At 51.1% G+C, this 72,089-nt stretch overlaps 1 protein-coding gene across 1 annotated transcript; it reads left to right on the top strand.

The window, feature by feature from the left end:
* Positions 1 to 14,682: 14,682 nt before the first annotated feature.
* LOC138453626 (serine/threonine-protein kinase SBK1-like) lies at positions 14,683 to 59,294 on the top strand. Its single transcript, XM_069606644.1, has 4 exons — positions 14,683 to 14,930; positions 24,336 to 24,530; positions 55,661 to 55,863; positions 58,039 to 59,294. The coding sequence occupies exons 2-4, from the start codon at positions 24,365 to 24,367 to the stop codon at positions 58,657 to 58,659; spliced, it is 990 nt and encodes a 329-aa protein (XP_069462745.1). The 5' UTR covers positions 14,683 to 14,930; positions 24,336 to 24,364; the 3' UTR covers positions 58,660 to 59,294.
* Positions 59,295 to 72,089: the final 12,795 nt, after the last annotated feature.

Below are 72,089 nucleotides of genomic sequence, written 5' to 3'. Positions count from 1 at the left end.
GGCATCAAATAGGCTGCCCTTTCTCTAGGGTAGCTGTACTCTGTTTCTCCACTCCCACTACTGTTCTCTTGCACTTCTCTCGCATCTCCTACTTTTTTCTTCTAGGTGAATGCTTGGGGACCCCTGGAACTACTTTCCCCTTCCGTTTTGTATTGGGCCACGGCTCTGTTCTCATGATTTACTTTTCCCAATAGGCCTTTCTCCTCTTCTCTAGGTTCCCCCACTCTGGCTCCCAGCTCTCCCCCTAAGGTGCACTAAGCCGACACCAACTGTTGGAACTCATTGCCTGTGCTTTTCTGTTGTTCTCTGTACTCTGTTCTAGAATGTTTACCCTACTGTTACCCTACTGTGACCTGTTCTTGAATTGTTACCCCACTGTAGAGGTATTCCCCTCAGTGGGGTGCGGCCACATCCCCAGGGGGCGCGAGAGCCCAGCATTAAATGTACAACAACAAAAAAATCTGTGACATTTAAAGAATATTTATTCAGCAACAATGGTCAAAACTACTAGCTGCACAGTGAAGTAACTCATCAAAATGGCCCACATTGGCCCAAAAAGTGCCCATTCTGACTGGCCCACACTAGCATTTTGCATTTTTTGTACGGGTATTGTTCGATTGCCCTATAGGCCAGTCTGATCCTGGCAGCTCATCCATAATGGACGAGGGGGCGTCCACCCAGTGGCCCCCTCACCCATTATGGAGGAGCCGAGGAGCCAGAAACACTGAGCACTCCCTCAGCTGATTTTTCCAGCTGCTGAGGGAGTGCTCCTGGGCTGGCTGGCTGGACTGTCAAAGGGAAACACTGTTTCCCTTTGACAGTTGATTTTCCCAGCCGATCATTCTCACTGAGCCATGCAAAGCTGGGGGCGTTTTACTTCACCAGCCTTGCATAGCTCATTGGAAATGCTGGTTGGGACACTGCATGTCTGTATGTGTGAGGGGAAACACTTGCACCTCCTCGCACATACAGACAGAGCAGCATGGAGCGGGGCATATCAGGACCCACACGCAGGCCCCTGCCGAAGGTACGTTTATGTTCATTTTGTTTTTATTTAAATAGGTGCATGGATGCATGGATGCATGTATGCTTGTGTTATGAGTGAGTGTATGGTGATGGGTGCTTGTGTGAATGATAGAGTGATTGCTGTACGAATGTGTGTGTGTGTGTTTGTTTTGTTCTGTTGAGCTGATTTTGGTGAGTGGGGGGTAAACGGGGGGAAGGTGCGCTGTACAAGAAAGGCATTTTAAAAATGCTTTTGTTGCACAATCCCCCAACCCGCCTGCCAAAATCAGCTCTCCTTCTGAGGCGTTGTGGAGCCCAGGGGATAGTGATGGTATTTATTTACTGAATATCTATCACAGATGTCCAGTCAACAATACCATGCTTTCTCCCTTGGCCCCCCACCGCCTTGCATACACATATAATCATGTTGATTGTTTTAGGCACTGTGGGGCGCAGGGGACAGGAATGGTATCTTTTGACTGAACATCTATCATAAGAAATATCACGCCTGCCCTTTGGGCCCCCCTGCGCCAATTGCAAACTGTTTGGCTTTTTACCTATTTTGTTTTTAAAAGTATGCTCTAAAATACAACATTGTTACTCATTATTTAAAATATTTGCGGGTTGAAAACCCCCCGATCCTCCCTTGATTGGTTTGGGCGCCCTCGCTGCGCTTGGCCGCTGTGGCATATCTGGTGGAAATATTTATGCCCCTCCACTTAAAAAATTCACCAGCCACCACTGGCTCTGGGACTGTGCTAAGAGCAGGGTGGGGAAGCCCAGGGACTTTGGGGGGAGCAGAATGGGCGGGAGCCATGGGATGTGGGATAGTGGGGGGAACAGGGTTTGGAGAGCCCAGCATCTGTGGTGGGGTGGGGAGAGCACAGGGACTGTGCTAGGAGTGGGATGAGGGAGTCCAGAGACTGCGATGGGAGCAGATGGGGGAGCCCAAGGGCTATACTGGGAGTAGGGTGTGGTGACAGCGCGCAATATTTCATAGCCATTTGGACTTACTGTCCATTTCGCATTTTTTGTGGGGGGGCCGTCCTGCCCACATGTTGCTCGTGGGGGCCCCAGGCCTAAAATGTTTGAAGACCACTGTCTTACTGTAACCTACTATTCTTAACCTGCTCCTTGTACTTGTGTATCCCTGTTTTTCCCTGGGTTCTCTCGTCTCCCTCCTGCCTCCCACCGTACATCGTACCCATCCCTTGCACCTCAGTTGCTCAGCCTATGCAAAGTGCCTCTTCTACACCCTCCCTCACCTACTATGGTGCTCTCTATTTCCCCCATCTTCTCTAATTGCTCTCTATCTCCTATCCTTCTCCTCTCACTAAGCTCGTTACCAGGACTTCCCATCGCTGACACCTATGTCAGTGCTACCGTCAGAGAGACTCTCACTGACATACTCTTTGTCGTTCCTTCACCTGACCTTTGGACCCTTCACATGGTCGCTCTGCTACCTCCTTAATCTTCCTCACCCATTAAGGGTGGCACACGCTGGGAGTTCCTCTTATCCTCCTTTCATTCCTCCGAAGTCATCATTAATGTCTATCTCAATGGTATCATCCTGGTACAAGGGTCTCAGCCCAACCTTTTACTTTTCGATAGGTGTCTCCCTCACATCATCAACTTCCTTCCTTCAGCCACCCCTACTACCTCTGTGATGGCCCTTCGGCCTGCCACCCCCTCCCTCTGCTACTCTGACTCCCTTGCCACCCATCTCCATGGTTCCCTTGCCACCTGCTACCTTCGCTACTCTGGCTCTCTTGCCACTCCCTCCCTCTGCTACTCTGGCTCCTTAGCCACCCATCTCCATTGCTCCCTTGCCACTCCCTCACTCCTCTGCTCTGGCTACCTTGCCAGCCCCTACCTCTGCTACTCTGGCTCCCTTGCCATCTACCTCCATGGCTCCCTTTCCACCCCTCCCTCCGCTACTCTGGCTCCCTTGTCAGCTTAGGCTCTCCTTGCTTCCTTGCCTTCCCCATTCTCTACCCCTCTGGCGCTCTTGCCTGATGCCTCTCTCCTGGCTACATCGCCTCCCTTGGCCACCACCTCTCTAGCCCCTCTTCCATCCACGTCTTCCCTGGCTCCTCTGTCTCCTCCTCCCTTTACCTTGCATGCGCCTCTGCCACTTCTGGTGGGGACAGCTGTCCCATGTACCGCTCCCCGGAAGTCTTTCAAAAGTGGCAACACTGCTCCACACTGCTACTCTTAACTGTCGCTCTGCTATCAAACTATCCTCTGACATATTCCACTTCCTGTAATTGCTGGATCTAGATGTTCTCGCACTTACCGAGACATGGTTTAAGGCCAGCTCTGTCACGAGTTTGACACACTTCTCCCTGAGCGCTAGAAGATCCTCTCCGAGTCCAAGCCCAAGAAACCCGGAGGCGATGTGGCCCTGATCTTTCCTGAGTGGATTCCTTTCTCCATCATTCCCACTCAAGCCTACTTCTCCTTTAAATGCCTAGGCTGCAGGCTCTCTGTTTCTCCTCGTTCCTCTCTGACCCTGGACACCTTCCACCGGCCACCTGGCGAGGCCACCCTCTTCCTTTCTGAATGGGCTGACTTCTCTTCTTCTCTCCTCTCCTCTACCTCCCAGCTTCTCCTGCTCGGGGATTTCGACATCCACCTGGAATCTCGTGACTCCTCAGGCTTTTCCGCATCCTTTGCGACTCTCTCTCTCTCTTTCCATTCTACCCTCTGGTCGGACACACTCTGCCAGACACACCTTGGATGCTCTCATCACCTCTGACATCCCTCTCTCTAACCCTCTCACTTCTCCTCTCTCCTTGAGTGATCACTTTCTTCTCTCTTCTCACTTGGAACTTCATGTTCCCCTGGCAATGGCCCACCCAGCACTGTCACCCTCCTTCATCGGCATCCGACCGATGAAGAGAGTGAGTGGCAGCCCTTTCCTCCACCTACTCCTGCGGCTGACTCCCATCCTGACACAGCCCTTTCCAATGTTCACCTTTCCATCTCTAACACTCTTGACATCCTTGCCCCTGTCATGAGGATCTGCCTGAAGCCTGCCAAAAAGTGCAATTCTTGGTACGACTCCGACCTGGCCATCCTGAAACGCAAGTACAGAGCAGCTGAATGGAAATGGGAAGCTTCAGTTTCACCCTCTGACAAACTGGCCTGCTGCCTACTTCAAAGGCAATATAGACTCTCCATCCTCTCTAAAAAAAGAGTAAACTTTCAAGCCTGCATCTCCGTGGCATCTAAAAAAACGGCTGAACTTTTTTAAATCTGCAAGGCGCGGGCCAGTCCTGCTGCAGTATCTTCCTCTACCACACCTACCCAGTGTAAGTGATTTCAACACGGCACTCCACCTACGTCAATACCTAGCGTGTGATGCACAGCTGGAACCCTTATTTTTTTATTTATGCCTATAAGTTCTTTTATTTCTGAATGATATACCCTTATATCACGCACCTCTCTTTGAATCCCCCCCGGTCACACTGAACCAGGAAGCAGGCTGTTTTGCAAAGTTAAAAAGATTTATTTTAGGTATTTTCACTATATATATATATATATATATATCTCACACTATTTCATGGTTTATACAATGATCAGCAATGGGGTGATGTCACAATAAATCTCTTTAATCACACGGAGTAATGATAGGAAAGATAATGCAGCATAGAATACTACCTTGTGTGGGTTCAATCAAAATGCAATGTGATCACTCTTTCCCCCTGCACACTACTCAATCCCCCCCAAGATGCAGAATAAAGAGATGGAAGGAGAGAAAACAGATTTCAGGAATACAGAATTCAACAACACATTATCAATCCCAATTTCCCCCCAGCGAACACAGAGAAAAACAGGAATGATTGCAACTTGTCAGAATGGTTTTGAATGTGGCTTTAAATGAATGGTAAAACACTGAAAATGGGTTTAATTCACTAAAATGGTTTCAATACTTGTCGGAGCTGCCTTGTATAGTATCAGACAAACGCTAGCAATGATTATTGAGTAATTATCAGGTTGAAAACTTAATTCTGAGGTTGGATGCAATGTATATCTGTTTCACAAGTGATAGATTTGAGCCAAATGAAAGATTTGTGGCAAACCTTTCCGGGTTTGTTGGAAAGCTGAGGATGTTGGTTTTTTCAGAAAGAGTCAAAATTTGTAAAACAAGGTTGCGCTTTTTAAATTACAAACAAGGTTTCTTGCACTAGGAAGAGTATGAAGCCACTAACGGTTACCAGACATTTGGTCGAAAAAAATTGGTCGACCAGACAAATGGTCGAACCAATTTGGTCGAAAACCAAATGGTCGAATTTTTTATTTTTTTTATTTTAACCCTTTTTTTTAATTTTTTTGGGGGGGTCCCCCCCAACCCCCTTTTTTTCTCTAAAAACCCCTTTTTTTACAAAACGAAAACCCGAAAAATAAATATATAAATAATAAAAAAAATTCAACCATTTGGTTTTCGACCAAATTGCGTCGACCAAATTACAGTCGACCAGTTTTTTTTCGACCAATTGACTGGACACCGCCACTAACTACACGACAGCACAGCCACCAGCCCAGCGATGCCTCTGGATGGTTTTTGCCCGCCAAGACGCTTGCCTTTCTTTAACATATATATTAGCGCAAAGAAGATTTTAACACTACTATTACCAAAGGACTATAGGGATGAGAGAAAAGTTCAGGTAAGACAAAATAGTTTTAGCAATGCAGTTCTGGATATAATAGAATGGGTTTGGATAGGATGACTTATGGATAAGATATTTGCTAGCGACAATCCTATGCTATGGATACTCACTACCAAGGTTTGGAATGGACCCGTCAGAGATCTGGTCAGGGATACTTTCTGGACTGGAATTCTGCTAGCACACTGGACTGGACTCCAGGCGCTCTGGTTCTGCATTCAGCGCGGCACTCTGGACACTGCACGGTGGGATTGGACAGGATCTGACGGGTTGGTTCTGGTTCGCTGCTATCTGGTCACCGCTCTGCTCTAGTGGGTTGGATCTCTGGATTCTGGCAAGAATTCTTAGCAAGAAAGCAGCACAGCTCAGCCAGGCTGTTCTTTTCTTTTCTTCCCCTTGGAGGTCTGGGGTAAAATCTGGTTTCAGGATTTATTAAAGGCCAAGCTGAGAAGGGTTCAGCTGTGGAAATGGGCCTTTCTGCTTTCAAAGTTCTGGAGTCTGGAATATGGATTTCTCTTGCAAAGTGCTCCGCCAGCAATCGGATGGTGGGTGAATGTGTGTTTCTGTGTCTAGGTCCTAAGCTATCTCTATGTATTTTCTAAAAGGGTGGGTATGCTGACTTCTACTAGGCACACCCCCTGGTATTCTATTGGTTAGGGTCTTTCCTCTCCCCTGATTTGAGAATGAAACAGAGTGTCATGATGACGCTGTATTTTTTGATCCAGGGAGAACCTCCCCTTTGTTTCTGCACATGAAATCTATTTTTCATACAAGACATATTTACAATTTTAAAAACTTGCTAGCAACAGCATATTGATATCACAGATTTGGTGGAGCAAGTATTCATCCGAGCCCCGTCTCAGTGAGAGCTTGGGTCTAGATTTGGCAATTTTTCACACTTTTGGTCTGGTACCCAATGTCAGATTTGTCCACATTTTTACACATATGTGCACATGACATCTGGGCATAATCATGTGAAGTTTCATGTTTCTGGAATCACCACAATTGCTACAAAACCACAAATCCTGCAGTCGTGTCCCTGAACATAGCACAGAGTTCTGAGTAGTTTTAAAACGTGACCAGAATGTTCATATTAACAATACTGTCATTTTACAAATGTGTGCACTTTTGCACAGTCCTCTGTCAGTCCTTTTCAAAAATATACTTTCTTGTGCTTTAAGAATACACATAACTGTCTGTCCCCACCCCCAAGGTTTTGGTGGGTCAAGAGCAATCCCCGCCTCTGTCCTTTGGCAGGAGTTTCTGTTGACAGTTGCATCTGCATATCTTTTCAATCAAGGGAGTCTTTTGTCTCTCCACAGAGCAGCAGAGCAAAGTCCCCTCCCCTCTTCATTAACACCTGACTGGGAGTTCCTGGGCTTTGATGAGAAGCAGGCGAGATGCTTTTTGTTGGAGCAAAATGTGGAATTTGCTTTGAAGCTCTGTGGCTGGCATCAGATTTACTTTAAAGTCAATTTCTTTAAAATTGTCTTTTATAAAATAAACTTACATTTTCAAAATAGGCAAACATATCTCCAATTCCAGTCTTTTTAAACAGAGATTAAATAGTTGCAACCTATATTGTTTTTGATAGCAAGTCACTTAATTTCAACCATGTGATTTTAACTTCACAAGTTAAGCTTCCAATGTAACTAACTGACAGCTGTCACACAGGTGACCAGCGGTACTGCGGCCATTTCTGACAGATTTTACAGACCAGCACACTTTTTAATGTGGATATTCTTGTGATGGAATCTGCTTTTCATGACATTGTGTGCTTATGTGGATTCTTTAAATAAAGTGACGGGTAACACCCTGCAAGGATGTTGGATCTTTTTCTGATGTTTGGGAACCATTATTTTGTAATTTCAGCAACCAAGGAAAAACGGATTTCAGAGCACTTCTGGGTTTCCTTGCAATAAAGCACTGCCTTTCATGAAGTTTCCATTTGTACTCTGTGGGCAGCCCAATGACAGGTTTTAGCGGTGTGTTCTCCTGTTCCACCACTGACACAGGCAAAGTAGATTGGCAGCCAACTTTCTGGTTTCATAGCGCAATTTTCATGGGTTTAGCACGCATAGGGCTTTTTACGGCCATTTCGCTGGTTCTGGTGCCACCAGCACACAGTGATGAAGCAGGGCAGAGACTACTGGGTCAATGCATCCCACACCAGGCCCTCTGCTCGGCCCTGGCTTCTCATTTCACTGCACAAATTTAGGACATCCTCTCCTCACTCTCGTCTGCTCCCCTCCCTCCCTCCACCTCTCTGAGGCCGTCTGTGGCCGCCCCTTCTCCCCATCCCATCTCCTCCCCCTCTCCTGTCACACCTGATGAGGTTCCCAGAAAAGTCTGGTCTATGAAAGTCTCATCCAAACAGGTGTCTCCCTGCCCCTCCAGAACCATTCAGTACAACATTGACTCTCTCTCTCCAGCAATGGCCGATCTCTGCAACCACTCCTTTGCCACTGGAGTTTTCCCCTCTCCTCTCAAGCCCTCCCTTGTGCACACCTTGCTCAAAAAGCCTTCTGCTGACCACTGCATCTTGGTAAACTGTTGCCCAATTTCTATTACTCCTTTCCTGGGAAAACTCCTAGAAAAATTGGCTATCTCCCAACTAACCCTCCACACTGAATCTGTTGGTTATCTCCAGGACCATCAGTCTGGCTTCAGAGCAGCCAGAGGCACGTAAACTGCTCTGCTGAAGACCCATGAAGACTTGCTCTCTAAGCTTGACTCTAACTCTCCCTCTGTCCTTATCGTCCTTGACCTTTATTATGCCTTTGACATGGTGAACAACAACATCCTGATCACCCATCTCCGAGTTATCCTGGGCATCACGGATAAGACTCTGGCATGGCTATCCTCTTTCCTCTTGGACCGACTTTCCCAGGTTGAATTTGGGTCCTTCCTCTCCTCTATCACACTATCTACATGTGGTGCTCCCCGGGGATCTATCCTCCTGCCCTGGTTCTTCAATTGGTAGCTGGCTCCCTTGGCCCGACTGATCTCTACCTTTTCCCTCTAACTTTCTGTGTTGTGCAGATGACACGCACCTGTCTTTCAGGCTACCGTCAGCCTCCTCCTCCTCGCTCATCTCTGACTTTCCGCTATTCAGGCATGGTGTGCTTCTAATGATCTCTGCCTTAATGCCAGTAAGACAGAGATCCTTCTCATTGGGAGCCCTGCTCCCACTTTTCCCTTTCACTCTGGCCGGCAACCCTTGGCCCTGCACCCTCACCCTCTTGTGAGGCAAAAAACATTGGGGTTATTGTCGACTCCACTCTCTCCTCTCCTCAAATCACGGAAATCTCTAAAAAGTCCCATTTCCAACTGCACCTCCTCAGAGGTACTACCCTTTCTCACCTTCCCCCAGAAACTCACTGTCTCCAGAGCCCTGGTTCTCTCAAGGCTTGACTATTGCAACAGCCTCGTCCTTAATCTACCTAACTCTACCTTCTGCCCTCTGCAACTCATCCAAAACAGGACTGCAAGACTTATCCATGGCCTCAAGCCCAGGGACCACATCTCTCCCGTTCTGAAATCCCTATACTGGCTCCCAGTGGCTGCAATGATCAAGTTCAAGACCCTCTGCATTATTCGCAAGGCCTTCTGGGGCCAGGGCCTGCACTATCTCCAACGCTCTCTTTCTAAGTACCTTCCTTCCACAGCCCTCTGCTCACCTACATCCATTTCTCTATGGGTGAGTCGCTTCTCCAAGCAGAGACTGGGTGGTAGATCTCTTTCCTCGGCAGGTGCCTCCTTCTGCAATGGCCTCCCTGCCACTCTCCACCTTCAGCCGGACCTCCTTAAGCTCTGGAAGCTTCTCAAGACCTTCCTTTTCTCCTCTTCCTTCTCTCTGCCTCTACCCTGCTAACCTGTCCCCACCTTCCTTTTCTCTCTGCCTTCCCTCTTATATCTCTCTCTTCCTCCTGCTGCTCGGTTGACTGGCTGCCTGGTGCTCCTCTGAGCCATATAGGACACCTGCCCCCCTCTGCCAAATCCCTAGCAGTTGCCTAGTAAGATTGTTTGTCTTGTTCTCCCATGTTCCCCCTCCCTGCCTGGTTGCGCCTTGAAACACTTGTGTATAGGCGCATTATAAGTAACCTATCAATCAATCTCAGCATGGTCCTAGTTTACAGTGCATTTGTCCACATCCTACCTCCACCCCTGTGCTTGCTGAAGTGCAGAAGAGATAAGGCTGATCTCGTGTGCATTGCTTTATTATTCCAGAGCTTCGTGGAACTGAAGATGGGCCGGTTTCTCGTTCTTTCCTTCTTGCCTCTCTTAGATTTTAGTATGTTAATGTTGTGGCGTTTGGTGCTGCACGGTAGTGCGGACTTGGAAAGGCAGCCAGTGCTGCTCTATTAGGGTCGGCATGGATGTGGTCATATTTATTCAGTGCTGTGATGGGACAGGCTTCTTGTGCGAGTTCGACAGTTTTCTATGCGGTCAGGAAGGAGGCTGGCATTCCTCAGTCGTCACAGGAAAGGGCCAAAGCCTTGATATGAGTTCAAAAATGTGTGATGGTACGAAGGACTTGATTATCTAAAAGAGGGTGGGGGAGCACAAGGCTGTCTGAGTTTCCTTAGCCATGTGGGTCTCGGATAAAAGGTTGCATGTCATGTTGGAGCCAACGGATTTACCACTGGATGTGAGCTAATGGATTTGGGGTTGTTTTACTGCAAATGAAAGGTTTGCGATGGAAATTACTGCATGAGAAATGTACGTAATACAAAATTGTTTCTATATTTCCCATTTGGTCATCCAAGTTAAAACAAGCCCAAATCTATACAAACCCTAACCACCTCCCACCTCCCTGCCCCCGCCCTCACCCCCAGCTACCTACTTACCTTTCCTTCCGTCTCACTGGTCCCTGCGATGCATGTTCCCTTTCACTTCCGTGATCGGGAAACGGCGCTGCAGGGTCCTTTTCTTGTTTATTTTTTTGTGGTCGGGTCAGCTGCAGGGGTGTCCCCCCCGCAGCAGTTCCGACCAAAAAATAAATGTTTAAAATACCTACACCACCAAATAGATACTACTAAATGTCCTACGAAGATTTTGTCAGTAGGACATTTAGTAGTATCTATTTTAGGTAATTTGGTGGTGTAGGTCATTTGGATTCGCTCCTTTTGACCTAATCCAACTAATGAGAGAAACCATCAAGTGTCATCTCCATCCACCAGTTCCGGATTTGAGTGCGCTCTCCAGAGCCCTATGAGGAGGATTAATTCACTCTTGGTGGGGTTCAGTTTCAGGTAAGCACTTAACATCCATGCTTTAATGAGTGCGTGGTAGAGTGAAATGACTGATGTCGTTGACCCCATTGATGTATAAGTCGAGCTGGGAGTCATACTGCCGAGTGTACAGGCCAAGGCTAGTGAATACCAAAAATAATTAAAATGTATCCCTCGAAGGCTCATTCACCTGCACGTATTTATGGTCCTTTACCTCTTGAGATGCGCAAAGTGCACAATGGGCCTTTTCTGTGCCAGTGAAACAGGTCAGACACCCAGAGAATAAATGAAAAGCCAACAGAGCAGCACCAACCACAAGGAAAAGGACCAACAAGCCAGGCAAACATTTTAGTGGCACCGCGCATGGCCTCCGAAACATATGGATGAGGATCCTAGGGGGAAACTAAAAATGCAGGGAGTTAAGTACTTGCACAGTTAAATCGAGGACAGATTTGATACAGAAAAGTCTGCCTTGTAAAGGGTCAATGGTTGAACCCTAGTGTGACACCCTTCTCTTCACTCTGCCATCAGTCAGCCAAACCTGGACACACTGTAGTGCAGGCCTATAGCAAAAGGTTTAGGTGGAGTGGGACTAAGCCTGATTTGCATACGGTCCTTCCCCTGTCTATAATGGCTTGGCAGGTGAAGAAGGATGGTCTCCCAGAGCAATGCCAGAGGTTATGATTATTTCTAAACCTTCCAGCCATCACTTCTTTTTTTTGCGTAGGTGCACTCAAACCTGCTTGTCAAGACATCAGTACGCTGTTTCCTCATTGCTGCTGGAAAAAGAAAAGAGCACCATGCCATCAAAAATGCAAGACTGTGCACAATAGGACAATGTGTGTTTCGCATACGTCCCAGGGGCCATTGCTCTTAAGTCCTGTTCCCAGGAAATAACACATACCTCCTTTCCTGCACTTAACCATGTAACAACCCTTCTTGATATGATGGAAAGGGGATACATATAGACTGGAACCATCATGTTGCACTTATCTTCCTTGTTAAGAAAGGACAATCAATCGGCCTCAGTTGTATAAGAACTGCATCGAAAAAGGACCAATGTCACCCAGAAAGCTTGCAGATCACACTATGTGTAAGTTTCGCCAAACAGAGGTATGATATATGATATGGCATTTATGAGGCGCCTATACACAAGTGTTTCAAGGCGTGATGAGGCAAGGGAGGGGGAACAAAGGGAGGACAGACAAAGATCCTACTAGGCTAGATGTCATTCAGATCTTGCACTTGCACGGAATGGGGGAAGGGACAGTGCAGTACATGGGAATAGAAAAATAACAATAAGTAAAAGTAACGGCCAGCAGGTGGCAAGTGGCAAGGTAAGTCCAGACATCCGATGTCAAGTGCTGGTAGTGGGACTGAAGAGATACAGAAACAGTCCCCAAGTGCGGGGGTTGAGAGGCTGGCAGTGCAGGTGTATGTGACTGGCGGGGGAGGGACCTGGGCCCGTGATCAGAGGGTATCCAGGCTTCCAGTGCAATTCCGGTTACACCCAGGAGGTCAGCAGGGGAGGGGAGAAAAAGCAGAAGCAAAGAGAAAGGTTTTGAGGTGCTTCCGGAACCAGAGATTGTTCTCCTCAAGTTTAAGGGAGGTAGGGAGGCTGTTCCAGAGGGAGGCCCCCGCCGAAGAAAGAGATCTACCACCAACTTGTTGCTTGGAGAAGCGACTGGCCCTGATGGATTGGAGGAGAATGAGCGAAGAGCTCGAGAAGGAAGATATTTAGGAAGAGAGAGTTGAAGGTATTGAGGTATTTTAAAGGTTTCCTTTAAAGGAGGAGGAATTTTAGCCCTGCTAACAAAACGTGCCCCTGTTTTCAGGTAAATAATCAAAGGACTAAACACATGATTTTCATAGTTCCAAGGAGAAGATGGTTTCGAAAACGCATGTGAAGAAGGGTTCGGGTGGGGCAAAAATAGGACTGGAAACCACAAAACACAGTCCACTGTACGCAATTCTTTCTTTACTTTTTTCAACAGAACCACGCGAATAGTACTCACGGACATCATTTTAAGTAGATTCGTGGCCCGCACTGTATTGTAAGGCGTCCTGGGTCAGTCGCATTGGTCAAAACTACCAGAAACATAGTGAACCAACTCATGAAACGGACCCACAAAACTGCCCCAACCTGGCCAGTAAGGCGACCCTTTTGGATTTTGTACTATAGGCCAGTAGGAGGCCGCTATCAAGATTTCTCCTTGGACGGCGAACAAATTGGAGCACTTTGTGATTGGATGATATGGGGAAGGGCTCTGTCCTTCAGCAGTGTGCTGCAGAACCTGGAGAAGAACTCACTTAATCAAAGACAGTTAATCGCTTGGAGCCATGGATTGTGATGTGAAGATGTCTTGTATGCACGATTTACAATTTAAAACGGACTCTGCCAATTAGAACGTAGTGTGTCTATTGTGGGCAAAGGCTAGAAGCAGCCTTCCACCTGCATAGACAAAGCTGGAGACCCGAGTAGGATTTGCAGTATTCATTTTATTCAAAAGTTTAATTTGGATTTCTTCGTTCACAACAAAATTAGATATACATTCAAAAATCATAAATAAGTAACGGCATAAAACCTAATTCAAAATCATCAATCTCCTCCCAGAATAAATATAATTAAAACAAAACCGTCAGCTAGGATCCAGAAACAAGGACACAAGCTTCTAATCACATATATTGTGCAAAACATGCAATCTCAAGTTTGTGGCTCTTCTTATAAATTCTGCTAATTTGAATAACAATTGAACATCCTGGGAATTCAATATTTGCAGTATTCAGCTAGATGCGAAGTGTGTGTGGACGTTGCATGCCTTGCCAGTGTAAAGTCCCTTGGTCTTTGCTGTGACCACAATATCACCATGCAGAGCTTAAGTCTAAGTTAAATGACACTTTGTGGTCCAGAAGAAGTCGAATGGCCAACAGGAACACTGGGTGACGTCTTGGGTTAGTGGAGGCTTGCTCCCCCAATTCTAGGGCAGGGGGTCTGAAGACATGGGGGGAACTTTGCCTTCCCATTTCTGGCTCTAGCCATCTGGAAAAGACATCGAGAATATTCCGCAAGAAGGGCACTGTGCCGAAAGATGGATATGTGTCAGATGGAAAGTGCAAAGCGGGGGGAGGGAGCGGATCTCTCAGCCTCTTCAAGAGGCTCTGAAGTGCCCACTGAAAGACCTCAGGGAGAGCCTGGGGTATAAAAATAGCCACCCTTGATAAAAGATGGATAACCTGACTGACGCCAAGCGCAGCTGTAGAGGCCTTTCAGAAAAGGTGGATATTTCCGACCCTCTGAGAGGCCGCTATAGCTTGAAGAGAGCCAGGTGAATGCAGTTGAGGATCTGGGGGAGGTTTGTGCAACCCCCACACCGGGCTCCTTTCAGATTCCGATGCACCCCACCTTCAACGCCCCTTCTGCAAAGTAGTGAAATTGTATTGACTGGTTCACCATTGGGGCCCTTTTGATCCATGCAGCGACCAAAACTGCTTCCACCACTATGTTGGATTGCGCAAGAAGTGAGCTCTTCTCGGGTGCATCTGTCCATGCAATCGGCTTAGTTCGCCCCTGTAAGAACAGCCTCGCCTCTGTCCAGGCTTCACAGGACCAAGAAAAATGTGAAACAACAGGGGCTGGGTTGCGTCCAGGAAGAGGCAGCACCCTCCCGGGGCGGGCTAAGTATAGAACCTGTATTGCCAAGAAGCCTTTGTGAATGGCAGGTGCAGGTCCCCTCCCATGACCCAGAGGGTGGGGGGTGGGGGTACCTCCATATAAGCCTCAACCTTGGAGTGATACAGGAGAACTTGGCCTGCAGGCCTCGGAATGCTGAGAGGGACACATACTGTACACACACACAGTAAACGCAGACTCACACATACAGCCAGTGACAGGCGACCAGACTGATTCCTTCCGCGGTCCTGTTCCCCGGAGCGGCTCCTGCACGCTCTGCATCGGAGCTAGAAGCCACAGGAGAGACAGCTACCCCGGATACGCGCCTATATTTCCCGAGGAAGTGTGTAGGTAAGGTCATACACTTATAGTGCACGCTCGCGTTAATATTTACTTGCTTTCAGTTTAAGCCGAAGTGACAGTCTAACTACTAAACTGCTGATCCTGAATCGCGGGCTCTCCTCTTGGCTACCCCCTTTGACGTAAGGTGTGATCCTGAGTTGTCCGGAGCTGCAGATCTCCAATCTTCCAAAATTGTGGAGTTTAAAAATGGGCTATACGCGTTATCGTATTACTGTGCGTTGCATTCTATTTATTATGTCTGTGGAGTGCATTGGCCGAGGCGTACAGGATTGTTTCGCCACAAGTGAATCCGTTAATCAGCGCTATCAGCAACCGTGGTTACGGCCGGACTCTATATCGGGCGACATCTCGCTCTGAAAGTAGACCAGTTTCGAGATGGACAACGCAAATCTGTGCAGAAGGCGCGCCAGCCCGTGGGGGAATGCCACTGAACCATTTGGCCGGCGTGCAGGTTTACACAGCCGGAATTCCAAGCAAACATGCTCTTTTTCTGCATTTAAAGGGATTGATAAAGGTGAAATATAAACATAAAAGGCCAGATGCCACCGCAGCCCCGCCTCCACTTGTTCCTCTGAACGCGTAAAAGTCACGCTGCGTGGCGTCTGAGAACGTGCAGCGGTTCCCAGCGCAGCCGCGCGCTGCGTGCAGCTGTGGAGCCTGGAACTGTCACGGGTGCTGCCGACGAGCCGCCGCCCCCTAGAGAAAACACCCGAACGGGGCATCGACCCTGGCCCTCTACCTCCTCCCCCAAACGCCCCAGGCTTCTTTTGCCTGTCATATCATTGATGCTGTGAAGTCCCCAAAACAGACATTAAAAAAATATGAAACTAGGGGGTTTCTTCTTGTGGCGCAGCCACGTTCGACGTTTCAGTCCCTGCGACAGATCTGGCACACCGTAATAGCGTACCATGGACTAGATTAAACATTGCACAGATGCAAGAGGGACAATTGCACAGTATTAGCACTATTGCCCAAGCGCGAAAACATTGATGACATGATAGAAAACCTTTGCACCATGACAAGTGCAATTTGGCCTTATATTAGCACTAAGGCAACGTTTTCCTTTCGGTAAAGCAAATAATATTCGTTCAATTAATTTGTGCAACAGGGCAGCACTTCCCCCAAGTGCTAATACGGAATGCTATTAGCACTATGACACACTTTTGCTCGTGCAAAAATGCATTGAAAGTAAAGGTTTTTGAAATAGGGGAACTCTTGCCCTAATGCTAATGCCATGCAATTTTGCAACTGCCATGGTACAAATGTTTTCTAACTTGAATGTCTTTGGCACTAAGGCAATCTTTGTCCTGGTGCTAATAACGTGCAACTTTGCACTTACATCGGTGCACAGTTTCTATAATATTGCCCCACTCATGTCTACAGTGGAGAGTGCACTGCGATTGAATAATTGCAGAATGCCATTGCAGGTTTAAAAAAGCAATAGCGATATGTACATGGGGCAAATTAATGCTGTCTCCATTTCGCTGCTTACAAAATACAGAAGGGAGCAACAGGTTTAGGTTCAATCTGTGCAAGGGTGTAATTTTAGGGGGGGCATGGGTGTTTGTCCCCCCCAACTTTTGTGGCACGCCATCTTGTCCCACTCATTTGGCAGGGGGGCCTTTTATTTAGATGTCACCACCACCCCAACATTTTCTGCAAAGTTACTGCACTGAATCCGTGTCATCCAAAAATGTTTTCACCTGTGAAAAAATGATACATGGTGTTTAATTCACTGATATGTGTGCTGCATACCATGAAAAGAATGTAGTATATGCATTTCTTTTTATGTTGCACAGCAAACATAGTGCCCGATTCATGGAATGTTTTGCATGGTCAAAGTGACTTTGCACTACCGACACACGTGCATCTCCACGCTATGCATCCCGTAAAACTGTGGCCAGCTTGTCTATATTTACTCTGGTGCTAAATATTGGGCAAATGCTTTGATTGTACGAAATAGAGCAAATGGATTTTTGTCATTATCTGCATTTTTTACCAATGCTTGCACTAATGTACTAAGGGCCTGATTCATGGAATCTTAGTGCGGTGCAAGTGCTAAAAATTACACGAATCAGGCCCTACATGTGTTGATTTTCAATTCCCGAGAGTACATTCCCTTTTTGGCTTACTTCACAAAAACACAGACTCATTTAAAAGTGGAAAAGGTCGCTTTAATGTGACAGGCCAAAGCTTACAATTAAACGCTTACCTGGCTCCATGGCCTTACCAACTAAAGAAATATTTTAAACAATCAATTAAATAATTAAATATTTTCATTTTCCCCAACAATTAAATAATTAAATAAAACCACTTCCTCCGTAACTATCCCAAGGACCCTACCGTCTCCTTACCCCTTTTCCAGGCGTCCCGCTTTCTCCCGGGGCCATGCCGCTCCAGGCTCAATACCTGTTCCCCCTGGTGGCCCGCTTGTGCAAACAGCACCACCCCATCCTTTCCCGCGCCATTCCCCCATTGTGCTTCCCTCCGCCCACATCAAAAGGGGCCATGCACCCGGAGCCCAGAACCACTTAAATACCCCTCATAGTACCCTCTACACCAATCTCCCCCTTCCTATGACCTGCAGCCAGTCTGACCTGCCACATCAGCCACAGAAATTTTACATTACAACTTCACTAATGCCCCGACCTGCCACACAAAACTACCAGACAATAGCCCCTTAACAGACACCAAAAAACCTCATAAAAACTTGACATGGGACATAAAAAAAACCTGCAGAACCCAAGTACAATGGTCCCCCCCCTTTTAATAAAACCAGACACCAGTCCTAAACCAAAATGAAGGGGTGGGAGGGCGGGACAATCACCAAGTCCAACCGTCGCCTGCCTCCCGAACCTTGCCTGGACCCTTAAATACCCCGAGGAGGCGCTCTGCCCCCCACGGCCAATCGCTGGCCGTGTGCAGCGCCAAAAACATCCCTGGGGGGAAACGCTTCGCGTTCCCCCCGGTGCCCCCCTTTTGGCTCACTGCACAAAAACCCAGACTCATTTAAAAGTGGAAAAGGTTGCTTTAATGTGACAGGCCAAAGCTTACAATTAAACGCTTACCTGGCTCCATGGCCTTACAAACTAAAGAAATATTTTAAACAATCAATTAAATAATTAAACATTTGCATTTTCCCCAACAATTAAATAACCAAGTCCAACCGTCGCCTGTCTCCCGAACCTTCCCTGAACCCTTAAATACCCAGAGGAGGCGCTCTGCCCCCCACGGCCACTCGCTGGCCGTGTGCAGCACCAAAAACATACCCGGGGGGGGGGGGAGAAACGCTTCGCGTTCCCTCCGGGCCCCCCTTACCTACTGACCAAACTGTGTGCTCGTAGTAAAATTTCCTGACTTTCTGATGCCTCCGCTCCCCTGCCTACGTTTCTAGTGCCTAGACTCAAACAGGACATGTCCTAGTAAAATGTGCGATGTACGAACAAAGCCATGCTTTCTCCATCAACCCACTCCCACGCCCTCGCATCGGGAACAATATGTAAGCCATGTTGGGTAACACCTCCACGTTGAAAGTGGTTCAGGCACATCATAAAAGTCTAACGTGTCCGTGATTGTTGAACATCTTTGAGAGATGTCTGCTTGTGGCTATCACCTTTAGAGAGGCGCTGCCTTCAGATTGGGCTTGAAAAACAAGATCTACAAAAATGCAGATGTGTCCCCTTCAAAACATTCCTTGCCACCGCTTCGTCCTGTGCTGTGCCCCGGCCCCCCACCTAAAGGACAGCGGGAGCTGTTTGCGATGTAAATACCAGTCAGAAGTCAGCACACCTCTGTTTTTCATCGCACGCCACAGTGGACCCATGGTCGAGCGGCTTCTCTCCTCCTTCCTCGATGCATGCCGCACTCTGCCTGTGCGGGCTTCCTCCCTGGTGCGTGGGCTCGTGGGAGGTGGGACAGCAGCCCCCATCACGAGGCAGCTCAGATGTTCTGTCCCTGATTCCCAAGGACTTCAGTGCATCCTCAGGGACAGACACTGCCACTTACCCATTGGATGTGCCCACATTTCTTTAAAATCCCCCCAGCATGTGAGGTCGCCTTTAGTTCACCTTTTCCGCTTTGCAAACCTGCCCGGGAGAGCGAGTTCACATCACCCCGCGAGCAAATAAGAGAGAATGCGCCTTATTTACAAAACGTTTTTTAATGGGAACGTCCTATTGTAAAAGGGGCCAGTGTGGATAACGATATTTGAAGACACTGGGCCGAATTCGCAAAGGCGTTTTATAATGGCAAAAACTCATTGGAAAACGCTCTTTGAACCTAGGGCACTATTAATTCACACTCCGCACTTAACCGAGTTACTCCTACAATTGTGAACGTGTGTCTGGCTCACTGCTGTATGTGTACTATTACAGTGACCACGCCCTATTACTATTGGTGATTTATATAGCGCCGAGTGCCGAATTGATCCATTCTAAGCGCTGAGCAGAGGAACCATGACCTCCAGCGAGTTGCCCCCGCGCTATCCTGCCGACTTTTGCCGTCCGGTGAGGGGATTTAGCCCTTGTCTCTCCGCTGTTTCACACGCGACTGTACACACTTTGGGGAGCACGATGCACGGCATGTTTAGTGATGTTGTTTACGTTATTGTTGGCCGTCTTCTTCATCAGCTCATACAGCACTTGTCCATTTCTATAACGTGACCTATGCTATGCAATTATACATGTCAATGTCCAAGAGGGCAGATGCGCTAGACTGTTCAGGTCATATACGAAAAAAGAAACTTAAGGAGTTATGCATCTGATTTACAAAAAGTTGTTCAATGCGATTGCGCCACTATAAACATCAGTTGTAAATCGGGCCCTAACTATTGTATAACGTGTTGCAATGTTGCAATAAAAGGGGACTAAATCATTTGTAACATGCTTGCGTCCTGTTCAATGAGGATGCTATCACACCACACGTCTTGCTCCCAATTGCTCTGAGCCAAATCTCTCTGGACTGTTCACCAAGGTTAAAAATGGGCAGTCTTGGTACCCACGTGATAAAGAATGGAGCGACGCGCCAGTGCACGTTGCATCGTTCCATAAGCCGGAGCGCGCTAGCTTTCATACATGCCCAGCTGTCACTGGGACTGATTGACGAAGCGTTTTTCAATGGATGTATCCAATTGAACAATGCTTTGTAGATCTGTAGATCAAGCCCACTCAGGGACGGCGTCAGGGCCTTTCAACTTTTTCGTTAAAAGGGGCCTCGAGCCTCAGGGAGGCCCCCTGTGACTGCCCCCCTGAGGCCAGTCAGCAGTCTTATAGCACCGCACTATATTCCTTTCTGTATTACTTTGGTTCTGGGGCTTTACACATGTGCGCTTTGCAGCGCTTGTTTTACAAGCTGTGCTTGCTGGGGCCCTTTCTGCTGTCATTTCCTTACAGAAGTATTATCACCTCGTCACCTTTTAACACCATCAGCCACTTCCTAACAACGAAGGATGCATAGCTTTTCAGTGGGCATTTAGTGTTTCAGCTCCCTGCTGGCTGGCTGGTCTTCTCGTGACAATTGGTTTTATTTCATCTCCATTATAAAGTATGCAGCCCACAGGTGCCTTAGACTGGTTTACGCTGTAAGGAAGGGGTAGGAGGAGCCATTATATAGAAATGGCCCCCACGCATCTTCAGGCAGGCCTGAGCCCACTGTTGGATAAAAGAAGAATCCGGTGACGATATTGCCTATTAATGCATCACTCACTGCACACTGGATTGACTCCTGGGGTAAGATGCATGGAAATGATTTCTGAAGCAAACCAGGGGAAGCCCCAGGCTACTCTGATTTGCAACTTCTGTCTTATGCCGTATTCAAAAAGCCTAATAGGGGAGCACCTGTGAAACTCTGCTGGGCTCATGTCATTCACTGAGATTTGCTCCAGGGCACCTCGGAGATGCACCGGCCAGATCCGGATTGGCACCAGTGCCAGGCTGTGTAGATTAGGCAGCAGGAATCTGCGAAGCTCTGGGCATCCCTGGCTTGCTCCAGTGCACATCTGAGTGACTCGTGCCGGTCAGAACTATTGCAACTCAATGCACTGAGACTCTTTTTCATCAAACTCTGAAGGATGAAAGATGGAGTCATCGCTGCTGCGAATCGAACCCCTGGCCCTCATTTACCATCCCTCTTTGCGACTCGTATACTTACCCACTGTGCTGCCATACTCTTTAAGGGACAGTGTGGGTTCGGCATTAAGCCTTTTATAATGGCGCAATCCTATTGGAAAACGCTCTGTGAATCAGGCCCTCCATATGTTTTTCAATTCCGTGTTTTAAATGTATTCTCACCAAACTGCCTTATAGTCACAGCTGCGCACCCAATTGCGGGACTGCTGCTCTGTTTCCATTGCACACTGTGTCGGCAGTGCAATCAATCTCAAAGTCCAACCGTCGCCTGTCTCCCGAACCTTCCCTGACAGCTTAAGTACCCCCTAGAGGCGCTCTAGCCCCCACGGCCACTCGCTGGCCGTGTGCAGCGCCAAAATACACCCCGGGGAGAAACGCTTCGCGTTGCCCCTGGTGCCTCCCTTTTCAGGGTATCACTACATAATACCCCCAACAAAAATATCGCCCTAGCTATGGCCGTTTGGTTCGCCATAGGCAATGTTTTTCTTGGGGATATTATGTGGGGGGGTGTCCCCCGCACATTAAAACATGATGCGGGGGTGGCAAGGGTTGCGGGGGTGTCCCCCACACATTAAAACATGATGCAGGGGTGGCAGGGGTTGCGGGGGTGTCCCCCGCACATTAAAACATGATGCGGGGGTGGCAGGGGTTGCGGGGGTGTCCCCCACACATTAAAACATGATGCAGGGGTGGCAGGGGTTGCGGGGGTGTCCCCCGCACATTAAAACATGATGCGGGGGTGGCAGGGGTTGCGGGGGTGTCCATGTGTGAATTTCACCGCAAAAATATGGCGATATTTTTGCGGGGAATTAACACATGGAACCCTTTTCAGCAGTGCAGGGTCACTTTGAACCGTGCCAAAGATTCCATGAATCAGGCCCTATTTCTTGTCCATAAGAAATGCAATAATGAAAATGTATTTCCATCTGCAGGGAAATAGCAACATCTGTGTTCGTCCCTCTCTGGCAATCGAAATGTGCGGTCGGTCGTTTTTTGCACGTTTTTAATTGCTGCTAAGACCCATCGATGCAGGTCTGCATATTCATTTCCATAATAAAAGGCGAGCACCTTTTATTCTGGCCATCTTCCCTGCTCCCAACACCGTCCTTTTAAAAGGATCGCTTGTTGCCAAATTCAGCGCCCGGACACCTTGATGGCATGCACGTGCTGGCGTCATGCCCAGGGGCACCGAGAACATCATTTCTCCTGCACACGCAGTGGCTATTCCATCCCCGACATCCTGCTCGTGTAAACACTACTTTAGAAGATTCCCATTGGAGCCAAGAGGCTGAGATGCAGGGGCTTACTGCTTTATCTGCGCGTGTGTTCATGGTGCCCGGCAGCGTCAACCTTTCTAGGGAGGATAGCTCAGGGGCCACGTGCTCGCCTTGGAAACAGAACAACACGGAGCAACACAGGTTCGATCCCCTGGTCCGCGCTTAGAACTCTCTGGGTATTAAGCGCGTTATAAATTACCTATCATAACCTACCTTGCGTGCAGAGGGTGCCCCCCCCCTTCTGCAATGAGAGTGCAGTTTGGCAAACGATGGTCTGTCACGCTTCAGGTTTGAAAGTTTTAACCTGCCAGGTTGTCAGAGTTGGGCAGCAGGAGGAAGCCTCAACCAAAGAAAGCTTTTTTTGCTATGGCAGTGCCCCTAAACGGACCCTTTGGGGTTCTTAAGTTACAGGACATGGGGCCTTCATGGAACGTTTAGCGCCGTGCAAAGTGACTTTGCACGGCCAATAAACACGTTCCACCGCGCCTAATTGTAATTGCAAAGCCAAGTTACCCTGCAAAAGTACTCTTTGCACCGTGAATTCGGCCCATTTTGCGCATTGCAAAGAGTACTTTTGCAGTGCAAAGTGACTTTGCACTGCAAGACTAAACTGTACACCGCTCTGTAAACTAGGCCCAGTGGAACGTGTTCATTGCCAGTGCAAAGTCTATTAGCACCGCGCTAAATTTTCCATGAACTAGGCCCATGGTGTCTTGTCCATATGTTGGTTTCCATGAGCAACGGGCAGTGCAGGCGAGTGTAAAGAGTGCTCATGTTCGCAGAACTCACACAAGGAGTTTGTGGATCTGGGAACACACACCACCCCCTTTAACAGAAGGAACACTTCCCAAGGACTTAACCCGCATTTCAAAAGCAGCATGAACCAGCCTTTCAAAGGCTGCCACATGCTGCTTTAGCATCAACGCCCTATTGAAGCGATATATCCCCACTCCTGTGCTGGAGCAGGGAGTTAATCGCTTCAATAGGGCGCTGATGCTAATCCACCATGAGCCAGCCTTTCAAAGGCTGCTACATGCTGGTTTAGCTTCAGCGCCCTATTGAAGAGATATATCCCCCCACTCTCGTGCTCAAGCAGGGAGTTAATCACTTCAATAGGGCGCTGATGCTGCTTTAGCGGGGAGCATTTCCTTTACCCCCCACGACAGCTCGGGCAGCCATTGAAAGATACCCTGATCTGGCATGGCAGGGGTTAATGTGGGGCCCCGGGCGACCGCCCAGGTTGCCTGAGTCTAAAGCCGGCCCTCTTTAGAGGTGAGGGGATGATGGCATGCCTGTCAGAGTACAATCTACGTCATCTTGGGAGGCAAATAAGGTGATGTCCTGGTACAATCCACACCATCTGGAGGGGCTGAAGAGATGATGGTGAGTGTCCTGGTAAAATGTACGCCAGCTTGAGGAGGTTAAGAGATGATGGAGAGCGTGTCATTGTACAATGTCGGCATCTTGGGAAGGTGAACTGGTGATGGCGGGGGTGTCGTGGTACAATGTACGCCATCTTGGGAAGGTGATCAGGTGATGGCGGGGGTGTCGTGGTACAATGTACGCCATCCTGGGAAGGTGAACAGGTGATGGCAAGGGTGTCGTGTTACAATGTTCGCCATCTTGGGAAGGTGATCAGGTGATGGCGGGGGTGTCGTGTTACAATGTACGCCATCTTGGGAAGGTGAACAGGTGATGGCGGGGGTGTCATGTTACAATGTACGCCATCTTGGGAAGGTGATCAGGTGATGGCGGGGGTGTCGTGGTACAATGTATGCCATTTTGGGGAAAGGAAGCGATGTCTTCGTGCAAATGCTAGCAGCTTGGGGCGATGGAGAGATGGTGTCTTGGGTTTTATGGTACAATCTACGCCAGCTTGGGGAGGTGAAGAGAGCATAGCTTGCGTGTCATGGTAGATCTTGTGCCGGCCTCGCACCTTCAGCCCTCACACAGTCCATAGCTTTGATGCCTCCTTTCTTCTGTCCCAACAGGACTCTGAAGCCCTCCACCACCACAAGCCATGAATCTGAATGGGAGACGCAGGAGTGGCCTTCTCTTGGAGGACATGCTCCTTCTGACCTCCCAGAACCTGCCCCGGCTGACAGTGAAGGACAACTACAGCATCATCAAGGAGCTGGGAAGCGGGTCCTACGGGCAGGTTCTGCTGGCGGTGCACCACACACAAGGTACGGGCTCGAGGAACAAGTACCAACCACTTGCATAGACCGGCGCACCATTTTGTATATCTTTTTCTAGCCAAGTGTAGGCCAGGAAGCTGGGTTGTAGGGTTTCTGATGGCATCTGAGAAATATCTGGAAAGAAGCGCTTTGGCGTAAGGCGCTATATACAAATTTGATAAATACAAATAAAAATACAAGATGCAGCTTCAGGGGGAGTCGCATGCCGGTTAGTAGGCTAGGGCATCAAAGCCTCTGATTGAGTCTCATATACATCACACGGGCACCACCCCTTAGAGTCTCATTGAGTCTCATTCATGGTGGGATGCCTCTGCCTCATATTTAGTCCTAAGTACATCAAGGTGGCGGGGAGTCCTTGCCTCAGATGGAATGATATGATATGATAGGTTATTTATAACGCGCTTAATACCCAGAGGTTTCTGAGCGCGGACCTGGGGATCGAAGCTGTGTTGCTCCGTGTCGTCTTGCTTCCAAGGTGAGCACTTTGCCCTTAGGCTATCCTCCCGAGAATCTCATGCACATCATGGGGACGAGGCATTTTAGCCTCAGGTGGTTTCCCATGTCTCTGTTGAGGGTGTGGTGTCTTGGCCTCAGGTGGAATCTCATGTATATTATGGGGGCGTGGTGTCTTTTCATTTAATGGAACCGCATGTACACCACGAGGGCCGGATGTGGGTCTTTCCCTCGGATGATGCCTCATTTACATTTTGAGTGGAGATTGTCTTACCCACAGATGGAGTCTCGTGAACACATCATGGCGAGGTGTTCTAGTCTCTGATGGGGGTACATCAAGAGGGTCGGGTTTTTGAGCCTCCTATTGTGCCTTATTGTTTTGGAATGGAGATCTGTGTAGCAGTATAATTGCCTTAAAATGTAGGCATTTAAAGGTTTCCTAAAGGTCAGAAGGCGTGGAGCGGCTTAGGTTGTGCTCTGCAATCTGGGAGCGGGAACATATTTCGCAGTCGTGGCAATGAGAGTCTCGGAGGTGGTGAGGAGGAGTTTCAGGATCTGTGTGTTGAGAGGGAATTCTGTAGACTTTGTTCTGGGAGTAAGTGCCCCAGGCTTGAAGGTGGTAGAAATGGCTTTCTCAGTCTGGCTGGTGATGTGAGTGAGAGCCACAGTAGTGTGTGTGTGGTGTAAGTTACACAGTTCGGGTGTCGGTGAGAGTTGTGAGTTCGACAATACAACGTGCTTGGACTGAGTTCCACATTCTTTGTCATTTGAAAGAGCATCATACGTGCCAGCATTTTCCATTCCAATGAGTACGCACTTGTCCAGTCCACATGTTTTTCTTTGCATTCTGGGGCTTGTAGTTCTGCTTTTCCCATTATGAAACTCACACAAGTCCCAGAATGCAACACAAAAGCGAGGACTGGAAAAGCACCTACAGATTCGAATGGATCATGTTGGCAACGATGGAGCTCCTTAGTGTGGGTTTACAGAGGCAAAACTAATAGGCCGATTCATGGAATAATTAGCGCGGCGCAAGTGGCCAAAAACGTGCGATTCGCAGTGGAATAGCGAAAATCGCAGTGGAATAGCGAAAATCGCAGTGGAATAGCGAAAATCGCACGAAAAGCAGCGCACATCGATTCATGGAAGGCCGTGCGCGAGAAAACCATCGGACGTGCGATAAGAAAGTGCGCGGCGCACGTTGGCGCACAGGCCATCTAACGGCATGCGCCAGGTCACAGCGAAAATCGCACAGTCCACAGTGAAAATCGCACATAGCGCGGCGCACGCAACAAAAGTAGGCGGAACACGGGGCGTAACACTCGGAATGGGGAACAACTTGCCAAAATGTGGGCGTCACGGGGGAAGCACAGGGTAAAAGTGTGCAGACGCCCACACGCTCGCCTACAACACGTATTCATGGAATAGAATAGGTCAAAAAAGCGCACGCTCAAACCAGCGCACAGGCACAAACACGACCGCCACAAGAAAGCAGGCGGTAGCGTCTCAGCGGCTGTAAGAAATGTGCGCCAAAAGGTGCGCCAACAAATAGCACCCATATACTGCCATGATGAATGTCCTATACTGTGGCCCTCCAGGACAAATGACGTGCAAAGGGGTACCCACAAACACGGACACGCTGACAAAAAATACGTGTGCGCGGGAAGTCTCACACGCGATTTGGCCGGGTACGTGGATTTCAGGGGTGCGCGGGAAGGTCCACACGCGATTACAGCAGGGTACGTGCATTTCAGGGGTGCGCGGGAATTTCCACACGCGAATAGCCTGGCCGCGTGTATTTCAGGGGTGTGCGGGAAGTCCCACACGCGATTACAGCAGGGTACGTGTATTTCAGGGGTGCGCGGGAAGTTCCACACGCGAATAGCCTGGCCGCGTGTATTTCAGGGGTGCGCGGGAAGTCCCACACGCGATTACAGCAGGGTACGTGTATTTCAGGGGTGCGCGGGAAGTTCCACACGCGAATAGCCTGGCCGCATGTATTTCAGGGGTGCGCGGGAAGTTCCACACGCGAATAGCCTGGGCGCGTGTATTTCAGGGGTGCGCGGGAATTTCCACACGCGAATAGGCTGGGCGCGTGTATTACAGGGGTGCGCGGGAAGTCCCACACGCGATTACAGCAGGGTACGTGTATTTCAGGGGTGCGCGGGAATTTCCACACGCGAATAGCCTGGGCGCGTGTATTTCAGGGGTGCGCGGGAATTATCACACGCGATTTGGCTTGGTACGTGTATTACAGTGGTGCGCGCGAAGTTGCACACACACGCCAATAGCCTGGCCGCGTGTATTTCAGGGGTGCGCGGGAAGTCCCACACGCGATTACAGCAGGGTACGTGTATTTCAGGGGTGCGCGGGAAGTTCCACACGCGAATAGCCTGGCCGCGTGTATTTCAGGGGTGCGCGGGAAGTTCCACACGCGAATAGGCTGGGCGGGTGTATTTCAGGGGTGCGCGGGAAGTTCCACACGCGAATAGCCTGGGCGCGTGTATTTCAGGGGTGCGCGGGAATTTCCACACGCGAATAGGCTGGGCGCGTGTATTACAGGGGTGCGCGGGAAGTCCCACACGCGATTACAGCAGGGTACGTGTATTTCAGGGGTGCGCGGGAATTTCCACACGCGAATAGCCTGGGCGCGTGTATTTCAGGGGTGCGCGGGAATTATCACACGCGATTTGGCTTGGTACGTGTATTACAGGGGTGCGTGCGAAGTTACACACGCGATTAGGCTGGGTGGGTCCTGTCACCCTCGACGGCCCCTGCAGGCAGCCCACAAAACAGGGGACTACCCTGCAGACCTGCTCATGTCTCCCACCACCCCCACCCCCCCAGTCACCAGGGGTACCCTCCACCAGGCCCCCACTCATGTCTCCCACCACCCCCATCCCCCCAGTCACCAGGGGCACCCTCCACCAGGCCCCCAACCATGTCTCCCACCACCCCCACCCCCCACCATCCAGGGGCACCCTCCACCAGGCCCCCACTCATGTCACCCACCACCCCCACCCCCCCAGTCACCAGGAGCACCCTCCACCAGGCCCCCACTCATGTCACCCACCACCCCCACCCCCCCAGTCACCAGGGGCACCCTCCACCAGGCCCCCAACCATGTCTCCCACCACCCCCACCCCCCACCATCCAGGGGCACCCTCCACCAGGCCCCCACTCATGTCTCCCACCACCCCCACCCCCCAGCAGTGCAGGGGCAGCCTCCACCAGGCCCACACTCATGTCTCCCACCACCCCCACCCCCCCAGTCACCAGGGGCACCCTCCACCAGGCCCCCAACCATGTCTCCCACCACCCCCACCCCCCACCATCTAGGGGCACCCTCCACCAGGCCCCCACTCATGTCTCCCACCACCCCCACCCCCCCAGTCACCAGGGGCACCCTCCACCAGGCCCCCAACCATGTCTCCCACCACCCCCACCCCCCACCATCTAGGGGCACCCTCCACCAGGCCCCCACTCATGTCACCCACCACCCCCACCCCCCCAGTCACCAGGGGCACCCTCCACCAGGCCCCCACTCATGTCACCCACCACCCCCACCCCCCCAGTCACCAGGGGCACCCTCCACCAGGCCCCCAACCATGTCTCCCACCACCCCCACCCCCCACCATCCAGGGGCACCCTCCACCAGGCCCCCACTCATGTCTCCCACCACCCCCACCCCCCAGCAGTGCAGGGGCAGCCTCCACCAGGCCCACACTCATGTCTCCCACCACCCCCACCCCCCCAGTCACCAGGGGCACCCTCCACCAGGCCCCCAACCATGTCTCCCACCACCCCACCCCCCACCATCCAGGGGCACCCTCCACCAGGCCCCCACTCATGTCTCCCACCACCCCCACCCCCCAGCAGTGCAGGGGCAGGCTCCACCAGGCCCCCACCCATGCCTCCCACCACCCCCACCCCCCCGCCACCAGGGGCACCCTCCACCAGGCCCCCACTCATGTCACCCACCACCCCCACCCCCCCGCCACCAGGGGCACCCTCCACCAGGCCCCCACTCATGTCACCCACCACCCCCACCCCCCGAGTCACCAGGGGCACCCTCCACCAGGCCCCCACCCATGCCTCCCACCACCCCCACCCCCCCGCCACCAGGGGCACCCTCCACCAGGCCCCCACTCATGTCACCCACCACCCCCACCCCCCCGCCACCAGGGGCACCCTCCACCAGGCCCCCACTCATGTCACCCACCACCCCCACCCCCCCAGTCACCAGGGGCACCCTCCACCAGGCCCCCACTCATGTCACCCACCACCCCCACCCCCCCAGTCACCAGGGGCACCCTCCACCAGGCCCCCAACCATGTCTCCCACCACCCCCACCCCCCACCATCTAGGGGCACCCTCCACCAGGCCCCCACTCATGTCTCCCACCACCCCCACCCCCCAGCAGTGCAGGGGCAGGCTCCACCAGGCCCCCACCCATGCCTCCCACCACCCCCACCCCCCCGCCACCAGGGGCACCCTCCACCAGGCCCCCACTCATGTCACCCACCACCCCCACCCCCCCAGTCACCAGGGGCACCCTCCACCAGGCCCCCACCCATGCCTCCCACCACCCCCACCCCCCACCATCCAGGGGCACCCTCCACCAGGCCCCCACTCATGTCTCCCACCACCCCCACCCCCCCCGCCACCAGGGGCAGCCTCCACGAGGCCCACACTCATGTCTCCCACCACCCCCACCCCCCCGCCACCAGGGGCACCCTCCACCAGGCCCCCACTCATGTCACCCACCACCCCCACCCCCCCGCCACCAGGGGCACCCTCCACCAGGCCCCCACTCATGTCTCCCACCACCCCCACCCCCCAGCAGTGCAGGGGCAGGCTCCACCAGGCCCCCACCCATACCTCCCACCACCCCCACCCCCCCGCCACCAGGGGCACCCTCCACCAGGCCCCCACTCATGTCACCCACCACCCCCACCCCCCCAGTCACCAGGGGCACCCTCCACCAGGCCCCCAACCATGTCTCCCACCACCCCCACCTCCCACCATCTAGGGGCACCCTCCACCAGGCCCCCACTCATGTCTCCCACCACCCCCACCCCCCCAGTCACCAGGGGCACCCTCCACCAGGCCCCCAACCATGTCTCCCACCACCCCCACCCCCCACCATCTAGGGGCACCCTCCACCAGGCCCCCACTCATGTCACCCACCACCCCCACCCCCCCAGTCACCAGGGGCACCCTCCACCAGGCCCCCACTCATGTCACCCACCACCCCCACCCCCCCAGTCACCAGGGGCACCCTCCACCAGGCCCCCAACCATGTCGCCCACCACCCCCACCCCCCACCATCCAGGGGCACCCTCCACCAGGCCCCCACTCATGTCTCCCACCACCCCCACCCCCCAGCAGTGCAGGGGCAGCCTCCACCAGGCCCCCACCCATGCCTCCCACCACCCCCACACCCCGCCACCAGGGGCACCCTCCACCAGGCCCCCACTCATGTCACCCACCACCCCCACCCCCCCGCCACCAGGGGCACCCTCCACCAGGCCCCCACTCATGTCACCCACCACCCCCACCCTCCCAGTCACCAGGGGCACCCTCCACCAGGCCCCCACCCATGCCTCCCACCACCCCCACCCCCCCGCCACCAGGGGCACCCTCCACCAGGCCCCCACTCATGTCACCCACCACCCCCACCCCCCCGCCACCAGGGGCACCCTCCACCAGGCCCCCACTCATGTCACCCACCACCCCCACCCCCCCAGTCACCAGGGGCACCCTCCACCAGGCCCCCACTCATGTCACCCACCACCCCCACCCCCCCAGTCACCATGGGCACCCTCCACCAGGCCCCCAACCATGTCTCCCACCACCCCCACCATCCACGGGCACCCTCCACCAGGCCCCCACCCATGCCTCCCACCACCCCCACCCCCCAGCACTGTGGGGAACCTGCCAGCACGCCCCCACACATGTCCCCCTGGCCCCAGGTCCTGACGATACACAATCATGGCAGTAATGGCCAGCATACCCAGCACAAACACCCAGGCAAGGATTGCATCCACCCACATAGTGAATGCAATCACATGACACAACCCCAATGCCAAGTATGCAAAAGAACACATGTCCGTCACACACACATACACAATGGGTGCAAGTGAATGTCAAAACCCATATCATGACATGTAACAAACCAATGAGAAAATAACACAAGTGTAAGAAAATATAAAAAATGTATTAAATACCAAAAATAAGTGAACTTTTCAAACATACAACGATGTGGCTAAGTAAATAAATTGTCCATGTCCGAGAACAAAAGTGATAAACAAAAAAACAAAGGAAAAAAAAATTAAAATGAATTTGTCCAAAGCAATATCATGTAATAGGAAATTAATGAAAAACCATTACGTCATGGTGAAAACAATAAGAAATTAAAAAAATGTATCTCCCAAAAAAACAAACTATATACAGGAATGTTCCAGGGTCCATGAGCCCAACACCAAAAATGAAACCTACCACTAACTAATGAAAAATATATGTACAAAAAAGTGGCCATTGTCCGAGCGGTCCAAAATAATAAAAATAAATAAAGGAAACCTAGCACTAACTAACTAAATAACTATATACAAAGGCAGCGGGCAAGTCCTGCGGCTCACTTGGTGATGTTGCTGGCCAGGGCATCATCGAACTCCATGTCGATGTCCTGGAGGCGGGACTCTGTCCTGGCCCTGAGGTCTCGCAGGCACAACCCCATGTCCACCTCAAACTCCCTGCGAGCTTCCTCGAGGCACTCAGCCCGCCTCAATGCCCGACGCATGGAGAACTCCGCCCTGACCATGGCGAGCCGCTCCTCTTCCGCCCGCTGCCGCTCCGCACCTATCCGCTGGCCAAACTCCTCCCACACGGAACACACCACCATCCCAGGGTTGCCCTGCCCTCCGGCCGATGCCTGCCCCTCTGATCTTGATGGCCCCGAGCCATGATGCCTCCCACGTCGAGCCCGCTGCTGCCTCCGACGCCACTGCCTCTGCCAGCACGACAGCATCCAGGCTGATGGAAACCACCGACGCCGTCGTGCACGTGCCCTGCCCGATGATGCCGTCACATCTTCCATCTGCTGGGGTCCACTTGCTGTGTTGTCCACCCCTGCTGGACCTCCGACTCCCAACTGTGGCAGGGATGGGATCCCCACCGAGCTGGCTGCATTGGTCGGGGCAGGTCCACAGGGGGCCCTGGTGGCATCTGGGCCGGAAGACGGCAAGGAGAACGACCGGTGGATAGCCTGCACAGAGGAGGAGAGGGCCGTCAGATTGGCCAACACATGCAGGAAACCCCCGAACATGGCCGTTCCCAATTGGGCCACGTCGGCACGGTGCACTTCGTGATGACGTGCGTGCTCCTCCCGGGAAGCACGCACGTCATCACGAATCACAGCCGTGCGCATCGCGACCCCAATCAGGACCTTCTCCACGCGGCCAGGGGTTACCACGTCCGCAGGTGGAGGGGAGTCAGGTGACATGGACATCCCCTCTACCTGCGGACGGGCCTGGGACGGGGCATCCCTGCTGGTGCATGGTGGTGCACTCACAGGGTCAGGGACAGTGACATGCACAGGCCCCTCCACGGTGACCTGTGCTGCCTCCTGCCCCTGGCCCTGGACTGCACCACTTGCACCAGCAGGGATGCTCCCACCAGGCCCCATGTGTGCACCAGTGTCGGCCTCCTCCTCCTCTGTGCAAACCACCAACCTGGATGGCTCCTCACCGTCTCCCGCCGTAGCAGGCCCCTGTGGGGGCTCACCCACCCCTTCCGCTGCAGCCGTGGGGGCATCCCCGCCGCCTTGCTCCACAGCGCCGTCTCCGCCCTCTTCTTCACTAGCCGCTGCGTAGAGGGAGACAAAGGACACAAGCATCAGGCTACTGTACAATGGTCCCCTAGACAGGAAGCAATAGCAGATGAGCACCACTGTCAAAGTACACTTCCATCATGTCCCTCCACAACACATGGGTCAGTCCAGGCAAAACACACACAGTAACAGGCATGGTGCATGCCATGGACATTTCCATGCATGTCCAATGGACTCTAGAAACATTCAATGATATGTAACTCACATGCATCATGGCTCATGCATATCACATGCACACACTTCACCTCAGTCACATCCATCTGGCCCCAAACACACCGAACACAGGCGAAACAAGGGTAAGTTGGGTGCGTCACTGAATCTGTGCATTGTCACACACATGTGTCATGCATCCATGGCATGCACAAGTCACAGACACGCAGGTCAGGCACACAGACATGGCTACCATATATGTACCTGGCATCAGCACCCATCCTTCACCCCCATCCATGTCCAGGTACAGAGACTGGCATGCTCTCATGTCCAAAATCTGCATAGGGCTCCCCATGCCGCATTTCAACACATGCAACAACCATGTGGGTCACACATCACTGGTCGCACATGCATTACCATGATGTCCCTGCACACATACATGCATACATGGCCCATGGCACACATACAGGCAAGTATCATAGAACCAGCACACCGCAACATGCCCTGTCTCACACAGTAATGCTTGGACACATACCGCTCAACTCCAGACGGGCCTCCCTCTCAAGGACCTGGGCGTGGAGCGCTGGGCGTACGCGTTCCAGGACCATCTTCTGGATGGAACTCATGCGGCCCCGGACCCCCTCCACGAGGCGCTGGGCCTTCACAAGGGTCCTGGACCTCAAGTCCTCCCAGCGCTTCTTGATCTTCTGGACGTTGCGGGTTGCCACCCCCTCCGCGTTGATGGCAACCACACAGTCGGCCCAGATCCTCTCCCGTCCTTCCTTGCTGGCGCGGGACGATCCAAAGAGGGCATCATACTGCCCCAGGACATGCTCCACCAGGACACCAACTTCGGTGGCAGTGAAGCTGGTGCCCCTCTGCCCCTCTGGCCTGGGGTTGCCACTGGTGCCAGATGTGGAAGTGTCCGACATGGCAACCCCAGAGGCAGGTGTGGGTGGGCAACTGGGTCCTGGGGCTGGGCTGTGGAGCGATGTAATCCCAGTTGGGAGTCTTCAGTTCTAGCAGGGGTGGACACAGCAACTGGACCCCTGCAGATGGCTGATGTGCAGGCACCAAATGGCAGGGCACGGTGGCAGCAGGCAGGCAAGCAGGCATGCAGCAGCAGATAGCACGTGGGAGGCTGCTCGGGGCACTGGGGGGCAGTAACTCGGCCTTCTGGGCAGGAGCGTGGTGTTCCGTGTGTTTTCGGGTGGCCAGCTTGATACGGAGTGATTTGGCACGTGAAAATCCTGCACGTCAGCGTGAAATCCGAGGAAAGGCCCTTAGCGCGTAAGCACGTCAGCACGCATACGCGATTCTATTGGACCAGAGTCCCTCAGCGCGTAAGCGCGTCTGACGTGACCCGCACGGGCGTTCCCCACTCAGCACGTGATGACGGAACACACGTGGAAATACTGCACGTCAGAGTGTCATCGCGTGATTGGCCTATGTACGTGTATTTCATTGCGTGTAATTGGACAAAAGTGCGCGTACACGCGATTGGCCTATGTACGTGTATTTCAGGGGTGCGCGGGCACTTACACACGCAAGTACGTCAGCGCACCTGTATGGCTGCTGCGTGGGAATTTCCACACGCTATTGGAGTGGGAACTAGATTCCAGGGGTGCGCGGGTCACACGCTGTATCCCGTGGTGCGTGTGAATTTCCACACGCTATTGGACTGGGAACTGGATTCCAGGGGTGCGCGGGTCACACGCTGTATCCCGTGGTGCGTGTGAATTTCCACACGCTATTGGACTGGGAACTGGATTCCAGGGGTGCGCGGGTCACACGCTCGCCTAGAACACGCGCAAAGCATACAATTGCGGACTTTAACAATAACAAGCTCAGACGCCAGGATGAACATACCGTTCCTAGCAGCAGTGGCAGTGGGCTACCAAAGGAGGAGGAGGAGGATAGTCAGGGCCAGAATATTCACACCCAGAACCAGCCTTTTCGGGATGCCTGATGACCAGGTGTATGGGAGGTACAGGTTTCCACCACACATCATACTGGACCTGGTGACTGAGTGGGAGGATGACCTCACATCACCCACCCTGTGCTCCCAAGCACTCAGCCCCCTGGAGAAGGTCCTCAATGTACTGCACTTCTTAGCCACTGGATCATTTCAGCGGACAAGTGCCATAGTGGGTGGGGTGTCACAGGCCACCCAGTCACGCTGCCTACACCAGGTCTTGAACATCATGACTGCACGCCCATCAGTCCGCAGGCACATATACCTGCCCAGAACACCTGCAGAAAGGCATGCTGCCGCCCTGGATTTTTACGGAGTGGCACGATTCCCCAAAGTGCTAGGTGCCATCGACTGCACCCATGTGGCTCTACGTCCCCCCAGGGCATCAGAGCACATCTATAGGAACCGCAAGCACTGGCATTCAATCAACGTGCAGGTAGTATGTAATGCCAAGGGAATCATCACCTCAGTATATGCCAACTATCCCGGGTCCACCCACGACAGCTTCATTTACCGAATGTCCACCCTATGCCGGGACATAGATGCTGGGCGGCATGGCGATACATGGCTGCTTGGTGAGTATGTATGCCACTGCACATGCATGCATGTTGGATACTGAGCAAGGTCACAACCCCACCAATGATACCAATCACCACCTCCACAGGGGACAGTGCCTACCCTCTCAGCCCCCACATGATGACGCCAATTCGGAACCCCACCACGCCACCCCAGGTAAGATATAACACAGCCCACATTACAACCAGGGGCATAGTGGAGCGCACATTCGGAGTGCTAAAGTCACGCTTTCGCTCCCTTGACCGTTCTGGCGGGCAGTTGTTATACGCTCCCCCAGTAGTGTGCAGGATCATAGTGGCAGCATGTGTCCTGCACAACGTTGCAACACGCCGGGGCCTGGCCGTGGACATGGTGGTGGCCCCACATCCCCAACCACATGCACAGCCGCTGCGCATGGGAGGGGAAAGGGCACGGGGGGAGGCAGCCCGTACACAGCTAGTGGCTAATTACTTCACATAGAAATCACACCCCTGTGGAGTGCACACTGCCCTGGCACATTCCATCTGACAATCAATGATGACTCAACCTGACACTGATCCTGAATGTCTGGAGAATGAACCGGGAATACCATGTCAGCCTGAGATTGTTCACCTGGAAGTGTCACAATGTGTGCATCCCTACCCACACAGACACCACCAATGCAGTTTTGTGAAGTTACACATTGAAGCAGCTAAAATGAATACCCACTTGCAAAATGCAACAAGAGGACAGTGCCATGTCAGCCAACCCAACCCCAGCACCGCCACACGACACACCGTGCCATGTCATGCTAATTGCAGGTAAACAAAGTAATCCCCACAACATGACATCAGTCTCACTATGTACAGTGGCACTATTAGAAACCTGCAACACCTGAAATGCTCACAGCAATGCCGGACCAACAACATACTTGAGCACGTAGTACCATTAACATGACATCACAAATGTTACATATTAGTAGTCTCACCACCTGGAAATGCCTGCACTCCCACCACTACCAACTGTGCAGTGTTGTCGCCATGTAGAGTTGTAGGTGCACTGCTGCCAACATGGTCCCCATCTCCAGACTAGAGGTCCTTGTGTGGACATGAGGAAGGGACCTGCAAATTGGGAGGTAGACACAGAAGAAGAGTTACACATCAATGCAACATGCAGTGTACAACACAACAGCAATATGCACTATGAATGTATACACAGTATTGACTACAGACTGGCCACACAGCTCATGGGAGTCCAACGTCACTGTGTAATTCACTGTCACTTGGGCACACCCTTTGCAAGCCCATGGAAACGGGAAGCAGGAGGGGTGTGTGTGACTCAAACCCAAGCATCTGAACCAAATACATTACAAGCCTGCATGTGCCCAGCCACAATGCAGCGTATGCCCACAGGAACCACGGAAGCCAACAGATCGAAGCCAACAGATCGAAGCCAACAGATCGAAGCCAACAGATTGAAGCCAACAGATCGTCCCAAAAAAATTGGGAATAAAAGAAATCAAAATAAAAATAAAAATTAGAAACAATCAAAAATGGCCATTGATGGGCCCGGGGGGTTGGGGAGGCCACCCAGGAGGTCCGAGGACAGGATGCACACCAGAACCCACCTGCGTGGATCCTGGGAAGATAAAACACCTCCATGGGCTCATGGCCCACACGGCTACCCTATTGTGGGAGTATCACTGCTGTCACTATTATCACCCTGTGCAGCTGCATCCGGAGGTGGTTGCACTATGGGAGGCAGCCCACGCAAGGCCCTAGTCTGCTCCTCCATGGCTGCAAGCATGCGGGTGTGGTAGGTCTGGTTCTGGAGGATGAGTGTGCGGAGGTCCCCATGCAACAACTCATGGGATGCCCGGACCTCCGCCCTCGTTGCCTGCATCTCAGCTGAGAGCGTACGGGTGAGACGCTCCAGCTGCTGTTCTGTCCTTTGGTGTGTTGAAGCCTCAAGCTCAACAAGAGTCGTCCTGAGGTGAAGGAGCTCCTGCCTCAGGGCTTCCCTGTGGCCCTGGGACTCAATGGAGATGGCCTCCTGCAGAGTCGCCAGTGCCGCCCGCCTGTCCCTGTTGGACCCCAACATGTCCTCCCTGTGTGACTGGCAGATGGAGTCGGTTGCCTGCTCTAGTCGCTCCATCAGCCTTTCTGGGGGGACAATGGAAGTGGCCACCCTATCCATGGCCTGAGCCATCATCTCGGATGATGCAGCCTGTTGGGTAGCCATACCGTAAATGGATTGCTCCCATGCGGTATTGCCGGGTGGCGTACGGCCACCACGTCGGCGGGCACCACACCTGTCTGGGGCAAGGCGAACTGCGCCTTGCTGTGCCGGCACTGCCTGAGGCTGCAGGACTGCATTCCCCCTCTGATCTGCTGGCCCAGGAACAGGATCAGATGTCGCGGAGTGTGACCCTGCATCCGTAACCACCGAAGGCGTAGCTGCCAACACTGACATCCCCATGGAGGGTACTGACCCTGGTGCAGGTGGGTGAGACAGAACAGAATCCCTCCCTGGAACACTCACCTGCGACGGCACGTAGGTCTCATCCGAATCAACACCTGAGTACAGCTCGGGGGAGGTGCAGCCAGAGACACCCCTTGAGAGCACGACCTGCAGCACTTGTGGGATCTCCCCCACCACCACACCACGTCCCTCACTGGTGGTTGGTCGGCCCTGGGACACCTCCTGGGTCTGCACCATCTCCACAACCCCAGCAGTATCAGGTGCGTCTTCCCCTGCAAAGACATGAAAACAAAGAAATGGAAACAGGCATTAGCACCATGGCACACATTGAGGGCTGAAAAGCAAGAGAACCAGTACTTGATTGACACATGTCCCACATGACTAAAACCCTCCCATGCATGCACCCTCACTGCGTATGAAGTGCAGGCAAATGGCACACACTGATGACACCAAGATGGAAGATGAACAAATTTTCTGCATGCTGCCTGGCAGTGGCATCACACATTGGCCTGTGATTGGCAGGTGAAACACACATGCCATCACACAGATGGCATGTACCATTGCTATTGAGTGAAGATGGAGAGGAGGGCAGCACCTATTCATTCAGTCCAGTTCCCGCATGTAATAGCTTTTCTAATTCTAACAGGTCAGATTTTTCACCTGGAGCTGCCAGTCTGAAATGGTCAAATTGCACAGGGACATGTGTGTACAAATGATATCCAGGTAACAAAGTCACTCCACTTTACCATACCCATGTCAGACATGTGACTAGTGGACAGCGACATGCCTAGTGAAAGTGGTGGAATGCAAACAAACTGACTGAATGAACAGTGAAAAAGAAGCAAATATGTTGTGTCAAGGTGACACTTCAAGGGCAACTGGCGTGCAGTTGTGCTAGATGTCTACTGTTGGCAGAAGGGATACTGCTATGGCCAAATGCAGCTGCGCAGGAAGGATTGCATGAAGCACATGGCTGACCCATACGACTCAGGCGCACACACTCTCACCTGGCACCCGAACAGAAGCCCTCACACACACACCATGCACATGGATGACACACACATGCATGTGCACTCACCGGACAATGCCTCGTAATCAGCCAGATCTCCCACGCCTTGGATCTGTTCCTCCGTGACGTAGGTCCCAGCGACTGACTCATGTGGAGTGAGTTCCATGTCTACTACTGGAGACCCACCTCCAGTCACTAGAGTTGCGGCATGACTTGAGGCCAGCTTACTCTTTGCCCTGCGCTTTAGGTCATTCCAGCGCTTATAGCAATCATTGGCTGTGCGCCTCACGATTCCAAGGGCACTTACGATGTCCGCAACGGTCTGCCAGTGTGCCTGGCGTTGTGCAGGTGTGGTCTTGGATCCTGCAACAATGACCATCTCGTTGTCATGTCCGGACACATACTCGACAAGTGCATTCAGTTCGTCATCCGTGAAGCTGGGCTTCCTGGACGGGCCGGACTGTGTAGCCGTGTCTGGGGCATCAGCCTGTGCCGGACCAGCACTCTTCCTCTTCCGCTTGGAAGGTGGTGGTGATCCTGAGTGTCCTGCACCGCTCTGGACACTAGGGGCAGGAGCCCTGGTGGACTCTGTATCAGGAGTGTGGGATTGCACACTCAGCATGGGAGTTGGTGCAGGCATTGGCTCTAGTGTGATGGTGTCAGGGGGAATGTCAGCAGCATGGACTAGGACCGACACTGTCCTGGCTGGGTGCGTGAGGGCTGGGGTGGATGGAGCCGCAGCTGCCCCTGCAGCCTCTCCGCCCTGCCTCCTTGGTGCAGCAGATGAACTTGCTGCCCCAGATCCACGTGGCATGATGGCATCAACGTGCACCAGCGCACGTGTCGTAGCCCTGCTGACCTGGAAGTCAGCCATGGAGTCAGCCAGGTCTGGTGCCACAATGGGCTGGTCCAACAAGGGCTGAGCATGGATGGTGTCAGCCACTTCAGCCTCAACGGGAGGGGGGGAGGGGGGGAGGGGGGAGATGATGGGTGCCCTTGACTGGTCCTCCACACATGGGGGGACAGGCTCACCCTGAAAGTTACGACCACGTCCCCTACCGGATCCACCACGGCCACCACTTGTGGCTCTTCCACCTTTGCCACCCTTACGGAATCCTCGCCTCCCAGCCATGGCACTGATATTAATGTGCGTATGGGAGTGGCTGTAGACAATTGTCCTGGGCAATTGGGGGTCAAAGGGGTTGGGTACCAGATGGTAATTGTACCCTAGTGCTCTAGCACGGCTGATTGTAACCCCTGGGGAAAGATGACGGGTCACGCAACGCACAGGAGGCCCAAAAAAGGGAGATGACGTGCACGCAACCCCTCCTAGACCACGTGTGCAGAAAGAAAAACCTGCACTACGCTGTGGCACCCAGTAACACAAGAATGAACGTATGCGTGTCACCCGCAGCCTAGAATGACCTCTGAAGGGGTAGGCTACACACGGGGCAAGCACAGAAGTTGGATACGTGCGTGACTCACCGTCTGCCAGGTAAAAGAGCGTGAAAAATGAGCGCGTTTGGCTGGCTAAACCCCCGCCAAAAGAAGATGTGTACGCTGTCTGAGAAGACAGGACAACAGTAGAAGGGGACACTGTTTGAGGGAACAGGCCCAGGTAAACCAGTAAAAGAGAAAAAAGAGAAAAAGCTGTCAGAGGTAACAGGGAATACGAACTGGAAACGCCGTGAAGAAAATCGCGTGGGAAACGACAAGAAGTACAGAATTCACCCACTCGCTCTCCACGAAAAGCACGTACAAGGAAATGGTGTTCTACATGTACCTTATATACAGGCCCACACGTACAGCGTCACTTACGCGGCGTGTACGTTCACCAATCACACGCTTTGTCACTCCTGCGTGTAGATCCATTTTCACCAATCACACGCTTTGTCACTTCTGCGTGTAGATCCATTTTCACCAATCACACGCTTTGTCACTTCTGCGTGTAGATCCATTTTCACCAATCACACGCTTTGTCACTTCTGCGTGTAGATCCATTTTCACCAATCACACGCTTTGACACTGGGACGTGTCACGCAACAATTTCCTGCACGTGCAGGTGACTATAGGCGCGCATATGCTGTTGACGGGTTTACGCGCTAAGGGCCTTTGCTGACGTGTGGGATTTCACTCCCTATCAGGCTGTCCACGCGTTCACACACGAGAGACCACGCTCCTGGCCAGGAGGCCAAATTACTGCCCCCCAGAGCCCTGAGCACGCTCCCACCTGCCATCTGCTGCTGCCTGACTGCCTGCTGGCCACGTGCCCCACAGTGCTGGTGGGTGGGGGTGTTGGGAGACATGGGTGGGGGCCTGGTGGAGGGTGCCCCTGCACTGGTGGGGGTGGTGGGAGACATGGGTGGGGGCCTGGTGGAGGCTGCCCCTGGTGGCGGGTGGGGGTGGTGGGAGACATGGGTGGGGGCCTGGTGGAGGCTGCCCGTGCACTGCTGGGGGTTGGGGGTGGTGGGAGGCATGGGTGGGGGCCTGGTGGAGGCTGCCCCTGGTGGCGGGGGGGTGGGGGTGGTGGGAGACATGGGTGGGGGCCTGGTGGAGGCTGCCCGTGCACTGCTGGGGGTTGGGGGTGGTGGGAGGCATGGGTGGGGGCCTGGTGGAGGCTGCCCCTGGTGGCGGGGGGGTGGTGGGGGTGGTGGGAGACATGGGTGGGGGCCTGGTGGAGGCTGCCCCTGCACTGCTGGGGGTTGGGGGTGGTGGGAGGCATGGGTGGGGGCCTGGTGGAGGCTGCCCCTGGTGGCGGGGGGGTGGTGGGGGTGGTGGGAGACATGGGTGGGGGCCTGGTGGAGGGTGCCCCTGGTGGCGGGGGGGTGGGGGTGGTGGGAGACATGGGTGGGGGCCTGGTGGAGGCTGCCCCTGCACTGCTGGGGGTTGGGGGTGGTGGGAGGCATGGGTGGGGGCCTGGTGGAGGCTGCCCCTGGTGGCGGGGGGGTGGGGGTGGTGGGAGACATGGGTGGGGGCCTGGTGGAGGCTGCCCGTGCACTGCTGGGGGTTGGGGGTGGTGGGAGGCATGGGTGGGGGCCTGGTGGAGGCTGCGACTGGTGGCGGGGGGGTGGGGGTGGTGGGAGACATGGGTGGGGGCCTGGTGGAGGCTGCCCCTGCACTGCTGGGGGTTGGGGGTGGTGGGAGGCATGGGTGGGGGCCTGGTGGAGGCTGCCCCTGCACTGCTGGGGGTTGGGGGTGGTGGGAGGCATGGGTGGGGGCCTGGTGGAGGCTGCCCCTGGTGGCGGGAGGGTGGGGGTGGTGGGAGACATGAGTGGGGGCCTGGTGGAGGTTGCCCCTGGATGGTGGGGGCTGGGGGTGGTGGGAGACATGAGTGGGGGCCTGGTGGAGGCTGCCCCTGGTGGCGGGGGGGTGGTGGGGGTGGTGGGAGACATGGGTGGGGGCCTGGTGGAGGGTGCCCCTGGTGGCGGGGGGGTGGGGGTGGTGGGAGACATGGGTGGGGGCCTGGTGGAGGCTGCCCCTGCACTGCTGGGGGTTGGGGGTGGTGGGAGGCATGGGTGGGGGCCTGGTGGAGGCTGCCCCTGGTGGCGGGGGGGTGGGGGTGGTGGGAGACATGGGTGGGGGCCTGGTGGAGGCTGCCCGTGCACTGCTGGGGGTTGGGGGTGGTGGGAGGCATGGGTGGGGGCCTGGTGGAGGCTGCCCCTGGTGGCGGGGGGGTGGGGGTGGTAGGAGACATGGGTGGGGTCCTGGTGGAGGCTGCCCCTGCACTGCTGGGGGTTGGGGGTGGTGGGAGGCATGGGTGGGGGCCTGGTGGAGGCTGCCCCTGCACTGCTGGGGGTTGGGGGTGGTGGGAGGCATGGGTGGGGGCCTGGTGGAGGCTGCCCCTGGTGGCGGGAGGGTGGGGGTGGTGGGAGACATGAGTGGGGGCCTGGTGGAGGCTGCCCCTGGTGGCGGGGGGGTGGGGGTGGTGGGGGGCATGGGTGGGGGCCTGGTGGAGGCTGCCCCTGCACTGCTGGGGGTTGGGGGTGGTGGGAGGCATGGGTAGGGGCCTGGTGGAGGCTGCCCCTGGTGGCGGGGGGGTGGGGGTGGTGGGAGACATGGGTGGGGGCCTGGTGGAGGCTGCCCGTGCACTGCTGGGGGTTGGGGGTGGTGGGAGGCATGGGTGGGGGCCTGGTGGAGGCTGCCCCTGGTGGCGGGGGGGTGGGGGTGGTGGGAGACATGGGTGGGGGCCTGGTGGAGGCTGCCCCTGCACTGCTGGGGGTTGGGGGTGGTGGGAGGCATGGGTGGGGGCCTGGTGGAGGCTGCCCCTGCACTGCTGGGGGTTGGGGGTGGTGGGAGGCATGGGTGGGGGCCTGGTGGAGGCTGCCCCTGGTGGCGGGAGGGTGGGGGTGGTGGGAGACATGAGTGGGGGCCTGGTGGAGGGTGCCCCTGGATGGTGGGGGCTGGGGGTGGTGGGAGACATGAGTGGGGGCCTGGTGGAGGCTGCCCCTGGTGGCGGGGGGGTGGTGGGGGTGGTGGGAGACATGGGTGGGGGCCTGGTGGAGGGTGCCCCTGGTGGCGGGGGGGTGGGGGTGGTGGGAGACATGGGTGGGGGCCTGGTGGAGGCTGCCCCTGCACTGCTGGGGGTTGGGGGTGGTGGGAGGCATGGGTGGGGGCCTGGTGGAGGCTGCCCCTGGTGGCGGGAGGGTGGGGGTGGTGGGAGACATGGGTGGGGGCCTGGTGGAGGCTGCCCCTGGTGGCGGGAGGGTGGGGGTGGTGGGAGACATGAGTGGGGGCCTGGTGGAGGCTGCCCCTGCACTGCTGGGGGGTGGGGGTGCAGGGGGACATGAGCAGGTGTGCAGGGTAGTCCCCTGTTTTGTAGGCTGCCTGCAGGGGCCGTGGAGGGTGTACAGGGAACACCTGTGAGGACCCACCCAGCCTAATCGCGTGTGACTTCCCACGCACCCCTGTAATACACGTACCCAGCCAAATCGCGTGTGATGATTCTCACGCACCCCTGTAATACACGTACCCAGCCAAATCGCGTGTGATAATTCCTGCGCACCCCTGTAATACACGTACCTGGCCAAATCGCATCCCTGTAATACACGTACCCAGCCGAATCGCGTGTAAAACTTCCCGTGTACCCCTGTAATACACGTACACAGCCAAATCGCATGTGATAATTCCCGCGTACCCCTGTGATACACGTGCCCTGGCTAATCGCGTGTGAAACTTCCCGCCTACCCCTGTAATACACGTACCCTGGGCAATCTCGTGTTAAACTTCCCGCGTACCCCTGTAATACACGTACCCTGGCTGATCGCATGTAAAACTTCCCGCATACCCCTGTAATACACGTACCCTGGCCAATCGCGTGTTAAACTTCCCGCGTACCCCTGTAATACACGTACCCTGGCTAATCGCGTGTTAAACTTCCCGCGTACCCCTGTAATACACGTACCCTGGCTAATCGCATGTTAAACTTCCCGCATACCCCTGTGATACACGTACCCTGGCCAATCGCGTGTTATACTTCCCGCGTACCCCTGTAATACACGTACCCTGGCTAATCGCGTGTATAACTTCACGCGTACCCCTGATATGCACGTTACCCGCTTTGCGTTCCTTGTTTGGCAGCCCTGTAAACTGGTCCAGGGTTAGCGCAGCCCTTTGCGATGATTTAGCGATTTTGATGGCTTTTCCTTGCGCGAGGGCGTTCTTGGGGGCGTTACTGGCGCTGCTGCAGGGTCGCTGCGATACTCTGCGCCACGGCTGGTTTGGGAGCCTAAAATCCATGAATACGCTGTGCGCGGAAATCGGTTTTAGCGCACGTGCCTGGCGCAGTCAATCGCACGCGGACACTCTGCGCCAGCCGCTTGCGACACTTTTCTGCGAAATTCTATGAATTACCCTGCAAGTATCTCAGGTGGGGCCCGGAAATTCAAACAGTCCTACCACAAGAGGGGGTTCTTATGTGTAGGGTCAAAGAGAAGAACCAGTATGGCTTTCTTTGTGGGTTGTTTTTTAGTGTTGGCTCATATGTGTCACACTAATGACACCTCTATGAGGCAAAACGAATGAATGTGTGTTCTGGTAGCTGGGCACTCTTTGATGACATTTGTGGAGGTATACAGTGCTTTGATTTTTACCCGCCAAAATGATGTCAAGTGCTTGTCAAATTCTAGCTATCAAGCAGTGTCTGTTATAGTAAAACTTCTTCACCAAGTCTGTGTTCAGCCACTTGATTTCTAAGCAACACGTCGTCATGGCAAACGGCCCTTGATTAAACGACTTACCTTGTTTTTCTGTCTCGGGTAACGAGAATATGAAAACAAGCAGTAACATGTTATTGTTTTGCTTTACAAAGGAAAGGCACTTTGCCAACAGTAACACATGATTAATGTTATTGGGGTATTGTACAGAAATAGTAATATAAACAATGTGTCATTAAAAACATATTTGAAAAAGGGGTATGTGTCTCCTCATAGCAAAGTTACGACTGTTGGCGTTGCCAATGCTTGCTTATGCTGGCTTTGCTAGCCACATATTTTGCGGTTGTTGCTGAGTGTAGTTTATGTGATGGTATCAAGGAATGAGGAAACATCTGCAAAATATTAAATGCTAGCTCGATCCTCAAGATCTAAACACTTGTAGTTGTACATGCTTAATTTAATGAGGGCGCATGACATTTCGGGGAGAGAGTTGGAAGTCGAGGAATTGTCTGAGTGCAGCTTGGTACCATATATCGTACACGGAGGGGTGACGGAATGTGCGCTGTCATGCAAGTCTATGCAAAAAGGACGAGCATAGTCGTCCTTGGCACTTAAGGGGTTCAACAAGGACAATGTTTAAAGCAAGAATGTTTACACCAAGGACCTGACATAGCATTATAAATTCCCCCTCAATTTTCATTGTCGAACGAACCGTATAGGTGCTAACATTCACTCACTGAGTCCACCTGGCCGTCGAAGACCATCAGATTGATTGGCACTTAAGAGCGTGCGTGCACGCCTCAGCTGGGCCTCATTAGTGTATTAATACCTGGCCCTGCAACGCATTCCTCTGCCGCTGAGAGCCCAGGCAGCAGCTGGCCTTTACTCTGCAGCTTCAGCGGCTGTGGGGAGAGGGAGGGGGGGGGGCGGGGGTGAGGTGGGGTTTGCAGATCGTGGCACAATGTCATTTTGTCTGGAGACATCTGTACCGTTCAACATACAGTTTAGATGTTTTATTTATTTTATTTTTTGGGTATTTTTAATGCACCTTTACACAATGTGTTTCAAGGTGCAACAAGACAAGGGGCGGGGAGAGGTAAGACGAAACAAAAACGGTCCTACTAGACCTTGTGACATTCGGGTAGTGCAAGTGCAGTAACAGGAAGTGCAGGGGAGAGGGGGATGGGGAAGTTCCGCTTGGGACAGATTGGCCCGAGGTACACGAGTGCCAGGGAAATGCAGAGAGCGCATGTCAAAGGAAGTCCACATGCCAAGTGCGAGGGAAGGGGCTGGAAGGGCTCAAGGGGTGCAGGCCAAGCCTGGCTACAGCAGGGGGATGGGGCCCGAAGGACAAGTGCAGGTTGGGGATGGGGGGGATCAGGGGAGACCAAGTGGAGGGATAGGCTTGTCGAGGAGGACCTGGTGCCCTGTAAGAATCTGAAGGGATCAGGCAGCCAGCCAAGAGGTAGAGGGGGACATTAGCATGGCCGGGGGAGAGGGAAGGAGGAAGAGAAAAGCATGGTCTTGAGAAGCTTCCGGGACTTCAGGACAACTGGCTCAAGTCTGAGAGGGGCAGGAAGGCCATTCCAAAGGGAGGCACCTGCACAGCAGAGCGATCTACCCCCCACACACTGCTTGGCAAATCGTCTGATCTGCAGAGAGTTGGAGATAGAAGAGCGAAGTGCTCTAGTAGGGAGGTATTTAGGGAGAAAGAGTTGGATGAAGCAGGGTCCCAGGCTTAGAAAGCCTTGTCGATGCTACTGAGGGTCTTCAACTTGATCCTTGCAGCAACCGCAAGCCAGTGGAGCGATTTTAGGGCTGTAGAGATGCAGTCCCAGGGCTTGAGACCAAGGATACGTCTCGAAGTCCTATTATGTATTAGTTGAAGGGGGCGAAGGGAGGAGTTAGGCAGATTGAGGAAGAGGCTGTTGCAGTAGTCCAGCCAGGAGAGGACCAGAGCTCTGCGGACATTGAGTTTCGGGGAAGGTGAGGAAAGGGAGAATGCCTCTGAGGAGGTGCACCTGAAAATTGGCCTTTCTTGGCAAGGTCCATGATCTGAGGAGAGAGGAGTCGAAGATGACACCATGGTTTTTTGCCTCACAGGAGGGTGAGGGGGCCCATGGAGGCTGGCCAGAGTGTAAGAGGGAAGGAGGGAGCTGGGTTCCCAATGAGGAGGATCTCAGTCTTACTGACATTAAGACGGACCTCGTTAGCAGTGCACCATGCCTGAATCGCAGACAGTCAGGAATGAGAGAGGAAGAGGAGGAGGCAGAGGAGGGAAGCTTGAAGGAGAGCTGCATGTCATCCATACAACACCAGAAATTAGTAGAGAATGCGAAGATTAAATGGGCTATAGGGGCATGGTAGATGCTGAAAATTCAGGGCGAGAGGATAGAGTCCTGAGGGACACCACAGGTAGAGAGTGAGATGGAGGAGAGAAAAGGGCCCAGTTGAACCTGGAAAGGTCGGTCAGAGAGGAAGGAGGTCAACCAGTCCAGTGCCAGGCCTGTAATGCCGAGGGTATCACAGAGCCCATTTTTAAGGGTGTCCTGATTGACCATATCAAAGGCTGAGGAAAGCTCAAGCAGGATGAGAATGGAAGGAGAGTTGGAATCGAGATTAGGGTGTTCAGGAGTGCAGTTTCCATGCCTCTAGCAAATCTGAAGCCAAACTGGTGGTCGTGGAGACAGCCAACAGATTCAGTTTGGTGGATAAGCTGGGAGATGGCCAGCTTCACCAAGAGTTCGCCAAGGAAATGGATAATGCAGATAGGGCTGTAGTTAGCCGGACAGGGTACACAATGGAGTGCTTGAGGAGTAAAGTGAAGTTTCCATTGGCAAAGGAGTGATTGCAGAAATCAGCCAAAGCTGGAGCAAGGGAGACAATGCTGTCCTTGATAGTTCTAGAGGAGCAGGCGGGCATCTTTTTGAACGGGACTTTCATAGAGCGGACTTGACTAGAAACCTCATCAGGTGATATGGGAGAGAAAGAGGAGAGTAGTAGAGAAGAGACGAGGGGAGCCAAGGGAGGCCTAAGTATGGGCGACGGAGAAGGGAGTGGTGTAGAGGAGAGTGAGAACAGGATGTCCTGAGTTTTAGTAATTAAGTGAAAGGTCAGTGCAGTGCATAGGACCAGGGAAGGCAGAGGAGAAATGGAGACTGCAGTGGGATTGGCGAGTTCCTTGCAGGTTTTGAAAAGTTATGCCGTGTTGTTAGTGGCTGCACCGATGCAGGGATGGAATAACGCCCTGTTCGTCCAGCTGATGGAAAGTATGCATTGCCTTTGGAGCAGGCGGCAGGCCAGTTTGTCAGGGGATGTGCTCAAAGCCTGCCAATTTCCACTCAGCAGCTCTGCACTTGCGTTTCAGAGAGGCCAAAGCGGAGTCATACCAGGTGTTGCACTCTGAGGCAGGCTTCATGCAGATCCTCATGACAGGGGCAAGGATCTGCAGAGTGTTGGAGGTGGAGAGTTGAAAGTTATTAAGGCTGTGTCAGAGTGAGAGTCGGTGGCAGGAGTTGGAGTGGGAATGAAGGTGGTGGCAACTGCAATAGCTGACACTCGGTTCATAGGTCAAATGACAGAGAAGGAGACTAGCATTGTAGTTGGGGGCTCAGCCGGGGGACACAGGAGGTCAAGGTGAGAGGACAGGAGAGCATGAGCAGACCAGGAGAGAGGAGAAGTGAGAGGGTTGGAGAAGGGGTTGTCTGCAGAGAGGAAAGCATCCAAGGTGTGTCTTGCTGAGTGCGTCGAACAGGAGGGAAGAATGCAGAGGGAAAGAGAGTCCAGAGGTTGGGAAGAGTCCAGAGGCCGCGTCATGGGAGTCAAGGTAAATATTGAAGTCTATGAGGAGGCGAAGCTTGGAGGTGAAGGCCAGAAGAGAAGAGGTGAGATCAGAACACTCTGAGAGGAAGAGGGAGACCGGGCTGGGGGGACTGAAGAGGGTGGCCACAGTCAATGAGAGGATAGAAGAGACACCCAGTCTGCAGATGAGGCATTCGAAGTCGGGGTATGACTGAGTGGGTATGATAGCAGCAAAGACCCATTCAGGGAAGATTAAGGCCACTCTGCCCCCCCGACAGGTTAGACCTGGGCTTAGAGATGATCTTCTAGCCCTCTGGGAGGAGAGTGTCAAAATGCGAGACAGAGCTGGCCGTGAACCATGTCTGAATGAGAGCGAGGACATTGAAGTCTTCAAGGAGGTGGCAGATGTCAGGGGAGTGTTTGACGGCTGAGCGAGAGTTGAGGGTAGCTAAGTGGAGCTGGTTACCATTTTTGAAGGCCTTCCGAGGAGGGATACAGGAATGTGGTACACCCATCGGTGGTAGCAGAGGGGCCATTAGGGTGGCAGAAGGAGAGGTGGCAGTTGAAGGGAGGAAGCTGATGAGAGATGGAAGATGCCTATCAAAAAGGAGGAGGTTGGGCTGAGAGCCCTGCACCATGACAGTGCCATTTAGGTAGACATTAATGATGGACCTAGAGGAAAGGAAGTATGCCAAGAGTACTTCCCAATGGATGCCACCATTAATGGGAGAGGAAGAGAAAGGGGTGAGCACTGAGACCATAGATCCAGGGAGGGAACGACAAAGAGAATGCCGGTGACAGTCTACCTGGAAGAAGCGTTGACATAGGTGTCAGCGATAGGCAGGCCTGGATTGGAGACCAGGAGTTCCTTCTTGAATATTTTCTTTCCAGACTTCGAAAGAGATATAGGATAGGTGATAGAATAGCAGTTACAGAAGATAGGGGGATTGAAAGCACCATGGTGGGAGAGCGCGGAGGGAAGGGGGGTGCAGAATGCAATGCACAACACCGAACTAAAACACACAGCAGTGCAACAATCTCAAAACTAGTGTCCAGGATAAAGGAAAAAAGCCTCAGTTTTCATATGGAAAGACATATAGATGCGACTTTCCTCGAGAGAGTCAAAGGGCCTCATTACGAGTATGGAGGTAGCTATAGAGCTAATAGCTCCATGGCTGCCTCTGTACCGGGCTCCATTACCGGGTTCCTGCAATGATGACTTACCAGGTTACTCCAACATAGGAGGACCCGCTAAATCCTCCTTGCAGGAACCCATCCTCATTCCCATTTGAGCCCCAATAGGGCTCAATCGGAATGGGGAGGGAGGTAATAACGGGCAGAGTACATCTGGCCCGTTATTACCTCCCTCTTCCCTTCGCAGGACCCGGAAAGGATGCCTGGTTTTACCAGGCGTCTGATCCGGGTCCCGCGAAGGGAAGCTCGTAATCGGCGCTCCCGTAATGAAGGGGGCCGGTCTCGTACCGTCCCCCTTCATTACGGGAGCACCAGCCTTATAATGAGGCCCAAAGAGCTTAATTTTCAAACACAACAGCAATTGCAAAAACACACAGATTCGACTTTCCTTGACAGAGGGCAAGCATAGTTTTCAAACACAACATCAAATGCAAAAACAAGCAGATTCAACATTAGGTGATATGGGTGAAAAAGAGGAGAGTAGGAGGGAAGGGAGAGGCCTCTCATTTCACTGTGGCCTCACACTGAGGCAAGCCATTTTTGCACACCATGCTCCATAATCTCCCTGTTTATTTTTAATTGGTGTATGCAGTTCGTGAGCGTATGCGAATGGTGGGACTGTGGACATGTGTCAGGCCCTCTGTGTTGGCCCACAGAGAACCTCATCCAGCAGAAGTACCAATTCTGCCCTAGATTTGTCTATATATTTATGTATGGGTTTGGCATTGAACAAGTGGATTTATTCTGAGAACATCATTTAAAAGTCTTGTTGCATTTATTTAGATATGAAAGGTAGGTGAGAAAATTGAGCAGTAGATTGTAAACCATGCTACCTTTAACTGGCTGCAGAATGCATATACAAAGCAGTTACTTCCCATTACAATATCTATATGTGACAGAAAATAAACATTACTACTGCCAATTAAGACCCTGGTTCATGGCACATTCAGCACGGAAAATAGGTACTTTGTGCGCCAAACCACACACAAAATCCCATTTGTCGATTCATGGAATCAACTGCACGGTACATTTTCGTACTTTGCGGGGACTTTGCGCAGACTCGTCAAATCTCTGCGAATGACTTGTGCGAGACAATGCGCAGAGCGTGGGCATGGCTTGCGCAGAGGGCAGAGTAGGTGGCGGAAGTCATAAAATGAGAAAGAACCACGGAAAAGGTGGGTGTTAAGAGGGACGACCCGTAGGCTGTCCATCGAAACGCTCACAAATGCGCAAAATGAGACATATTCATGGATCCGACCGCGCAACCTCTCGTCGGGGAAATGGCCACTCAATTATCTTATTCTATCTGCCAACCGAAGGCAGGGGTACAGACACTTGCGCATAGCATTAACTGCTCAATAGTGAGATAAAATGTTGGATTTAGGGGTTTGGGTACGCAGCCGGGTTTCCGATCCAACTAAGGGGTGCACGTACGCAGTGTAGCTGGTTGCAGGAACGATTAGCAGGGTTTCGCACGCAGATTTTTCTGAGTTTTACTGGAACTACGGAAATTCATATGCATTTTGTCGGGGTGCCGGTAACAGTTACGGGTGACCCCGTGCAGTGTCCCCAAGGTGCGGACTTGGTAGTGAGGGACCCCAGGCACTGTTTCAAGGGTGCATATGTTCATGCCCGAGGAGCACACAAAGGTAGTTGTTCCTGGCTGTTTTTGCTTTACATGGAGGCGTGTCAAGAGCGTTCTGGCAGCGACTTGTGTATATGGTTACTTTGCACGAACAATTCCATGAATACGCAGAGCACGCAGATGCACTTCTGCACGCAGGCTCACCCAGAGGCGTTCTCGGCGCGCACATCCTTTGTTGGATCCCTGCACACTTTTACATGAATCGGGCCCTAAGTTTATCCCAATTGACTAAACGTACAGTTAGGGCTCAAGCACACAAATAATCTTTTCAATTTTGAAAAGCAAACTAGTAAACAGCCTTTAGAAGTTGGAAAAATGGTGCAATCAGAAAATTGAACTGTTATCAGAGTACATTTGTGCACTGGCAATTTACCCTGCTGGTGCATAAAATAAATTGCACTCACCCTGCACTTGAGGGTAAATTGTGCCTGTGGGAACTGTTAACAAGGGGTATGCCAAGCAAAGTTTTGGCTGCATCCTTGAGTCACAAAAGGAAGTGCTTACAACGTCAAGCGCCATAACTGCCTTCCCATCCACCCAGTCAGGGTGGGTGCATGGCATGCACAAGACAGATCAGGGTCTTTTGAGAATGCTGCCCACCTCACAGTACCTCAAACAGAAACACTCATGAAAAGCATTAGCATATCTAACAGGTTTACATTTCCACCAGCAAATAAGAAGTGTCAATGTAAAACAGGCTCTTTAAGCCCCTTAATCGACTGGTTGCCAGGGCCCATGGAGGTGGAGCACGGGGCCCATTGACGTCAGTGTGGGTTTGGCTGCTGTAGGCCAATGCATTTGTGAGTTTCGTGTTCATCATGAACTTGTGTATGCAGAGGTGCCAGGTAGCTCAACAGTTGCAGTAGACGCAAAGTCCCCTCACACCGCTCTTATCCTCTGTTCTGTGTGAATACGCATAGCTTCATCTTGAGAGTGCTGGATGCAATATGTGAGGGGTACTTTGCACACCCCGTTGTACCTCCAGCAGGCTTTGTGAACCAGGGCCTATATACAACTCCAGAGATCTGAGTGCAACCTGTGGAGACATGTTTCCATTCCTGGAGGGTTGATTCTGAATGTCATCCTTCTGAGGTCGATAAACTGTGTACTGTTGAGTTGAGTAGTTTTAACAACTGTTATATGAAAAAAATATAAAATCACAAAACACTGTCATCAAAAGCTATATTTGTAATTTAAAAAATGTGAAGTGAGTTGAGGGAAGGATTTGGGACACAACGGTATGGTCTAATATATTAAAGCATGCACGACAATCCTTGATTTCCACATATAAATCCTGGACTACAAGTCCCAGAATGCAAATCGCAGGACGGGACTAGCGTCTCCCAAATGGAATGGGCCACGTTGCCATATTTCTGAGAGGCGTGGAAGTGGAGGAAGTGAAAGAGAGGTGACTAAACCGAGTGCCACGGATGACGGCTGACGGGCAAGGGTACACAAATATTTGCTTCATCGGGCCCCTGAACATTCTTTGAAAGCCCAGGGTCCCCCTAATGAAGCAGCAAGTAGGCACACTGGGCATTTGCCCCGGGACTCGTTAGGATAATGGCATTCAGTTTTCATATGCTAGAAAAATCTAGGGCAGAATTGATACTTCGCCTGGATGGCTCTGTTCGGGTCACACAGAAGCTCTGCCACATTTCCACAGTCCAGCCATTTGCATATGTTCACACACTGCATACACCCATTAAAAATAAACAGGGAGATAATAGAGGACGGTGTGCAGAGAACGGCTTCCCTCAGTGTGAGGCCTCAGTGAAATGAGAGAGCAAAATCTAAACTATGGGCCTCATCACGAGTTGGGCGGTAACGTCGGCGCTATTAGCCCTACCGCCAAACCCATGGGCGCTATTAGCGCCGGATCACGGGTTTGGCGGAACGGGAAATCCCCATTCCCCACTGAGCCCATTCGGGAATGCCCCTTTCCCCATTGGGCTCAATGGGGAAATTTCGCACTCTTACCACCGGCGGATTTCCCGCCGGCGGTAATAGCAGGAAATTTCAGCAGAATTCCCCCCAGCTAATAGCTGGGGGGAAATCAGCCGAAGCTGTGATTTGTCAGACCCTTAAATGCAGTGGTAATAGCGCTACCGCCGCATTTAAGGGTTACCGCCAAACTCGTGATGAGGCCCTGTGTATGGAATGGTTCTGATGTCCCTTGCCATGAGTGTGGGGGTGGAGACAAGATAAGAGCACAGGCCCTCATCTGCTGGTGCTGTTGTGAGCATTACAGGACCCCAGGAATGCAGCCATCATAACACATGGTGGGAGGGGAAGAACCAAATAGGCAAGGTTGCCTTCTGCAAAAAAAGCGGTCGGGTCCACATCATGGAGAAGGGGAAGAGAATATTCTAGGCCAGAAGGTTACACGGGGAGAGTGGCGTTAGACTTTTAGGAGAAAGGGGGGCAAATGGAGCAGTGGCAAGGGATGCAGAGGGGTGGTGCCCTTTTTGTGTAAGCTGGATACGGATGATAGTACAAAAAGTAATAGGTAATTGGAGATCATTGTATTTTTTTGAGTACTTTGGAAACGGGCCACCAGTGGCAGTATATCTTATGTGCTGGTAATTTGTCAATCTACTTAGCCACTGTTCATTTCTTAAAAGCTCTTACGTTGGAATGTCAAGATGCACAGTCACATAGGTAGCATGTGCTTATGCTTTCTTCTCTTATGTTATATTGATCTTCTGTATATTTTTTAATGTTTTATCGTTTGTACATAAAAAATTGAAAGGTGATATAATGTCAGGTAAATCAATAATAAAAATAAAAAAGTAATAGGTGTGGACTAGGGAAAGGATCGGATGAATAGAAGAGAGAAAAAAATAGTCTTTAAAAGGATGAAAGCTGTGGGCTAGACATGGGCCAGGCAGATTTTTTGCAGAAAACATCCTTCCTTCCCTGCTTTGCTCTTCCCCTCCCCTCCCACCCGGTTTTATGGTTGCTGCATTCCTGAAGTTATTTTTAAACCATCTCATATTAATTTACCAACTATTACTGGGTGCACATGTTGCATTCATCTATGAATATGTTCATCAATTTTATTTTATTCATAACAATCTTAAAAATATGCAAAATTACATCTTCAACCAATCTGTATCTGAAATAAATGACACAGTTAAGTTGAAAATGTTTTTTAACGTATTTTTAAGATTGTTGGAATAAAATGCGTGCACCCGATTAAACACCTAAATCATCAGATGTTTTCAGAACATTAACCTTAGGTTCATATTAAGAACTGTGATGCAGAAATGAACTAATGATTGTTCAGTATTGTGCGATGTGGTCACATGTACTTTGTTTCTTGGATCCTTTACTTTAGTTACAGTTTGGATGGAGATTTTTTAAAATATATTTTCAAGATAGTTTGGAATAAAATAAAATTGATGATCATATCCATAGAGGAATACAATATATTTTTGTGCACCCACTAATAGTTGGTAGATTAATATGATAACGTTTAGAAATAACTCACAGAGTAAACTGCTACAGCATTTTTGAGTAAAAAGATTCATTTATGATTTGATGTGATATTCAGTACTTATAGTCCTTGGCATATATGTTTGCTGCAAAGTGACTGCAAGCCATTGCTTTGTGCCTTGCATCTTCAATGTTCATTGATTTTTAGCTTTATTGCAGATCACATTATCACGCACCCATGGACCAAACAGCGTGATCTGTGCGGAGTTCATGCCGGCTACGTTGTTGGTTGTTACTAACTGCTGATAGCTTAGGGACATTTGGAGTGTCCATTTTTAAAATCTATGACCAAGGCTGCCAATTCATCGTCTCTGTTACCTTGGTTGTTCTTCTAGGAACTCCCATGGCCCTGAAGTTCCTGCGCAAGAGTAACACAGAGCTGCGGGCATTCCTCGTGGAGTACTGTGTGTCGCTCAGCCTGTCGGCGCACCCCTGCATCATCGGCACTTTCGGCATCGCCTTCCAGACTGACAGTCACTACGTCTTCGCCCAAGAGCTGGCCGTGGCCAATGACCTCTTCTCCATCATGAAACCGCAGGTGATTATGGGGTGCTGGAAACAGCCTTGTGCTAGCACTTGGTTGCAGTCTTATATCCAGATCTCTTTGTGTTATACCTAACTTGGTACCCAGTCCCTGTAAACTGGAAATGGAGCTGGTACTGGGCTATCCTTGGGGAGAACACTGACCATGTCCACTGGGCTACAACCGTTTTTACATTCTGGGTTGAATGTAAATGTTATATTTTAATCTGTGGGCGTCATTTTGAGTTTGGTGGTATTGGTAAAAACAACACGCAATTAGTACCAGGTGTTCTACCACTCTACCAAATCCTGCGTTCTGTTTCTGAAACTCTCATTACTGGATCCTTTTGTGTGGTGGTAAGTACTACCACAAAAAATCTATACTCCATGCGATGATTACTGGGTGCGGTAATTACCACATGCAATAATTACCGGACGCCATGGAGTCCTATGGTGCTCCAAAATGGGGAATAACACAAAAGTCTAAATTAGTTGGAATCAAGCAGACTTTTCCAAACACCCCGTCATTACCATATGCAGGAACAGTAACTGAGTTTGGCGGTATTACTAGAGTTATTACCAGAGTTAATGCAGCCAAACCCGTAATTAGGACCATATGGTATGTGGGATTTCGGAATACAGCACATAACACTATGTTGAACTACTAATCCCATTGTGTGATTGAGTAACATAAGGGAACGAGAAAAATCACAAAAAGATATTGGCCCTCATTAGGACCTTGGCGGAGGACCATGGTGCAATTTGCACCATGGCACCATGGTCCATGGCGCAAAGCTGCCAACTCCGCCAAGGTGGTTGGCGGACTTACTGCCCCAAGCCGACCTTGGCGGGGCGGTAAGTCCCCAATCCCCATTTTACCCTTCCCCATTCCCATTCTTGCCCCATAGGGTATAATGGGAGTGGGGAAGGCGTTAATTACGCCACCGTAAACTACGGTGGCGTAATTAACAACAAGTCCCGTAGCGCTATGGATTTTTCCGCCTGCAAAAAGCAGGCGTAAAAATCCTTCCATGGCGCTACGGGAACTCGTAGTCTGGCGGAGAGGTACGCCATGCACTACGCCGGCGTAAAACCCTCTCCGCCAGGGTCCTAATGAGGGCCATTGTCAAAACAATAAAATAACCAAGAAAAATATATATGTTTTGAGGTGTGTGTTGGATTCCTGCGATATTAGCGCTCTGTACATAGGTGACATATTTTTGTGACCGGGGCACACGAGCACTGCCCCAATGGATTCTTGCAGCCGGCAGCTTCAACATCAGACACATATAGGATGAGCTTGGTGCGGTAGCTGCATGGTCCTGGTGCTCTCGCCCTTTATCTATATAGGTTTTGATCCTGGGCTATTCCAAGAACTGTTGTAGAGACCTGCCTTTACATTCTGGAGGTATAGGTGTCTACTTTACTTCCTGCGAAGCTTGCCTCAATGGAAGGGCCACATATGGCTATGGTTAAGAATACTTGTGAAAAGGTCACATCTCTTTCCTTCGGTGACTGTTGATATGATATGAGAGGTTATTTATAACGCGCTTAATACCCCGAGGTTACTTAGCGCGGACCTGGGGATCAAACCTACGTTGCTCCGTGTCATCTTGCTTCCAAGGCAAGCACGTTGCCGCTGAGCTATCCTCCTGAGACAGAGAAGGCGGTGAGGAGACTTTCCCTGCTCACTTCTCCTGTTAGCTATCATCATCCCACCAGCGAATGGGGAAGCAGCTGGCCAATGCCACTGCATCAATAACCCCAGAGCCTAGTAGCAGGGTGACAGCCATGTAAGTCCAAATGTAGGGAGGAGGAAGAAGGCTATCGGTTCTGAAACAGTGCTGGCTACACTGTGCTGGACGCCCCCATCCCAGGGCTCTTGCACTTCATCTCTGAATCCTTGAAGATGGTTCACATGGCATCCTGCCTTCCTCTTTGAGAATTTTAGAGAAAGGGGTAGGTATCGAGGGCAGCTGAATGAATGTGTATTGGTAAAAGCCTGATGAATGATGGGTGACGTCTGAGGAGCCTTTGTGAATTCCAGGATAGCCCTGGGGCAATCCGTTTGTCTTGGAAGCAAGACAACACAGATTCAAATCCCGGTTCTGTGCTTAGAGGCTGATCTTCGGTGGTAAGTGTTTAATAAAAGATTAATTAACAACCTGCATTTTGTCTTTCCTCTCCTTAGATTGGAATCCCAGAAATGACGGTGAAACGCTGTGCACTGCAGATCTCCAGTGCACTAGAGTACATGGACACGAAAGGCCTGGTCCACCGCGACATCAAGCCCGAGAATGTCCTGCTCTTTGACCATGACTGTCGCCAGATCAAGCTCACTGACTTCGGACTGACCTGCGCCAAGGGCACCAGTGTGGATTCAATGCCAGAGAACCTGCCATACACCGCACCGGAGATGTGCATTCTGGGTGACACAGACAAATTGATAGCCCATGCCAGCCTAGACGTGTGGGCATTCGGAGTGCTCATCTTCTGTGTTCTCACCGGGTACTTCCCATGGAACACAGCAGTAGCATCCGACAAGTACTACCTGGAATACACACGCTGGCACAGAAGCAGTCGCATTTTCCAGCTTCCGAAACAGTGGCAGTGGTTCAGCACAGAGGCCCTGGAGATGTTCAAGAAGCTGCTGACACCAGAGCCTACACAGAGGTGCTCACCTAAGGAGATCATGAGTTACCTGAAGACACCTTGGAAAGCCATCATTCAAAACAGCAACAAGATGGACAACTCTCGTTATCTGCATGGCATCGCCGGCAATAAGAACTTCCTCGTGAAGAGAGGCCGCTAAGCTGGTCTTGGCTAATAGAGTTCTTCAGCCAATGGCAGGTGGATATAGTCTCTGCCGTAAAGACTGCACAGCCGTGAGAAGTCTCTCAAGGCTTCTAGAGTTCTGGTAAGAGCAGTTTGGACACCAGCTTTAGCTAGGCCAGCGGCGACGTTCCTCGCCGAGCATAGCTCACCATACATGGACAAGCGAAGGAAGACCGTACCTCAATGTGTCTCAATGGTTGTTTAAAGCTGTCAAAGATTGGTGCGTAAAGAAAGTATCTACCATCATAATGATAGTGAGAGGGACCCCCTGGAAATGGCTGCTACATTGTCAACATGCTCAATTAATCCAGTTGGAAGTAGGGATTCCAGTAGTAGAACCACGCTCTGAAATGATCATTTGATTGTATGGCTACGCTAAAAAGGCATGCATAAATAAATACGTGTTTTAAGGAGGTAATCCTCCAAATGGACTTGTTATCAGAAGGGGAATTTATGGACCAGTTGACCTGTTTTCACATCAAATTCATTTTCTAACCGAGACCAAAAACAGTGCAATAATGTTTGAATGGGGGACCAGAACAGTACAACCCAGAGAAAATATGTCTGTTATTATAAAACTTAAAATAATAAAAAGAATTGTTTTTTTAGGTATGTATAGTCCACCTAGAGTGCGCAACATGTTTGACTTTTATGTTGATTACTGGTGCTTTGACGTGATATGCGGAAGGTTTTCTGCCTTTGAAGTTTTGTCACTGTTAGCATGTAAGAAGTAGAGGTGGATGGGCCAAAAAATTCATGGCTAGAGCCGAGCCAGAGCTGTGCCATGGGATCAGACTTGGCTCTAAGAGTCCAATGCATGCTGTGCTGCAAAGAAAATACACGCCTTGCATTTGGCCTCACCACCCTCAAACACAACACCCATACCAGTCACGCTTTCTCCTCAAAGCCTACAACCAAAACATAATACCTGGCGACCAACTCCCGGACTTCAACAAACACAAACCCATACCAGTTGTCCTTGATTCCTGCCCCCATAAAATGAACCCTTACCTGGCAAGCCAATTTTGGAAGATACTGCACAGTGAAATGAAATGATTTGTATGAAATGAAATGATTTGTAAGGATCAAACAGTTTTTGTAAGGTGGGATTTGACCGCAGTCTGCACTTTAGACACCTGTCCACATATCTTAACATCGCTTGCTGATATAAATGTGCACTAATGTACAGGTTTAAAGAGCTAAAAAATGCTTTGTTTCATTAAGATGACTTAAAAGTACACAAATCCCCAAAAAAACGTACAAATATATCAAACTTGATGTTAAGCAATACAAGTGATTCTAGCTTTACTTTTATCCTCCTGAAAGGAACTCTGCACATACCAGAATTCAACGTCGTGTTGGCCTAAACAATCTCCTGCGTTTTGCAACTGTATTTGAAAGACTTTGACACATTCAACAGAACTGTGCGAGGTGGGGAGCTACGTGTGTTCAACGTTTCACACAGACGTGGAGTTTGTTATTGTGCACAGCTTCGAGCGATTCTTGAACTCTGGGGGTCTATCCCCAGTTATTCCGCGGGCACAATTGGGAGCAATAGCTGCACCTACCAGCCCTGGATGGTGGGAGATTGAGGACAAAAAGCAAAGGCCTGTGTGACATTTGGATAGCCTCATGTCTCAGCAAGCGTTCCCCTTGCCCAAGACCAGTGTGTCCTCCCACTGCTTCTTTCACAAACTGGGTGGTGTGTGGATACCCCATGGCCACTGCTCATAGCCCGGGGGGAGAGCTAAACAACATGCTAATGCCCGAGGAAAACCACCTTGCTTACCAAACAGTGTAGTGCATAATCTCGTTCACTTTTCTGTTAGGAGAGAACCATGGCTCATAAATGACAGAGCAATGAGCAAGTGAAGGGATTCGTCAGCCTGTGGTGTACACATGATAAACGATCGATATTTGAATTCTCTTTGCAGCAAATACTGTACTTTATTTCACTTTAAACAAGTGTGGGTTTTTGTGTAATGCACATTTAACAGAATCACTTCTAAATGATCCGAATTGTGGCAGCCAAAGAAAATGTGATACGTAGAGTCATTTGCCCATAATGGCATAGGTTGGTCAAGTGTGGAAGCCAGGTTTTCTAGTTGCACTATTTGCAGTTTTGCAATTTTCAGACTACTCATGCTCCCATTGCATCTTTAGTTTTGTGCCAATATGCAGTTCCTGGCAAGAAATAAACAAAGTACTCTGTGCAAGAAGATGATTGCATGCAGTTCTGTTAACTGTCACTGTGTGGCAGTGTCACTTTAATTCATTATGCAAATATAAACAGAGGATGAGGTGAAGTTTGCCTTTTTTCACAAATTCCCTCAAGCCGAGCCAGTGCCAGACACTTGGCTCTAACCAAACTTGAGCCGACTCCGGCTCCCATACCTCTAGCAAGGAAGAATGTGTGGGACGGAGATGTGATTTTCTTGCTTAATGCATTTGCTTCCCAGTCATGATTACTGCACTGCAATACAGTACTCGTATAAAAAGAGACTATCTACAAACAAGTCACCATATGTTTGAAAATATAGCATGTATAAAATGAATTGGGTCCTTGCTATTGGTCATTGAACTTCAAATCCGATCGAGGCAATTTTGGTCTGAATCTGCTATCCTTAAGTGTGGGGTCCCTCAAGGTTCTATACACTCACTGTTGCTATTACATGCATACCTAAAACGTATGTCCTCCCTCATCATCCTGTCTCTATGACCTTCCTAACCTACAAAGACACTCAGATTGCCTTCAGCCTGAGTGGAGCCTCTGTAGGCTCACTCATATCACCTCCTGCCTTCTCCAGTACAAGACAGAATGATGGGCAAGTTCACATACCTAAATGTCTCAATAAAAGAAATACTGTTCTTTGGCAGAAAACTCTAGACAGGCCACTCATTCACCTGTCCGTATTCCTAGACCATCCACTAACTTTTTTCTATGAATCAGAAAACCTTGGTGCAGGGTTTGATTGCCTGCCTTCCTTCATTCCACAAAGTCATCAGAGAATAACATTTCCAGTTGCAGTTTCACGCTGGCCCTCTGGTCATAATACACAAAAACGGGTCATTAATTATGGCTGAAAATGAGGGTCGGCAGATAACTAGGAACTCCTCACATTTCAAGAAGGTGGATCGAAGGCGTCTGGATGATGGAGAACCCAGAAGAGCTTGTGGTGAGTGAATATTAAACCAACTGGTCATATAAAGGGGATGGAGAAGAATCCAAGGATGAGACAATGACCAGGAAAGACCTGGCATCATCCATGGGATCATCGCTCGGGGAGAACAATCCGAGGATGGAATGGCCGCAAAGAGCGAGGAACAAGCCACAAAGACTGATTCAAGAAATGGGGTAACAAAGGACTATTCATTTAAAGCTGGGGAAGGTTGTAGCGGCCTGTTGCAACACAAACCCACCCTCTTCGTTATGTGAAGGGAGGGACTACACTTGGTGTGGGGGAAGGGAGGAAGTGACATGTTGGGAGGAGGAACAGGGGTTAGGTCTGAAGTAGGCAACGAATAAAGAAGTGTTCTCCCCTACTCTGTCTCTGCACTTTTCTTTGTTCCCGAAAGCACAGTGCAGGGATTGGAGAGGTAGGTCTCCCAACGACGGCCTCGTTGAAGAGAGAGATCACCCACCACACCAAGAAGTATGTTACAATGCAACACTATTTCATGAAAGCTAAATTCTTTGTGTGGCCAGTCCCTTTCAACTCACAAACCCTTAAGCTTTAAGCCCCTTTTACCTTCTGCGCTATGCCCTGCACACAGATTGTGCAATCGTGTATTGCAGAACCTCATCTTCCAATACTCGGATAGTTAGGTAAGTCAACTTAGCCAATCTTACACTCTTCTCCTAATGACTAGAATCAACAATGTTCTGCTAAGATTGGTAAGAAAATGGGCAAAGCTCAAGAGACAAATATGGATGGGGGTCTCTAACGACAGCTGGTCACATGTACCATGGGAAGAGGACGTTTCAACTGAGCGATTTTGCTTGAACACTCGCTACAGACCTGAGATGAAGACAACCCAGTCTGAGCTTTAAATACAATCTTCTCAACTTGGTTAATAAAACCCTATCTACATAGGCTTCTGGAAACCATCTAATGGTTGACTTTGAGTAACACGGCAGGTGTGCTGCTCCTCATTTTGTCTAATCTGGCTACATTTATTTGCTCCCAGAAAGCCCCTTCCAGCAGATTCCCATTTCTTTCTTTAAATTCTGAGGAATGCCACGTATACTCCAAATCAAGTATCCTAAACTGCTCTTGTGTATGCGTGAAGCAAGGTAAACACATGGACCATCCAACACCCTTACTGTCTTTATGCACAACTGGAACCAGAGCAGTAAAGGCCAACGGGCTGCTATTTCACTAATAGGCTGCAAGCTGTGCTTGCACCAAAAAGGACACATCAGTGTTTCCCAACCAGATCTGTGACAGATCAAATTCCGGGGTACCAGTGGTCCATGGGTGAATATCGGTTTCTAAACCATCACTCAGCCCCACATCTCTAATACACCACAATGGATACGAAGAGATTGGATTAAACAAGCTTACAAATAAAATTATAAACCTCCTCATCCAATTTTGGTAACGTGGATGGAACGGCAGGCTTATCTCATATAATGGTTGTGGATTGTTGGTTATTTGCAACGGAGCGAACATATAATTATTCATCAATGATAAAAGGAGTGTCCAGTCAAGGGTGTATAAAAATATCTACTCTATTATTCTCACAACAGACAATCTAATAACACTACTAAAAACACCCACCCTATAAAAGAATCAAGAGAACAGACAGTTTCTAAGAAGGAAAATGGATGCACTCTGGATACGGACGTGAGGGTAGATGGCATGGTTTAACCACAATCGTTTTTTTTAAAGGCTTCAGCAAAAAGAGAGAAAAGGTCTTAAAATGTCACAGGGGCCTTCTGGGAAGGACCAGAGGGACAGAACCACAATGTACCTCTTGCTGTAGTTGTTTTTGGTTCTCAACAGTGTTGAGTCGGCTTCAGGGTGCTTTTCAGGCTTCTTCAACAGAGTTCAAGGCGGGAGTCAGTGGCTGGTATCAGGCGGTAAGAAGGTTCGGCGAGCGAAGCTTGACAAACGGCTGCAGTCTGGACTTCACAATGAATCAGGCTCAGGAATCGTTGTCTCAGTGCTGATTGGTGGTTCTGAACCCCTGGTCGAAACATATCGGGTTCATTCAACGACTGCGGCTTGACGTCGATAGCTCGAGGCTATTGCAGGTGGTTGTGGATCGAGGATCTTGACTGACTCGAGAATGTCCTTTAAGTCGTGTGGTGGCAGATTCCTGTTGTTGGACTTCTCCCCTCCTCTTCAATGGGCTTGCATCGTCCTTGAAGGTGGACAGCCCACTGCTAGGAAGTGTGTTGCAGGTAGCTGCCTTGTCTTTGGTTTCAGGCTCAGAGACCTTCTGGCACGCCCTGTCCAGGCAGCTTGCTGAAGAGTCTAGCAGGGCATGCTGTGTGCTGGCTGGGTACTGGTTCTCAAGCGGCTGGAGGGTCTTCCGAGTTCTTTTCTCCCTCTGTTACCTGGGAGAAGTTAAGGGGAGGGATCATGCTTCCCTCTTTGGATGTTCCTGGCCTTCTTTCACTGGCAGAAGCTGTAAGGCAAGGAACAATGGAGCGTGTTCTTTCCACTGATTCATTTTAACATACTTTCAAGTCCAGTATGTACCAATATCATTATTCTGTGGCTGCTGTGAATCAGCCTGCATAGAACCTAAATGAGCACTAGATGAACTAGGTTAAGGCAAAGGGAGGACCTGAAGGTATTAGTCCTGCCTTTGGACAAAACACATATGTTGCACTTTACATGTATTTTTCTGTGCAGTTCAATCAGATACCACCATTTATTTTTAGGCATTTTTTTCTAGTTATGCTTTTTCATAAATATCTCATATATTTCAAACATTCGTTTTTCTTTACACAAATGGGTTTGCAAAATATCATCACAAACGTTGGTGAACAATTGTGTGTTTACAATACATAAAGACAAAAAACCATGAACCACACAGGTGTAACACTTCAGTGCAGTCAAAAGTAAAACAAAACTATGATTCAGTCAGCTGTTCAAACATATATGTAGTATCCACACAGTTAGAGCTGAATCCATATGGACAATTGCAGTGTGCCCTGTGTTCATGTTGCAGTCTTAAAAAATAGCCAGTAAATGGTCTTGCTGCAAATTCCATCATGACCAATGCTAGCTTGAGTTACAGAATGACCAGTCCTAGGTAGACGTCGGAAACTGGTTCCCTTGACCTAATATGGACTGTTTACGGACAATGCGGTCTTGGTCCATAGACGTTTCGGCAAGCAATGAAGGCGGCCTTCTTCTGGGCCTGTGGTCGTGTCTCTACGGGAGAGAGTGTTTAGTGTGGGAGGCCTAGCTGTGAATATGTTTAAAGGACTTCATGGGGGTTCATTAAAAGGCATAACATGTTATGCTGACATGATAAGATAAATTAAATGTGCCCTGATAGAAAATCCCCTTTGTGAAGGTAAAGTTAGAGTAAGTGCTGTTCTACAAGCTGGAGATCACTTCATAGTGAATATGGAATCCTGGGAGTAGGATGCCCGTGCTGTGTTTCTTGTGGGGGCCCACTCTGGGAGACTTGTGTAGGAACTGTGGGGGGACAGTAAAGGAAAAATGGCACTGTCAGGCCTATGTTGCGGGATGTGAAACATCCGTTCTGAGTAGTTAAAACTGGTTGACGGCATGCAAGTATGTCGAAATGCATGCACTATTATGGAAAATATGTCGGCAACTTTGGAATATGGTTACTGTTCGCCGTCTCCAGATAGCACTCACAGTGTCTGGATTGTTCTAGTTGGAATACGGAAGAAGAGAGGGAAAGGGTGTAAGTCACATCTCGGGGCCAGCGTGATCGCACAGAAGCTGTAAGGCAGACTGTACCTTCAGCCAGAGTCCAAGGATGGACTCTTCGTGCTTCAAGTGAAGTCTTCAGATGATCTCCCTGAAAGAGGGGGTCTATCCCTCTCTTAAAGCCAAGTGAGCCACAGTGATTGGTGTAGGCTGAGCCTACCTTAGTGAACTAATCCTGGGGTCCCTACTCACAATTTACTGTATGTGTGAGGGCATATCCAGAGTGCTTAGCAACAGGAAAAGGCAAGGGGGTCCCACAGGAACAAGGGTGTCCCAGAACCAATATGGCTGAACCCTTCTCTCAACAGAAAGAGTTCTGAGCTCACTCCACTGTGATACCAGGTCCCACCCACCTTCTTGTCTGCTGTGATCAAACATTATCTCTGGTTAATTGTTCTCCATGTGTGGTTCCTTTCTAAAGTGGCAGATCTCCACTCAATATGCTGAGAAACCAGACACTATGGCTTCTGCAAACCACATTCTTGTGTCTTATGATTGGCGTCCCCGTAGCGGGAGTTGTCTACTGCAAAAATAGACTCAGACATGTCAGTTCACTGTTACTGATAATGAGGGGTGGGAGCTGGCTTCAGGTTGACACAGTTACAGATGACAGGTTTGTTGGGTTTCCTGTCTCCTTTGTTATCCTCTGCAGCCATGCTCAGTTGGGGTCTGTTTGAAGTGCACTCTGTTGATATGTAAATCACTGCCACCAGCTGCAGGGCTAACAAAGAAGCAGGACAGTTGCATGGAGCCCTTGTCAGTGAATCAGGCTTTCCGTGGCAGGGGGAAGCTTCTCGACCCGTCCTTGAGATGACATTTGGCCTCATCGCGAGCTGGGCACTATCCCAGCGGTAAATCCGCCGGGATACCACCCATCACTATTAGCGTTAATGCAACTTGGTCTGGCGGCATTAGCGCCAGATCCTAAGTTGCAGCAGTGTAGTAAATCCCCATTTTTCTCAAGTCCATAGGACTCAATGGGGCATTTTCGGCACAATTACTGCAGCACTAATAGCGCCACCGTAATTGCACTGAAAATGGGCGGAAAGTCCGTGGATTTACCCCCAGCTCAGAGCTGGGGGTGAATCCTCCGGGTCTCCACGAACCTGGAATTGGATGGAGCGGTAATGCGGTGGTAATAATTATTATAATTATAATTGTTATTTTCTAACACGCTTAATACCAGAGATCGGTTTCTAAGCACAGGATCAGGTTACGAACCTGGGTTGTACTGCAATGTCTTGCTTCCAAGACAAACACATTGGCCCTGAGCTGTTCCCCCCTCACCAAGCGTTACTGCTGCATTTTTACTGCTACATCTAAGTCCTGATGAGGCCCATTGTGCTTTCCTCTACTTTCATATTCCAACTAGATATAACAGGGGCAGACCGTACCTGTAGGCTGTGTGCAGGCCGGAGTATACTGGTCTATGCATTGGTTGTGGTGTGAGTGTAGGAAAATGTGTGTGAATTACCTCCACACATTTTCTTGAAGCAGGTCTACCGCCATCCATTGACCTAAACATTTGTAACAAAAAGCCCAGGCGAGCTCACACCCACCATGCGGATGGTCAAATTTTTATTTATTGATTATTTATAAGGTGCTCATACAACAAGACAGCGTTTCAAAGCACCACAAGGGAAGGGAACAAGGGATCAAATTAACTGTGAGACTGAAAATGATAGAAACGGAAAGCGGTCCTACTAGGTCCTGTGACATTTGGAGAATGCAAGTGCAGTGAGAGAAAAGGAAAAAGAGAGTTGTGGGTTGGGGGTAAGTGCTATTAGGGTCCCCTAGGCCGGAAGTGCCAGAGGTGCTCGTTGGGGAGGCAACAGGTAAGTGCATGGGTGGAGACACCGCAGGCAAAGAGGGAGGTCAACCGCCCAACAGTTAAGTGCAGGGCGGACGCAACCCACCCGACAGGTGGGTTACGCCCAGAGGGAGAGTGCTGTGGGCGATTGGGCAGAAGGCCAGGACACAGTTGGACTCTTGAGTGACCAGGCCGCCAATCTAATCGACAGAGGGGATGGTTAGCACAGGAGAGGGGAGGTGGAAGAGAAAGGTCTGGAGTTGTTTGCAGAACCTGGTGGTCCAGTTCAAGACAGAGAGGGAGAGGGAGATTTCTCTGTAGAGGTGGAGCCAAGTACCCCCATTTCAAAGCTCCGCCCCATGATGACTATATGTTGGGAGCCAGAGAGTGAGACACGTGCAGTGCCAGTGAGGGAACCTGTAACAAAAGGAATCCTGGAAGTAAGATAGCCATTGAGAAAGCCATATATGCAGTCATGACAATACGATGGCCATTTGAATGAAATCCCGGAAGAAGTGTGAAAAATTAGCAAAATAGAAGATTGATGATGTCATGCGAAGCAGAGCTGACACATCCAGAAAGGAGACAAGAGGATGAAGAATGTAAGCATTCTATGAAGGTCTGAGGAGGAGGTGTTAAAGATGAGCAACATTTCAAGCTCGAGATGAAGATGCTCATGCTTCAGAAACAATGAAGAAAATGCCAAGTCATTTTACAATTGTACAGACGCAGTGACGCAAGTAGACAAAGTATTTTTGAAAGCTGGCTATGTAGTGAATAGATTGCAGCAATGCACCAACGTATATACATATGAATGGATACACTAAGGATTTTCCACAATGCATGATTAGTAGAGTTTGGCCCAAGTAAATAGACAGGCTTTTTCAGCATGGCGCAGTTGGAAAACAACTTAATATCGGAGGTAGATTCAAGAAGAGCTTGGCTGGGCCAGTACCAGGAAGTCAAGGCCAACGTGAGCTTGGATGTTCATTCAGAAGCTGCAAAATGTGTGAAAAGAACAAACTCCTGTTTGAAGTGAGGAGCAAACACATTGAAGACGTCAGAGGTTCATCATTTAATAGTATTTCAAATACCTAAAAGCTCTGAAACATGCGGCCTCATTACACGGAAGGCGGTATTGATTTAACGTTACCGGTAACAGAATACCGGTAACGTTAAATCCCCATGCAGATTACGACCCGGCTCACCGCCATTAGCGGCACTGTTAAGTACGGTGCCACTAATAGCGGGCAGGCCATGTGCGCACGACCCTCCATCCCGTAAATTACGCCATGCCGCTATTAGCACAGCATCACAAGGCTGGTGGACATGCCAATAGCGGCATGGTAAAGCCCCCCAAACCCTTTACCGCCATGGTGCTAATACCGGCATCGCGAACCACCCGTTAAGTGAACTGAGCAGTGTTCCCACCTGCCACAGGTGGACACAATCAGCACAGGTGGAGGCAAGGGAGACTGTGACAGCTCAAAAGGAGCACACAACACCCCTTCCCACACCCCTTCCCACACCAAGATGGTTCCAATACTGGCAGCATTACATGGCCTGGAGGACCTGATTGCAGCGCAGCTGCTACAACAACAGGCAGCACAAAGGAGATGCAGGACGAGGAGGAGGAGGAGGGCAAGACAGGCACAGCAAGCACCACCACGGCACTTAATCATACCACAGAGGCACCCACCAATCCCCAGGATCAGAGCTCGTCCATTTAACCTAACCCCTGAGCAGATACACACCCTGTACCGTCTGGACCGGGATACCATCACCAGCATCATGGACATGATACACAACGACATTGTGAGCCTCATAGACATCAGAACTGCCATCCCCCCGCTACTGAAGGTGGTGAGTGTGCTCCACTTCCTGGCCACAGGCACCTACCAGCATACAGTGGGACAGATGCATGGCATCTCACAACCAGTATTCTCCCGCACGCTGAACCAGGTACTCGATGCCCTCCTGAAGCATGCACCTGAACACATAACCATGCTACGGACTGCACAGGAGATTGCAAACACAAAAGTTGGATTCTATTCACTGGCAGGCATACCAAGTTGCATAGGGGCCATCGACTGTACGCATGTGGAATTGGTGGTCCCACATCACAATGAAGTAGTCTACCGAAACAGGAAGCAATTCCACTCCATCAGTGTCCAAATGGTATGTGACGCCAACAAGATAATCACACATTGCTGTGCCCGATTTCCCGGATCAACCCATGATTCCATGGTCCTGCGGAACTCAACTATCCCACGCTACATGGAGCGACAAACCGCACAACGTTCGTGGCTACTTGGTGAGTAGCAGGGCAAGCACATGGCAGTGTGATTGGGGGCGGAAGATACATACTCCAACTGGGTGTGTTTTGGGGGGGGGAGATACATACTCCAACTGGGTGTGTTTTGGGGGGGAGAGATACATACTCAAAATGGGTGTAGCTTGTCGTCCGCCGGACAAATGCACATACAGATGTACGCCAATGTCCATCTGGGAAGGCCGCAACGTACTTGAGATGAACCGACATGGAGGTATAAGATACACAACATAGATAACAATCCAGGTCTAGAAACATTAAACATCCATCCACATACACATTGCACAACATTCCACGCCACAATATATTACATTTTACACATGCCATCAAGAGAGCCATCCTGAATTAGTGCACCCCAACATCAAATATGCAATGTGCCCCATAATGCATGCAAATGGATCACCCCTAGCCATAGCATTTCACCACGCACCTATACCACCACTGAAGCGATGCCTATCTGCATGGCAACATCAATGTTGGTATGGCAGTACACCAGCAGTGCAGAACTACATCTGCCTGGCCCCAGGGACACCAGAGACCTCGCCTCACCCAGGACATGTCAATTACTGCTGGAGGCATTGATGGGGCATGTCCACTTGCAGGGTGTAGCTCCCCCTTGCACATTGCTGTCACACAGACCATCTGCATGTATGCTGTCAATTGTGTACGTGAATCACAATGCAATGCCAATTTGTGTCATTTGAACAGGCCGCTCTTGAGGTGAACAGTGACAGGACTCCGTTCCCTCCCCCATACCGGTGATGCGGGCTATCCCCTGAAGAGCTGGTTCCTCACACCTGTACGGAACCCACAGAACAGGCACGAGGAGGAATACAACCGTGCACATACCCGGACCCGCATCGTGATCGAGCAGACCTTTGACCTTTTTAAGTCACGTTTTAGGTGCATTAGCAGGTCTCGTGGCGCTCTCCTGTATGGACATGAGAAGGTGTCCAAGATCACCATGGCATGTGTCATGTTGCACAATATGTGTATCAGACGGAATGTGCCACTGCCCCTGACGTTGAAATAGAAGCACCTGATGAGGATGATGATGGTGATGAGGACGGAGGTGAAGGGGTTGCAGGTCTTGCAAGAGCGGATGGGCAGGAGGGATGTGCTGTGAGACAGCATCTGATCAACCAAATATTCTGAGGAATATGTTTTCGTACTGTCACATGGATATTGTTAGTAGTGCACTGGTGTATGTTTGTGAGCACGCAATGGACCCTGTTGCCAATAAAGTACACAGACACAATGAGGATGTCCAGGCCTGTGTTTTGAACATAAACCAGTGTATTGAGTAATGAAAAGGTGAAAAAGTGCAAGTCCCCGAACATCCCAACACTCTTCCCCCCACCTCCCACAACACACCCATAACACCCTTCCCCCCACCCCCCACGACACACCCATAACACCCTTCCCCCAACCCCCACAACAGTTCCTCATGTGTCTGCCATGTATGCATTTGGCCATGCACGCAGTGGAATTTCCATCAACCCCCTATTTATCATTGTCTGTGGCAGCATTTTGAGAATGGGCAGACGAGCGCCTGGTGGTGCGTGTTGAGCGCCGGAGGAGGCTTGTCTGTCTTGATCCTGAAGATGATGATGGGGCAGACTGTCCTTGTTGCAAGAAGTGGCGGTCCATGGCGTCAGCCATGCAAGATAGGACCTCCCTGAGCCTTGAAATCTCAGTACACAGCCTGTCAGTGTTTGCGTCCATCCTGTCAGTGGAGTGCCTCGCCGTCTCCGCAATGTTTTCCCTGAGATGGTCAACCTCCTCAACATGCTGCCCAACCAGCACAGTCAATTCTCGTTGACGCTCCAGGATGGTGGCCAGTTGGAGGGCAGTGCTGGGTGATTGTGCACTGGATGCAGTGCCCTCAGAAGCATCCACTGCAGCTGGTGAAGCCACCATGGGGGACATAATGGCAGGATTTTTCTCTTCAACAGTCACATCAGACCCTGGGGTCTGGAATGGTGCAGGCTCTGGGGTACTAGGGGCGCTTGGGGTGTGCATCCCCATTGGGTCAACTATGGTGTCCTCAGGATCAGACAGGGGGGCAGTGGCAGCTGCCTCACCAGCGGAGCTTGCCGCAGCTGATGGTGGGCCCTCGGTGGCTGCTATTGGTGCCTGTGGGATCTCCTCCAGTGGTGTGGCTGCAGTTTGTGGTACCCTGACAGTGGCACTTCGGTGGTGTTTCATGGTCATCAGGTGTGACCTTCCCCCCTTGCCCCTGGAAGTTGTGGGGGTGTCCTCCGATTCCTGGGCCCTTGGCCTCTTACTAGTCGCTGGTGCCAGGGATGCAATAGCGGCATCCTCGCCACCTGTGTGTGAGCCTG

The sequence above is a fragment of the Ambystoma mexicanum genome, chromosome 1p (assembly GCF_040938575.1).
Source record: "Ambystoma mexicanum isolate Mex_15411 chromosome 1p, UKY_AmexF1_1, whole genome shotgun sequence".
NCBI lineage: Eukaryota > Metazoa > Chordata > Amphibia > Caudata > Ambystomatidae > Ambystoma > Ambystoma mexicanum.
This window is presented reverse-complemented; position numbering and strand designations above follow the sequence as displayed.

What these genes read in the sequence shown, in the direction of transcription:
- LOC138453626 (XM_069606644.1), top strand. Translation starts at nt 24,365, where the DNA reads ATGAATCTGAATGGGAGACGCAGGAGTGGCCTTCTCTTGGAGGACATG. An exon ending in GGCGGTGCACCACACACAAG is followed by an intron (nt 24,531 to 55,660) that starts GTACGGGCTCGA and finishes TTGTTCTTCTAG; the next exon opens with GAACTCCCATGGCCCTGAAG. An exon ending in TCTCCATCATGAAACCGCAG is followed by an intron (nt 55,864 to 58,038) that starts GTGATTATGGGG and finishes TCCTCTCCTTAG; the next exon opens with ATTGGAATCCCAGAAATGAC.